Source organism: Arachis hypogaea, chromosome 7, assembly GCF_003086295.3.
Source record: "Arachis hypogaea cultivar Tifrunner chromosome 7, arahy.Tifrunner.gnm2.J5K5, whole genome shotgun sequence".
NCBI classification, from domain to species: Eukaryota; Viridiplantae; Streptophyta; class Magnoliopsida; order Fabales; family Fabaceae; genus Arachis; species Arachis hypogaea.
Genome location: NC_092042.1, coordinates 53,639,127 through 53,711,215, shown reverse-complemented (window position 1 = coordinate 53,711,215; position 72,089 = coordinate 53,639,127). Strand labels below are relative to the sequence as shown.

Sequence of the window (72,089 nt, the reverse complement as noted above, 5' to 3'; positions counted from 1 at the left end):
GACAAGTGATAGGTGGTTAAGACAGGAGCTGAATGAGTCTCCATATACTGAGAAGTCATCCATGAAGACTTCAAGAAATTTCTCCACCATATCAGAGAAGATGGATAGCATGCATCTCTGAAAGGTTGCAGGAGCATTACACAGACCAAAAGGCATCCTTCTGTAGGCAAACACGCCAGAAGGGCAAGTAAATGCTGTTTTCTCTTGGTCATGAGGATCTACTGTAATTTGGTTGTAACCTGAATAGCCATCCAAAAAGCAGTAATAATCATGACCAGCTAGTCTTTCTAGCATTTGGTCTATGAATGGTAAAGGAAAATGATCCTTTCTGGTGGCTGTATTGAGCCTTCTGTAGTCAATACACATACACCACCCTGTGACTGTTCTTGTAGGAACCAGTTCATTTTTTTCATTATGAACCACTGTCATGCCTCCCTTTTTGGGTACAACTTGGACAGGGCTCACCCAGGGGCTATCAGAAATAGGATAAATAATCCCAGCCTCTAGTAATTTAGTGACCTCTTTCTGCACCACCTCCTTCATGGCAGGATTTAGCCTCCTCTGTGGTTGGACCACTGGTTTGGCATTATCCTCCAACAGGATTTTGTGCATGCATCTAGCTGGGCTAATGCCCTTAAGATCACTTATGGACCACCCAAGAGCTGTCTTGTGTGTTCTTAGCACTTGAATCAGTGCTTCCTCTTCCTGTGGATTTAAAGCAGAGCTTATAATCACTGGAAAAGTGTCACTTTCTCCCAGAAATGCATACTTCAGGGATGGTGGTAGTGGTTTGAGTTCAGGTTTGGGAGGCTTATCCTCCTCCTGAGGAATTTTCGAAAATTCCTTTGTTTCCACTGATTCTTCTTGATCAGGTTGAGCATCCTTGAAGATGTCCTCAAGCTCTGATTCTAGGCTTTCAGTCATATTGACCTCTTCTACCAGAAAGTCAATAATGTCAGCGCCCATGCAGTCATTTGGTGTGTCTGGATGCTGCATAGCTTTTACAGCATTCAACTTGAACTCATCCTCATTGACTATCAGGGTTACTTCCCCTTTTTGTACATCAATGAGAGTTCGTCCAGTTGCTAGGAAAGGTCTTCCCAGAATGAGAGTTGCACTCTTGTGCTCCTCCATTTCCAGCACCACAAAGTCAGTTGGAAAGGCGAATGGCCCAACCTTGACAATCATATCCTCTATTATGCCTGATGGATATTTAATGGAGCCATCAGCAAGTTGGAGGCATATCCGGGTTGGTTTGACTTCTCCAGTCAACCCAAGCTTTCTGATAGTGGATGCAGGTATTAGATTGATGCTTTCTCCAAGATCACATAGGGCTGTCTTGGTGCAAGCACCTTCTAATGTGCATGGTATCATAAAGCTTCCTGGATCTTGAAGCTTTTCTGGTAAGCTTTTTAGAATGACTGCACTGCATTCTTCAGTGAGAAACACTTTTTCAGTTTCTCTCCAATCCTTCTTATGACTTAAGATTTCTTTCATGAATTTAGCATAAGAAGGTATTTGCTCAAGTGCCTCTGCAAATGGAATCTTTATTTCAAGAGTCCTTAGATAATCTGCAAAGCGGGCAAATTGCTTATCCTGTTCCGCTTGGCGGAGTTTTTGAGGATAAGGCATCTTGGCTTTATATTCTTCAACCTTAGATGCTGCAGGTTTATTCCTTACAGAAGTGGTTGAAGAAGCCTTGTTAGAGGGATTACTGTCAGCACTCTCAGGTGTCTGATCCTCCCTTGGCGTCTGAACGCCAGGATTGGGTGGAAAATGGGCGTTTAACGCCAACTTTTCCCCCTTTTCTGGCGTTTGAACGCCAGAACTGGACAGGGAATGGGCGTTTAACGCCAGCTTTCCCTCCCTTTCTGGCGTTTGAACGCCAATAACATTCCTCTCTGGGCTTTTACTGTCCTCAGAGGGATTTTGAACAGTGGTTTGGTTATCCCCTGTCAATTGTTCCTTGTTTGGCCTTTTGCTACTTTGAGCAGTGTTATTCAGTGTCTTCCCACTCCTTAGTTGAACTGCTTGACATTCCTCTGTTATCTGTTTAGATATTCGCTGTTTTGCTTGATTCAACTGCAGTTTTATGTTCTTGTTAGCAACTTTAGTTTCATGGAGCATTTCTTTAAATTCTGCTAACTGTTCTGTCATCAGGAGCAATTGTTGATTAAGCTCAATCATCTGTTCTTGAGGATTAGGATCAGTGACTACTGTCATGACTTCCTCTTTTGGAGAGAACTCATTGCTAGAGTACAAATATTGATTTCTAGCAACAGTGTCTATAAGCTCTTGAGCTTTTTCAATTGTCTTCCTCATGTGGATAGATCCACCAGCTGAGTGGTCTAAAGACATCTGAGCTTTTTCTGTAAGCCCATAGTAGAAGATGTCTAACTGTACCCACTCTGAAAATATTTCAGAGGGGCATTTTCTTAGCATACCTCTATACCTCTCCCAGGCATTATAAAGGGATTCATTATCCTCTTGTTTAAAGCCTTGGATGTCCAGCCTTAGCCGTGTCATCCTCTTTGGAGGGTAAAAGTGATTCAGGAATTTGTCTGATAACTGTTTTCATGTCTTTATGCTTGCTGTAGGTTGGTTATTCAACCACCTTTTAGCTTGATCTTTTACAGCAAATGGAAACAGTAATAGTTTGTAGACATCCTGATCCACCTCTTTATCATGCACTGTGTCAGCAATTTGTAAGAACTGTGCCAGAAACTCAGTAGGCTCTTCCTGTGGAAGACCAGAATACTGGCAATTTTGCTGCACTATGATAATGAGTTGAGGATTTAGCTCAAAGCTGCTTGCTTTGATGGGAGGTGTACAGATGCTACTCCCATATGCAGCTGTAATGGGGTTAGCATATGACCCCAGAGTCCTTTTGGACTGATCAATCCCACTTAGGTCCATAATGGATAGAGGGAAATGATATGGACTGCAGATAGATAAATTTTGTTTTTTTTTTTGAATTATCCGAAAAAAATAAAATAAAATAAAAGGAAATCAAAATAAAAAAATCGAAAATCAAAAAGAAAATAAGATCAAAGCAAATTGAGAACTGAATCAATTAGTTAATTAAAAAGATTTTGAGATTAGCAATTAGAAAGATATGATTGAAAAATTTTGATGAAAAAGATTTGATTTTTGAAAAGAGGAAAGAGAAAAACAACAAAATGACACCAAACTTAAAATTTTTAGAAAATCAAACACTAATTTTTCGAAAATTTTTTTAAGGGAAAAACACGAAGAGGACACCAAACTTAGAATTTTTAAAGATCAAAAAGAGACTAAAGACATGCAAGTTCGAAAATTAAAAGAAAAACAAAAGCATGCAATTGACACCAAACTTAAAATATAAAACTAGACTCAACTAAAAGACTCTAAACCAACAAAAATAAACAGTCCTAATCTAAGCAACAAGATAAGCCGTCAGTTGTCCAAACTCGAACAATCCCCGGCAACGGCGCCAAAAACTTGGTGCACGAAATTGCAATCACACTTTTGCAACCCCGCACAACTAACCAGCAAGTGCACTGGGTCGTCCAAGTAATACCTTACGTGAGTAAGGGTCGATCCCACGGAGATTGTCAGCTTGAAGCAAGCTATGGTTATCTTGTAAATCTTAGTCAGGATATCAGAAATTATCAGAATTGATTGTGAAAAGTAAAAGAACATGAAATAAGTACTTGTTTTGTAGTGATAGAGAATAGGTTGAGGTTTTGGAGATGCTCTATCTTCTGAATCTCTGCTTTCCTACTGTCTTCTTCTTCAAGCACGCAAGGCTCCTTCCATGGCAAGCTTAAGCAAGGGTTTCACCGTTGTCAGTGGCTACCTCCCATCCTCTCAGTGGAAATGTTCAACGCACCCTGTCACGGCACGGCTATCCATCTGTCGGTTCTCGATCAGGCCGGAATAGAATCCAGTGATTCTTTTGCGTCTGTCACTAATGCCCCGCCCTCAGGAGTTTGAAGCACGTCACAGTCATTCAATCATTGAATCCTACTTAGAATACCACAGACAAGGTTAGACCTTCCGGATTCTCTTGAAGACCGCCATCAGTTCTAGCCTATACCACGAAGATTCTGATTAAAGAATCCAAGAGATATCTACTTAATCTAAGGTAGAACGGAAGTGGTTGTCAGGCACACGTTCATAGTTGAGAATGATAATGATTGTCACAGATCATCACATTCATCCGGTTTAAGAACAAGCAATATCTTAGAATGGAAGCAAGCATGATTGAATAAGAAACAGTAGTAATTGCATTAATCCATCAAGACACAGCAGAGCTCCTCACCCCCAACCATGGGGTTTAGAGACTCATGCTGTGGAAAGTACACAAGGAGACGTGTAAAGTGTCATGAGGTGCAGATACAATGTCAAAAGATCCTATTAATAGTGAACTAGTAGCCTAGGGTATACAGAAATGAGTAAATGACGTAAAAATCCACTTCTGGGTCCCCTTAGTGTGTGCTTGGGCTGAGCAATGAAGCAGTTTCGTGTAGAGACCTTTTCTGGAGTTAAACGCCAGCTTTTATGCCAGTTTGGGCGTTTAACTCCAAGTTTTATGCCAGTTCCAGCGTTAAACGCTGGAATTTCTGAGGCTAATTTGCCACGCCGGTTTGGGCCATCAAATCTCGGGCAAAGTATGGACTATTATACAGTGCTGGAAAGCCCAGGATGTCTACTTTCCAATGCCGTTGAGAGCGCACCAATTGGGCTTCTGTAGCTCCAGAAAATCCACTTTGAGTGCAGGGAGGTCAGAGTCCAACAGCATCTGCAGTCCTTTTCAATCTCTGAATAAGATTTTTGCTCAGGACCCTCAATTTCAGCCAGAAAATACCTGAAATCACAGAAAAACACACAAACTCATAGTAAAGTCCAGAAAAGTGAATTTTAACTAAAAACTAATAAAAATATACTAAAAACTAACTAGATTGTACTAAAAACAATGCCAAAAAGCGTATAAATTATCCGCTCATCAGCAACCCAATGTTATATTTTGACTATTTTCCTTTGTTATTTTATGTTTTTTTTTTGTAGGTTGATGATCATGAGAAGTCACAAAATCAATGAAAAAAGCAAAAACAGAATGAAAAACAGGAAGAAAAACAGCACACCCTGGAGGAAGAACTTACTGGCGTTTAAACGCCAGTAAGGCTAGCTATTGGGCGTTTAACGCCCAGTCTGGCACCATTCTGGGCGTTTAACGCCAGAAAGGGGCACCAGACTGGCGTTAAACGCCAGAAAAGGGCAAGAAGCTGGCGTTAAACGCCAGAAATGGGCACCAGCCCGGCGTTTAACGCCAGAAATGGCTAAAAACGCATTTTTGCATGCCATTTGGTGCAGGGATGACTTTTCCTTGACACCTCAGGATCTGTGGACCCCACAGGATCCCTACCTACCTCACCACTCTCTCTCTTCTTCACCCATTCACCAATCACCTCAACACCTCTTCCCCAAAAACCCTTCACCTATCCAATTCCATCTTTCTCTTCACCACTCACATCCATCCTTCACAAAACCCCACCTACCTCACCATTCAAATTCAAACCACTTTCCCTCCCAAACCCACCCTCACATAGCCGAACCATCACCACCCCCCCACTCCTATATAAACCCCTCTTCACTCCTTCATTTTCACACAACCTAAACACCACTTCTACCCCCTTTGGCCGAACACAAAGCCATTCCCTTCTTCCTCATTTCTTCTTCTTCTACTCTCTTCTTTCTTCTTTTGCTCGAGGACGAGCAAACATTTTAAGTTTGGTGTGGTAAAAGCATTGCTTTTTGTTTTTCCATAACCATTTATGGCATCCAAGGCCGGAGAAACCTCTAGAAAGAGGAAAGGGAAGGCAAAAGCTTCCACCTCCAAGTCATGGGAGATGGAGAGATTCATCTCAAGGGTGCATCAAGACCACTTCTATGAAGTTGTGGCCTTGAAGAAGGTGATCCCCGAGGTCCCTTTTTCACTCAAAAAGAGTGAATATCTGGAGATCCGACATGAGATCCGAAGAAGAGGTTGGGAAGTTCTTACCAACCCCATTCAACAAGTCGGAATCTTAATTGTTCAAGAGTTCTATGCCAATGCATGGATCACCAAGAACCATGATCAAAGTGTGAACCCGGATCCAAAGAATTATCTTACTATGGTTCGGGGGAAATACTTGGATTTTAGTCCGGAAAGTGTAAGGTTGGCATTCAATTTGCCCATGATGCAAGGAGATGAACATCCTTACACTAGAAGGGTCAACTTTGATCAAAGGTTGGACCAAGTCCTAACAGTCATATGTGAAGAGGGCGCCCAATGGAAGAGAGATTCAAGAGGGAAGCCGGTTCAATTGAGAAGGCATGACCTCAAACCCGTGGCTAGAGGATGGTTGGAGTTTATCCAACGCTCAATCATTCCCACTAGCAACCGGTCCGAAGTTACCATAGACCGGGCTATCATGATTCATAGCATCATGATTGGAGAAGAAATAGAAGTTCATGAGGTTATATCTCAAGAACTTTATAAGGTGGCGGACAAGTCTTCTACCTTGGCAAGGTTAGCCTTCCCTCATCTCATTTGTCACCTCTGTTATTCGGTTGGAGTTGACATAGAGGGAGACATCCCTATTGATGAGGACAAGCCCATCACTAAGAAGAGGATGGAGCACACAAGAGACCCCACTCATCATGAAATCCCTGAGATGCCTCAAGGGATGCACTTTCCTCCACAAAACTATTGGGAGCAACTAAACACCTCCCTAGGAGAATTGAGTTCCAACATGGGACAACTAAGGGTGGAGCATCAAGAACACTCCATCATCCTCCATGAAATTAGAGAAGATCAAAGAATCATGAGAGAGGAGCAACAAAGACAAGGAAGAGACATTGAGGAGCTCAAGCACTCCATAGGATCTTCAAGAGGAAGAACAAGCCGCCATCACTAAGGTGGACCCGTTCTTTAATTTCCTTGTTCTTTATTTCTCTGTTTTTCGAAAATTATGCTTATGTTTATCTATGTTTGTGTCTTGTGATCATTAGTGTCTTAATGTCTATGCCTTAAAGTTATGAATGTCCTATGAATCCATCACCTTTCTTGAATGAAAAATGTGCTTAAATTGAAAAAGAAAAGAATTGCATGAATTTTGAATTTTATAACAGTTTAATTATCTTGATGTGGTGGCAATACTTTTGTTTTCTGAATGTATGCTTAAACAGTGCATATGTCTTTTGAATTTGTGGTTCATGAATATTGGCTCTTGAAAGAATGATGAAAAAAGGAGACATGTTACTGAGGATCTGAAAAATCATAAAAATGATTCTTGAAGCAAGAAAAAGCGATGGAAAAAAAATTTCGAAAAAAGAAGAAGAAAAAGAAAGAAAGAAAAGGAAAAGAAATAAGGTTGTGATCCAAGGCAAAAAGAGTGTGCTTAAGAACCCTGGACACCTCTAATTGGGGACTCTAGCAAAGCTGAGTCACAATCTGAAAAGGTTCACCCAATTATGTGTCTGTGGCATGTATGTATCCGGTGGTAATACTGGAGGACAGAGTGCTTTGGGCCACGGCCAAGACTCAATAAGTAGCTATGTTCAAGAATCATCATACTTTACTAGGAGAATTAGTAACACTATCTGGATTCTAAGTTCCTAAAGAAGCCAATCATTCTGAATTTCAAAGGATAGAGTGAGATGCCAAAACTATTCAGAGGCAAAAAGCTAAAAGCCCCGCTCATCTAATTAATACTGATCTTCATAGATGTTTTTGGAATTCATTGCATATTCTCTTCTTTTTTTATCTTGTTTGATTTTCAGTTGCTTGAGGACAAGCAACAATTTAAGTTTGGTGTTGTGATGAGCGGATAATTTGTACGCTTTTTGGCATTATTTTTAGTATGTTTTTAGTATGATCTAGTTAGTTTTTAGTATATTTTTATTAGTTTTTAGTTAAAATTCACTTTTCTGGACTTTACTATGAGTTTGTGTGTTTTTCTGTGATTTCAGGTATTTTCTGGCTGAAATTGAGGGACCTGAGCAAAAATCTGATTCAGAGACCAAAAAGGACTGCAGATGCTGTTGGATTCTGACCTCCCTGCACTCGAAGTGGATTTTCTGGAGCTACAGAAGGCCAATTGGCGCGCTCTCAATGGCGTTGAAAAGTAGACATCCTGGACTTTCCAGCAATATATGATAGTCCATACTTTGCCCAAGATTTGATGGCCCAAACCGGCGTTCAAAGTCACCCTCAGAAATCCCAGCGTTAAACGCCCAAACTGGCACCAAAATGGGAGTTAAACGCCCAAACTGGCACCAAAGCTGGCGTTTAACTCCAAGAGGAGTCTCTACACGAAAATGCTTCATTGCTCAGCCCAAGCACACACCAAGTGGGCCCGGAAGTGGATTTTTATGTCATTTACTCATCTCTGTACACCCTAGGCTACTAGTTCTCTATAAGTAGGACCTTTTACTATTGTATTTTTCGATCTTTGGATCATTTTTCGATCTTAGGATCATCTTTGGACATCTAGTTCTTAGATCATTGGGAGGCTGGCCATTCGGCCATGCCTAGACCTTATTCTTATGTATTTTCAACGGTGGAGTTTCTACACACCATAGATTAAGGTGTGGAGCTCTGCTGTACCTCGAGTATTAATGCAATTACTATTGTTCTTCTATTCAATTCCACTTGTTCTTGTTCTAAGATATCACTTGTTCTTCAACTTGATGAATGTGATGATCCGTGACACTCATCATCATTCTCACCTATGAACGTGTGACTGACAACCACCTCCGTTCTACCTTCGATTGGGTGAATATCTCTTGGATTCCTGATACACGATGCATGGTTGATCGCCTGACAACCGAGTGCTCGCCTAACAAACGAGCCAGCCATTCCGTGAGATCAGAGTCTTCGTGGTATAGGCTAGAACTGATGGCGGCATTCAAGAGAATCCGGAAGGTCTAACCTTGTCTGTGGTATTCTGAATAGGATTCAATGATTGAATGACTGTGACGTGCTTCAAACTCCTGAGGGCAGGGCGTTAGTGATAGACGCAAAAGAATCACTGGATTCTATTCCGGCCTGATCGAGAACCGACAGATGGATAGCCGTGCCGTGACAGGGTGCGTTGAACATTTCCACTGAGAGGATGGGAGGTAGCCACTGACAACGGTGAAACCCTTGCTTAAGCTTGCCATGGAAAGGAGTAAGAAGGATTGGATGAAGACAGTAGGAAAGCAGAGAGACGGAAGGGAAGGCATCTTCATACGCTTATCTGAAATTCCTACCAATGAATTACATAAGTATCTCTATCTTTATCTTTATGTTTTATGCGTTTATCATTCATAACCATTTGAGTTTTCCTGACTAAGATTTACAAGGTGACCATAGCTTGCTTTATACCAACAATCTCTGTGGGATCGACCCTTACTCGCGTAAGGTTTATTACTTGGACGACCCAGTACACTTGCTAGTTAGTTGTGCGAAGTTGTAGTGATCACAATTTCGTGCACCAGCGAGTAACCTCCTGCAATTCCAGACATGTATCCGACTATCTTTGAGGTAGGAAGTCCATAGCTATGCATGCTTTCCATGTGTGCCTTCGCAGCATCTGAAATTCCATGAAACTGAGGCATCAAGTGAACCATACCTATCGGAGTCAGGTCATGGTTGTGGTCAAGGATCACCTTCCTAACCTTTCAATTACTAATACCTCGATCCAAATATATTAATAACTTTACCTCGCAGTTTTAGCGGGTTTCCGATTTATGCATTCTCTTCCTATCTAATCTTCCATAGTGCTTCCCATCTTTCAACTCGGCCGGGTTGCAGAAGAATCTTCTACGGATCAAATTTCCATTTTCATCCTTGCCATAATCCCCTTTTTGGACGCTAAACCCATGGCATTTTCCTAATCACAGGTAAAATTTATAGGCTCGTTGCTCAATCCGAAACACCATCCGATTAATATCCTCTGCCATCAGACCCAATACATCTCCGTAACCAGATGCTGCCTCATCTGAATCCTCATTCATTATATCAAAATCAGCGGAGTCATGTGTTTGGTTACCTGGATCACACCTTGCATCCCCTTTATGGTATCCATCTCTACCGTTAGTCGCCACGAAGTGGCTAATTCCCATCTGTGAAATTAGAGTAAATACAACAAAATGTCCATAACTAATCATTCGCATAATATACAACTACACAACTAAATGGAAAATCTTTGCCAACTTGGAATATAATTTGTGATAATTAACTTGCTAACTTTTCTTTTCTACCCTCAAAAGTTGTCATCCTATTAAGAATGATACACCTTATTGAATGTGTTAGTAATTCCTAAAACCCAAACAACTAACACTTAAGATAAAACAATCGTGACTGCGAATTAGACTCATTCATAAGATGATAATAGTAATCTAAAGCCTTACCCATTGTAATAAACCATTAATTCATGTGCACTAGTAATAAACCATTAACAACGGTCACACTGAAGTAAAAGATTTATCATAGGTCCCAACAAGCAGTATCATCATTAGAGTAGGTTTTATAATTTCAGGTTGCAATACTCACATAAACAAATTATCTTTATAAATTTTGGGATACGACATTTTAGCAAAATAAGAAAATACAAAAATAAAACTTGACAAATACAGATTATTATTTTTCTAGCAGTGTCAGATGTCATCTTTGGTTCCCTTTTTCCTTTAAAACAAATCATTTTAACATTTGGATGTGAAAATAATTTATATCTTTCTTACCATGACTACATTTAAGCCTTCGATGTGAATTTAGAACAACTTGCTCAATATGCTTTTAGGATACATAAGCAGTTGTCCACGCTCGGGTGGAAGTAGTCAAAGAAACAAAAATAGAGGTGGACAAGAAAAAAGAAGCTAACCCGAAGTCAATGACAGAAATTAAGGTTGCAACATATATGTCTCTGAGCAATGCAGATATGGCAGATTCTGTGATAGCAGCAGTCAAGAATGACTCAAGAAGGTGGCATGAAGAACAAAACAGCGATAAGGGCTACACAGAAAATTAACCAACCTCATCAATCTCCTTGCACATCTACAAGGCAATAGAAAGTCAAAGATCAGATATATAGATAGTGTTCAATCTATAACAAAAAATAAGCAAAAGGGAACTCTACTCGTTGTAGCAATTAAAATTTTGCCCTTTTTCTTTTTGATTTGGGGTTCTTAATCAACTACATGTCTAGCACGATCATCTTACAGATGAACAACTTCTACAAAAATATTTTACAAATGGAGGTAAACTCATTCTCAAAATTGGTTTCAAAGTATTGGCTTCTTAGGACCCTAAAACCTTCCAAAATGTTAGATGGGACAACACCAACATCTGGTTCCACATCATTGCAGAATGATGAGTTAAAAAATTCGCAGTTCACAATTTTTAACTAATTAGATGGGAGTCAGGAGGTGGATGTTGATTAATTATTTTATTGGAACTTGTTTGGGTGATCGACAATGGAAACAATGGTTATGGTTCCCCCGTGCAAAATCACAGATTACTTAAGTTATTAGCAAATTAGGCCCCAATGCTCAATGAAACAGGACAGCCGGTCAGAGCACTTAACATGGAGGTAAATTCGATACACTCTAGTATTAATAGAGTTGTATTATAGAGAATAGTTACTGTAATGTGTATGTGTTTTGATCTAACTCAGTGAAGCTCATTGTATACATTTACCTGTATAAAGAAGAAGAAAGCAACTAACTAATCTGCCTACTGATTCTATTATAACAGAATAACAGAATTAGGAAAACAGAATGCGTGTGACTTGAACTCTAATAACTGCACTACACTTACCTGTATTCTCCTTGTCTGCAACTGCTTACTATTATTCTGTGTACATACTCTTCTGAAAGATTTAAAGTTAAAATATTAACTATTGAATAGAACCGCCTTTAAAATCCCTTAAATATAAATAAATTTTGATAAAATGCTCAAAAATAAAACTTATTTGCTACATTAACGAACCTAATTATCAAAGATTGTGCACACTGTTATTCTTTCCTTTAGCCAAATTGTCAAATATTTTGTGATGCTATACTAGAATGTTAGTGACTTTATTGATTACATTTCATTATACTTGTATGCATCACAATAATATATGAACAGTGCTGACAACATGGCTAGCTAACCAATCCTACTTGCCACTGCTATGATTTAGTAGGGATACTATAAATGTAATCAAACTACTTTGGCATATTAACATTGCGAATTAGCAATTAATAACACCCTTGGTTGCTAAAATTGTGCGAACTATTTAAATTAAGTTACCATTGAAAATTGAAATGGAATGTTGTTTAAACTAACTTCTATTATTACAATTGCAAACTTTAGGCACCAATTTGTTGGGATCAGAAATTATGAACACGGTCCTACAAATGTAGAATCAAAACTCTAACCTTTTCTTAGTAAGCACATCACGTCTTCACCCAAACATGAGCATACCCACACTTCAGAGATGAAAATAACTTATGGCATAGTAGTTTCATATGGACTTTGTGCAACAAAAAAGTTCAATTCATACCTCCACCGGCAGTTCGCGATCGATGGCAGTCTCGCCCAGCTTCGATACTCCATTTTTTGCACATCAACATTGTCCCACAGTGCACTCTCTAATGAAGCCGACCACTCTTCGACTGCACACGTGGAGCCACCACCCAGGAAAACTCAACCTCGCTCCGGCGCCGTCAGAGGAGGAGCAAGTTCTTCTCTCTATCTAGGATTTCTATTTTCCCTCTGTGAAGTTCATCCCTGGGTCACCACCAAATCCATTTTTCCTACTCCATTTACAAATACTTTACAACCAAAAAAACCCACTTCAGATAAGCCAATTATTAACTATCATAACGGATCCTGTAATACAACTTAATTAATATACGTCATCACCTAATCTTCTTAACTCACTTGTATTAACATTTACGCTGCCACAGTCTTCTCTGCACACTGCCACTAGCTTTCTCAGACTTGGTCTCATGAAGTAGACAAGTGTCACTGAATTACCCTGCCACTGCATTTCTACACATGTAGAACAAAACTTGTTTTCTACACCAGAGAATCCACCGTGTTATATTCTTGCCTTTAAATTAAATACTCTTACCTTTCACAAAATGAAAGTTAAGAAAAAAAAGAATTCAACAAATAGAAGTTATTTTCAAAGATTACGTACTCAATATTAAATAAAATAAAAAATATAAAATTTATTAATGTGACATGTTAAATGATACCAGAACACATATTTAGTAGTCTTAATTGACAATTAATACGATAAATTTATGAACTTAGATCAAATAAATCCTAAATTGAAGATTCCAATGCATTAAATTTTTCTTCAATTAGATTTTGATTTTATTTAATTTCATAAACTTATTATGTTAATAGTCAATTAAGATTTCTAGGTATATGTTGTAATAACACTTTACATGCCATAATTAACAAATTTTAGCGCTGTCAATAAAGAAAATGACAGAAAGACTAACGTGATTAATTTAAAATATTTGAAGGATGAATTTGATTAAATATGTAAGACCTTGAATTTTCAGAAAATATTATTATAAGTTAATTTCAATTTATATATTCATTAAAGACTTTACTTTTAGAAATTATTTTATTAAAAGTAATTAAATTAAGTTTTGATAATTAAATTAGAAATTTTACTTAATCTTATAATATTGAATAATTTTAGAAATTATTCTACTGGAAATAATTAAATAGATTCAGAGATAATTTTATTTTGAATCAATTAATATTCTTAAGTAATTTTATTATAATAGAATGTTTTGTGTAGTTTTAGTAATTGAAAAATAAGAAAGAATTGTATAATTTAATTTAAGTAATTTTTATTCTGAAAAAGGTATGACTTATTTTATTCATTTGAACTCTTATTTTATAAATTAATCAATTAAGAGAAATTAAATTAGTTTTATTAATATTTGGAGTTAAGTTAATTAATAATTTTGTGTAATTTTTATAATTGGTAATTTGAAATTAAAACTCAGTAATAGAAGTATTATATAATTTAATTTAAAAAATTTGTATTATGATTGAATTACGGTTTATTTTATTAATTTGAGCTCTTAGAAATTAATTTATTAGGAATGATTAAATTGATTCTTATAAATACTTTGAGTTTAAGTTAATTAATGTTTAAGTATAATTTTTATTATAATTAGTTATTCTATACAAATTAAAATTAGAGTTTTGGTAATAGAAAAATAATGAAAAGTGATATTTAATTTGAATAATTAATATTTTTGAGTTTACTGCATGTTATAAAATGTGATTAGTATGTTCATTTTATAATTTAAATTAGAAAATAATTATTTGAGCTCATTGATAAATTGGTAAGTAAAATTATATGTTTCGAAATTAATTTTTACAGTATTATAATTGAATCTTGAATTGTTATTGTATCTCAAATATTTTATAAAATTATTATATTATTCGTATGTATTTTATCCTAACTCTAGAGTTACCAAATAAAGCTCTAATTTCACTAAATTCCTAAATTCATTACCCTAAATCCCTAAACACGTACAGAAAAGGAAACAGAAGAAAAAAGGGGAAAAGAAAAAAAGGGAAAAGAGAGAAGAAGGGGGAATCAGGGAAGAAAGGAAGGAGAGGAAGAAGAACGCGCCATCGCTGCGCCCTGCCCGCCTCCGTCGCGGCCAAGTCGCCGCGGTTGAGGTCGTCGTCGTGTCTATCGAGTTCCTTTGCGGAGAGGAGAACGATGCGCAAGAGAGAAAGCCAGAGAGAGGAGAGACGATGAGAAGAGGAGGAGAAGGACGTTTCGGTTGCCACCGAAGCTTTCGACGCCGCCGCTGCCATTGTAGACGTCGTCTCAACCACGAAGAAGAGAGGAGAGGTGCCGCTTACACCGTCACCACTATCCTGCGTAGTCACTATCGAGAAGCAAAACGAAACAGAGAGACGCAAAGAAGGATGACCAAGGCCACCACCGCTGCTATTATTGTCGCTGGGCTCGTCGGAAGCCGCTGTGACCACCATTGAATTCTACGCTGCCATTAGAGTCACTAATGTAGGTATCTTTGCTGCCTCTATTTTGGTTTAGATACTTCGCTTCCTTAAATTTGTTCTACTTCTACTTTACTCTACTATTATCCTATTTTCTGCTATAATTGGGTGGAATATTGACGCTAATGTTGCCGTGGGACTGTTGAAGCTGCTGCTAGTTCTGATTCGTTTACCTTGATGTTCGTCTGATCTTTCCTTTAGGTTTGGTCCATTTGCACGTTCTGTTTTGTCACTGTTGTAGTTGCCATGTTCTGGTTTTAATTTAATTTTAGTCCTTGCTTTGTCTTGAATCCTCAAAGCTGTAATTGCTTTTAATTTCTATCCAATTTGAATCATCTGTTTTACTGCAACCATGGTCACTGATATGAAGGCTAACATTGTTGCTGTTCCAGTTGCTGCCACTGCCGTTCCAGTTGTGTGAGAGTCACCACTGCTGCCATGAAATTAAAAGGGAAGGGAGTTGTTACATTAAATTATGCGATTACGACATCAAGGTAGGGGCACTTTCCTTAAACTCATTTTAATTTCTAAGAATTGTTATAAATCGATATTAATGCAAAATGTATATTTTTGTGATTTCGTAAGTCTTATGGAAAGGTTTGAATTATTTTGGTCGATTGTAATTATTTGTGTGGTTGATTGATTGTTTGAGAAGATTGAATAATTTGGGTTATGGATTGATTTTTGATAAATTGGTGGTTGCCGAATGGATTTTCTTGAGAATTGTAAATATTTTGATAATGAAAATGAGTTTGAGTTATTGAAAAGGATTTGATACTTTGGATTTGGGTTGTTAATTTATCAAATATAATTTTTGGAAAATTGATCATGGTTTGAGATATTGAAATTGGTTTGGTATTAGAGAAGATATAAAGAAGTTTGAGGGATGTCTGGATGGGACCCGAAAAGAGTGGCAGAGTCTGAGTTTTGGAGGAGATGCTGCCAAAATTTTATAAAAGTTAGAGATTTTGTTAAGATGATTATTTAAAAAGATTTTGATTCAAAGGTTATATGGTTTAATTTTGGGTTATTAAGAAAATGAGTATGTTTTAGGTTTAATTCATTTAGAAAAGAATGAATTATGTTTTGAATTGGAACTATTGATGAACGAAATGAGAGGTGTGATAATGAAGGATAATGATTGAGTATAATTGATGTATGATGATGAATGAGATGCGATTGAGAATGATGTGGATATTGATGAATTATAATTGAATTATTTATATGGCTTATGAATTTAAATTATCTGAGATATGAGTTTTTCTGGGTAAAGTACCGTAGCTTGCCACCACGTGTTCCAAGTTGAGACTCGATACTCTATTGACCCTATGACGTAAAGGTGATCGGGCACTTATAAATTCCAGGGAATGGTACCCCATTGAGCGATTTGATATATATATATATATATATATATATATATATATGAGAAAAAGCTATGCATAGACTCATGGGGATGTGCGTCGGGGGACAGTCCAAGGGTTTAGCGAACCGGACTTGTCGGGTTGGCTTGATAACCGATAGATAAGACTCATCAGCCATAGGACAGGCATGCATCATTTGCATTTGTATGCTTTGTTTGGGTTTGAACTTAATTTGGTTTGCCTAATTGTTAAATTGTTATTAACTGCTATCTGAGCTATTTGCTATAACTGCTATCTATATATGTGCTTTTCTTGTCTATTTTGCCTGTGTTTGTTCTAATGTGGTACTTTCGAGACTATTGGTGATGAGATGATGATTGTGTTAATTGATTATGTGATAGGTTGAAAGCTGTGATTTCTTTCTGATTGAGTTATTAGTAAAGTATGAAAAATCAAGCTGGTTCGGCATAGACTTAATGAACCCATGCTTGGAATAGGTTGGTCATTCATACCGTCTAGGAAACCGATTAAGATTCTCTTACAAGAAAGGAAAGGTTTTGGATTTTCTGAAAAATAAATATTGTTTCTTTGAAAAGTTTTGGATGATTAGCCGTTGATTTTTAAAAGACTCATAGGACGAACGATAATCACTGCCTTGAAACCAATTTTTCTCTTTATACGTATCTTCTTATGTTTTTCTTTTCTGTTTTGTGATTTAGTTTTTTTTTAGATTTTATTTTTACCCTCGTCATTTGTCATTTTGAAAATTTAGAGGGGCAGGACTTGTATATTAAGAAGTTTTGGATATTTTTATGTAATTATTATTACTTGAATATGATATGTGACTGTGTGATTTTTAAAGTAAAGGCTTTTCGCTTTCATAATTAAAAATTGGGTTCATATTTACGAAGGCTCAATATTAAATAAATATAGTATCAAAATAAAGGATTAAAGGTAAGTAACACCTGAACTTTTAGTATGATCATGAGGTGTTAAAAATAAAAGTGTTACAAAATAAATCTTTTGAAAATCAATTTAAAAAACGAGTAATCTTCTAGAGACGAATTTGACTATTTATCCGATTATTTACTATATACTAAAATGAAAAAAAATTATAAATATTTGTATTTAGGTAACTAGTGAAATAATAAGTACTTAGTTAAATCAAATGTTTTCAATGATACAAAATTATAAGTTTAGATGTATGTGTAAAAATAATTTTATTCCATAATAACACTGAATAACATGACATAAAAAGTACATGTGGTTTATCAAGCACAAAATCTATCTATTTTTATAAAAATTGATGTCAAAATCTTTATACATTATTATTGATCACATATTCAAAGAAAAATCTCAGGATAATGAAATTCTTTTCATAAAACGTAGCAGCAAAGGGAAGAAAAAACATTTATAATTTTTAATAAATTATTTACTATGTACTGAAATGAAAAAACTGATAAATATTTGTATATATGTAACTAGTGAAATAATAAATACTTAGTTAAATCAAATGTTTCCAATGATACAGTAATAGGGATTTTTTTTATACGATTTTTTAATTAAAATAAAATTATTTACAATAGGTTTTTTTTTATATATTTTATCATTTTATTTTTATTATTAAACAAGTGTAATTACCTGTGCCATGCATGAGATAAAATTAAAATTAAAATTTTATGTTATTTTATTAAAATTAATTTGATTATAATAATTTGACTAATAAAAAAGTAATGAGTTGTGCATTGTTTGTTTTTTCTTAATTTAGTGTTAATTGTATTAACTCTAAAATAATATTACTGGTTTTAGTAATCTACTTTTTTCAGTAAATCAGACATATACACTGAAAATGACAATAAATAATCTAGTAATACCTAAATCTACCAACAAATTATTATATGTGTAAGAACATATCAAAATCAGCTGAAAATAAACAACAAATTATTAGAGAATTCTAAGGCAAGAAGTTCTCCAATAAATAATAAATAATTTAAACGCACTAAATAACAACTCAACACTATCCTTTGATGCCTGCAAAATATATACCTGAAATAATACTATATCAATGTTAGTATACAAAATTATATTATTAACGTAATTATAAAATTGTTTATCAGGAGAATAAAATAATACGAATTTTTATAATAATTCTAATATTCCCAAGCTATAAATGTACAATAAGAATGCATTACCCATTAGCACCTGGAATTTGTCAATTTTTTAAATTGATAGTAATAAATTTTAATAAATTAATAAATTTAATTAAGAGATTTCGTTATTACCTTTTCATTAAAAGCTCTCAAAAACTTCTCTATATACCACATTCATCGTGCATTTATCTTCCAAGTGTCTGTAATCTTGCAACAGCACTCACAGACCATCTTTATTCGTTACCCTTGCTTTTATTTTTCAAACTTTTTCATTACATAATCTACCATAGGTAATACTTGTTGAGTTAAGAAATTAACTAACATAATTGATGATGACAAACTTTAGATTATTGGGCTAATTACCCAATTAGTTTTAATTATTTTGGTTGAGTGATGCAGGCCAAAAATCAATATATAGCTGCAGCCCAAATAAATGGAATAAAAATATGAAGCTTTCATAGTGTGCTACACTTACAAATAAAGCCCAAATTAATTTAGAACAAAGAAAGAATATTGTAGCAGCCCGATAGAAAGAAAATCAAACCAGAAATAAGGTGGGCTACAAAGCACTAAAAGCCCAAGGTTGTTAAACAATAGAATCAGTTGGGCTAAATAAAAATATATCTAACCCAAGTCCAAGTTGACTCCATCAAGCTTCTCATCCAAGATTGAAGACTTTCCTCTCTCTATTTGCTTCGGTCAGCATCAGAACAAAAGAGAGAGAGCTTCGTTGCTTATTCATTTCATCAAAGAAGAAAGAAAGAGAAAGCTTAATCAAAGAAAGCAAAGGTCTAATAACCCAAATAAAACCCGTCAAGATGAGTCAAAAGTTAAAGGTAATTTATTTCCATTTGCATGCATGTTAATTTCTTCACTTCTTCTCCAACTTTCTGTGATGCCATTTTTGGTTAAATGAAGAAAAAAGTATTTGATCTCCGCTGCTGTAAATCAATAGTTCACAAAGTTTCTTGGAGCCAAAGCATATTATTAATGGTTGGGAATTGGGTTTACCACTGAATAACTTTCTATCTGCTACTCAAATGCTTCGGTCAAGCAAAAAGAAGACAGATTGAAAATTTCTAATTTGGGGGTTAATTGAAGAAAGAAAAAATGACAAGCTTGGGAAGCACACAGCTCAAGAAGTTGACCTAGGAGAGAGCAACTCAGCAACAGGCAAGGAGATACAATAAAGAAAAATCTTGTTTCTACTGAAGTAAGGAGAGATAACCAGTGTTTTGAGGTTTATGTTTTGAGAAGAATTCTATGAAAAAGTTCATCAACTTGGACAGTGCTTCCTATTCAAAGGAGCATTCCTCCATAATGAGGAACTAAATCAGAGGCAAGCAAATCTGGTTTATCACATAGCAAAGAGGCTGTTGAAGCATCAATCTCCTTCATGTTTTATAGATTGTAATTTTCTTTTTAATTTTTATATTTCTGTTATTTCTTGAGGTAAAAGGCATAATGAGAGAGTTCAAGTAAAAGCTTAAGAGTGGAAAGAGGCAAAGAGATACACTTAAGTGAAAAACCTAGAGTGATTTCAGATTTCTTTAGGTGAGTCTGATGGAGTGGTGACTCCAAAAGAAGAAGCTGAATGGAATGAAGACGACAAGAAGAAGATGGAGCTGAATGCTAAAGTCATAAACCTTCTTCACTGTGCTATCAACTTTGAAGAGTACCAAAAGGTGTCTAGATGCAAGACAGCCAAAGAAATCTGGGAAAAACTCCAGACCACACGAAGGCACTAAACAGGTCAAAGAAACAAGGATTGATATGCTGCAAAAAGAGTACGAGATGTTTAATATGAAGGATGGAGAAAGCATTGATGAAGTGTTTGAGAGATTTTCAATTATAATCAACAACCTTGATGCTATGGGTACAAACTACTCAGAACAAATCCTAGTGAGAAAACTCCTTAGAAGCCTCACAAAGGAATGGGAAACCACTACCACTGTCTTAGCCGAGAGCAATAACCTAAGCCCTATAACCTATAATGAGTTGAGAAGAAAACTCCTTGCCTATAAAACCACACACACAAACCCGGACTCAAAGAAAAAGGGAATAGCCCTCAAGTCAAAAATAGAATCAAAAGAGAGTGAGTCTAGTGATGGTATTTCAGATGATGAGCTTATGTTTTTTGTTAGGAGACTTAGAATGATGATGAAGAACAAGGGCAAGTATAAGGGTTCAAGCTCAAAGGAATACAAGATGGACTTGAGCAAGGTGACTTGTCATCAATACAAAGAGGCTGGACATTTCAAGCTAAACTATTTGAAGCTCAAAAAGGAGGACAAAGGGAAGAAAGGAAAGAAGAGAGTGCTCATGGCAGCTTGGTAAGATCTTAAGAATGACTCAAATGAGGAAGAAGATTCTGAAGGTGAAGATAAAATCTGCTTTATGGCTGGAAATAATCATCTTGATGAGGTAAATTACTATGACTTGTCTATAGATGATTTACATGCTATAATTGATTATCTTACACTGAACACCTCAAAACTGTTGGATAAGTACAATAAATGCATATCTGAAAAAGATGTATTAAAAGCTGAAAATTATTTTTTGAGAGAAAAGGTGAAAGAAACTGAATGTGCTTTGGATATTATCGAAGAAAACAGATTTCTAAAATCTGAACTTGAAAAACTTAAAGGAAAGCACATTGTGGATCCTTCTCAAGAGCTTATTGCTGAAAATGAAAAATTAAATGAAATGATTAAAAGGCTAAATGGAGACTTAGCAAAATTTGCTCAAAGTTCTAGTAACTTGGATAAATTGCTTGCAAGTAAAAAACCATTGTTTGAAAAATCCAGTTTAGGTTATATACCAAGGAAAGTGCATTTTTTAATGATTCCTCTATGGAATTTGTGGGTTCTTCATCAAATACTCAATCCACATCCAACAAATCTGGTATTGGATATGTTTCCACACTTGAAGAGAAATTTGATAAAGTCTACACTAGTGAAACTGAGCCTTCACTAAGAACCGAGCCTACTTCAAATAGGTCAGGTTTGTGATACATTTTGAATAATGAGGTTGCTTTCAAAAACCACCATTTTACAATAAAACCTCATATTCAAAAAGTCCAAAAATTTTCAAAAATTCCGGTGTGAATGCCTTTGCAAAGAGGAACAATTATAACAAAAATCTGCTTGTTAAAAGAAATGCACCTCTTCCAAAAACCAGAAAATTTCAGCCCCCTAATCATTTCCAGCAAAATAAATTACCTCAATTTTAGCAATATGCATCAGAAAATCACTGCTTTAATTGCAAGAAATTTGGTCACTCACATTTACAATGCTTCATTGAAAAGAGAATTGTGGAAAACCAAATTTACAATGTTGTTTGTAATTTCAGCACTTGGGCAACCAAGATGGATTAATTTCAAAGGATCCAAATTAATTTAGATACCTAAGGTTACTTGAAGTTTTTAATGCAGATTTGCCTAGCATCTAAGAACAAAAGGGATATGTGGTATTTGGATAGTGGATGCTCAAGGCACATGACTGGAAGGTCAACTTAATTCATCAAACTTAACAAATATGATGGAGGTTTTGTGACCTTTGGAGATGATGGAAAAGGTAAAATAGTTGCTGTTGAAAAAGTAGGTAATAATCACTCTACTTTCATTGATGATGTCTTTTTGGTAAGTGGCTTGAAGCACAATCTTTTGAGTATAAGCCAGCTGTGTGATTTAGGATATTTAGTGACTTTCAAAAGACTTGAATGATGTGCTATAAATGAAAACACTAATGAAGTGTTTTTTGTTGCCAAGCGATATAATAATGTGTATGGACTTACCCTTAATGAACTAAAGGATCAACATGTAGCTTGATTTCATTCTAAAGAATCTGAAAAGTGGCTATGGCACAAGAGATTGGGCCATGCAAGTATATTTCAAATAAACAAACTTGTCAAGAAAGGTTTAGTAAGAAGTCTTCCTTTAATAAGGTTTGACAAAGACATCACTTGTGATGCTTGCCAAATGGGAAAACAAACAAAAAGTTCATTTAAGTCAAAGGAAGACATCTCTATACTAAAAGGCCACTTGAATTGCTACATATTGATTTATTTGGTCAAACAAGCTCAAAGCCTAGGTGGTAAACATTATGGTTTAGTGATTGTGGGTGACTATTCTAGGTTTGGTTGGGTTTTATTTCTTACACATAAAAATGAAGCCTTTTCGGCCTTTGAAATCTTTTGCAAGAAAATTCAAAATGAAAATGATTTAAAGATCTCTTCTATAAGAAGTGATCATGGAACCGAATTTGAAAACCATTTATTTGAATCCTTTTGTGAGGAATTTAGAATATCTCACAACTTCTCTTGTCGAAGAACACCACAACAAAATGGTGTTGTGGAAAGAAGTAATAGAAACATTTAAGAAATGACAAGAGCTATGCTTTGTGAGAGCAATGTTCCAAAATTCTTTTGGGCTGAAGCGGTTAACACAGCTTGCCACATTTTGAATAGAACAATCATAAGAAAATTTTTGAAGAAAATCCATTATGAACTTTGGAAAGGTTACCCACCAAACTTGGACTACTTGTACATCTTTGGATGCAAATGTTTTGTTCTTAATAACAAAGATAATTTGGGAAAATTTGATCCAAAGGCGTATGAGTGCTTATTTGTAGGATATTCCACAACTAGTAAAGCATATAGGGTTTATCATCAAGATGCTAAGATTATTGAGGAGTCCATACATGTTACATTTTGTGATACTAACTTGGTACAAAGTGTTTTGGAAGATTGTGATGCAGGGAATCAAGCTCAAAAGGATGATGAGACTGCACAAAATCATGAAAATGAAAATTCTAGACAAGTTGAACCAGAAACTGTAGTGGTTGAAAATTTGAGAGATAATTCTATTTTGTCTCATGAATCTTAAGAAGATCTTGAAACCAACAGCCCCTAGAATCCCTTGGTAACTGAATCTGCCTCCAAGTTCACCAGACCTCATGAATGGAGATTCTTGAAGAATTATCCTGAAGAATTTGTCATGGGGATGTCTTTCATGGGATTAAAACTCGGTCTTCAACTAGAAAGGCAAATGAAGGAACAAACATTGCCCTTCTATCTCAAATGGAGCCTCAAAACATCAAGGAAGCCCTTGATGACCCTTCTTGGGTGAAGGCAATGGAAGATGAGCTTCTTGAGTTTGAGAAGAACCAAGTTTGGACATTGGTACCAAGGCCTAATGGAAAGAAAGTGACCGGTACCAAGTGAATTTTTTGGAACAAGCTAGGAGAGGATGGTAGCATTGCAAGAAACAAAGGAAGGCTACTGGCACAAGGATATGACCAAGAAAAAGGAATAAACTTTTATGAATCATTTGCCCATGTTGCCCGAATAGAAGCCATAAGACTTCTCTTAGCTTATGCTGCATTTTGTGATTTTAAATTATATCAAATGGATGTGAAATGTGCATCTTTAAATGGTGTGATATATAGGGAAGTTTATGTGGAGAAGCCACCAGGTTTTGAAAATAAAGAATGTTCTAACCATGTTTTCAAATTATCAAAAGCTCTCTATGGTTTGAGACAAGCTCCTAGAGCTTGGTATGAGAGACTTAACACTTTTCTTTTGTAAAATAATTTTCAAAGAGGCACCACAGGCACAACTATATTTATCAAAAATTCTAATGATTCCTTCATTCTAGTTCAAATATATGTTGATGACATTATATTTAAATCAGCCAATGAATCCCTTTGTATTGAATTTGGAAAACTCATGACAAATGAATTCGACATGAGTATGATGGGTGAATTTAATTTTTTCCTTGGGCTACAAATTAAACAAACTGAAAATGGTATTTTCATTCATCAAGAGAAGTATGCCAAGGAACTAGTTAAGAAAATTGGTATGGAAAATACCAAACCAATGGGAACTCTCATGCACCCTAATTCAAAATTAGACAAGGGAGAAGCTAAGAAAGATGTGGATGAGACTAGGTATAGAGGAATGATTGGCTCTCTTATGTACTTAACTTCCTCTAGACCCGATATTGTGCAAAGTGTTGGAATGTGTTCAGGATTCCAATCTAAACCAAAAGAGTCTCATCTTTCTGCAGTTAAGAGGATCATTAGATATATTCATGGCACATCCAATTTTGGTCTTTGGTATCCTAAGATTGATGATTTTTCTATAGTTGGTTATTGTGATGCAGATTTTGCCAGTGATAGAATTGATAGAAGGAGCACATCAGGCTTATGTTGCTTCCTTGGAAAGTCCTTGAATGTTTGGTCAAGTAAGAAGCAGCTAACAGTGGCCCTATCCACTGCAAAGGTTGAGTATATAGCTGCTTCTTCTTGTTGTTCTTAGCTCATGTGGTTAAAAACACAACTGGCTGATTACAAATTAAATTCTAAAAATATTCCCTTGTTGTGTGATAATATGAGTGCCATTAATATTTCTAAAAATCCAGTTTTGCACTCTAGGACTAAACATGTTGAAGTGAGATTTCACTCAATAGGAGAACATGTTCAAAAGGGGGATATTAGCATTCAATTCGTTAAATCAGAGGAGTAATTAGCTGATATTTTCACTAAACCACTAGCTGAGGACAGATTTTGCATGCTTAGGACTAGTCTAGGGATTTTAAGCTATGATTCATTGTTTGAGCTTTGCTAATGTGTTTGTTAAGTTTTTGTCTCACAGGTTCGGATGAGACAATTTTAGGCAGAAGAAGAACCATTACTCTGAATTTTCTCTTCTGGGCTCTAAACTTTCTTGGAATAGGGTTTTGAACTTTCTTTTTCCAAGAACACTCTTAACTTGCCGTAATTGCAAACCTATTCATGAACTGTGCATGTTTTTTCTACATTTCTCATCATCATCATTTCAATTTCTGAAAAAAAAATTGCAACTTCCGTTTAATTGTGTTAATGTCTTATTTAAGAATTTTATTTTGCAGGTCACAGAGATATTTGTTGGATAAGAAATGAGAGATCTGGATTTTGTAGTGTAAAAATGGAGATGGACCATGCTTGAATCTTATTACACATGTGGTTCCTTTTGTTTTCTGAAACCTTTAAGTGATATGAAACTCCTTTTGGTCCTACTGAGTTTTTACCAAAAATTAGTCTTTGCACATTGTGAGTTTGGTTATATAACTATGGTGTTGCTGGTTGAAATATGATTTTTATTTCTCTTTCGAATTTTTTTTATTTCAAGACGCAACATTTAGTTCTTACATGCCTCTAACACACTCTTTTGCAAGTTCTATTTTTATTTTTCTCACCTTGATAAAAAGGGGGGATGTATATATGAGGCTTGATAAAGCATAAGGCTTACTGATATTATTGGATATTAGTTTTTATTTGTCTTGTGTTTGTGAATTGTGTTTGTGAACTGAACTTGTTTGACTTGTGTTTGTAAACTGAACTTGGTTGACTTTAAGTCATTTGAACTTTATGTTGTGCTGGTGAATTGTTGCTTACATATTGCCATATTTTGCAATATGTGCTTGTATGGATTATTATACTTTTGTGCAACCATAGAATTATAGATAAGCATGTATATACATTAGATTATTGTGTTGGCATTATTGTTTGTGTCCTTAGGTTAAGCGATAAGCATACATTAAGGGGGAGCAACTCATATAAAAGAAAGGGGGAGCACATTAAGTTAATATGGTATCATCAAAGGGAGGTCTCTGAACCTTCTGTTGCAGGATTTGAACCTTACATTAACTCTTTCACCCATGATGACAAAAGGGAGAGTAGTTGTATGTATGAATTGAATTTAGTAGCATATGAATTTTGCTAATTTTGCTACTGTATTTTCCTAATTTTACTGCTACTGTGAATTATGGCTGCTTTACATGATATGCTGCTATTTTGCCATTATTAGTCATTTATGCTCTGTTCTGCTAATTTTGCTACTATTGTGAACTATGGCTACTTTACATGATTTTTTCTATTTTGTCCTTATTAGTTTTGATGCTTTGTTTTGGTTAAAGCATGAACAGTTTCTGAAATGGATACTTGTTAAAAAGTGCTGACATGAGAAGTTTAGTATTGGGCTGAATTTGTGTTGCTGATTGTATAAACTTCCTTAGTCAAGTTGAATTGTGTGTAGCTCTTTATTGTGCCTTCCATAAGAATAATATAATAGGAACGAAGAGAAGAGCATAAATTTAGGGGGCTACTCTTGAAAAGGAAAGAAGGAGCAACACATAAGCAAGTGACATCATTCAAAGGGAAGTTTCTCAACTCAATTCAAATTCAATTCCTTTGGTTAATGTTTCAATTATGTTTGTCATCAAGAGGGAGCTTGTTGAGTTAAGAAATTAACTAACATAATTGATAATGACAAACATTAGATTATGGGGCTAATTAGCCAATTAGTTTTGATTATTTTGGTTGAGTGATGTAGGCCAAAAATCAATATATAGCAGCAGCCCAAATAAATGGAACAAAAATATGAAGCTTTCATAGTGTGCTACACTTACAAATAAGACCCAAATTAATTTAGAACAAAGAAAGAATATTGCAGCAGTCCAATAGGAAGAAAATCAAACCAGAAATAAAGTGGGCTATAAAGCACTAAAAGCCCAAGGTTGTTAAGCAATAGAATCAGTTGGGCTAAATGGAAATATATCTAACTTAAGTCTAAGATGACTCCATCAAGCTTCTCATCCAAGAGTGAAGACTTCCCTCTCTCTACTTGCTTCAGTCAGCATCAGAACAAAAGAGAGAGAGCTTTGTTGCTTATTCATTTCATCAAAGAAGAAAGAAAGAGAAAGTTTAATCAAAGAAAGTAAAGGTCTAATCACCCAAATCAAACCCGTCAAGATGAGTCAAAAGTTAAAGGTGATTTATTTCAATTTGCATGCATGTTAATTTCTTCACTTCTTCTCCAACTTTCTGCGATACCATTTTTGGTTAAATAAAGAAAGAAATCTTTGATCTCCGCTGCTGTAAATCAATGGTTCACAAAGTTTCTTAGAGCCAAAGCACATTATTAATGGTTCGGATTTGGGTTTACCACTGAACAACTTTCTCTCTGCTACTCCAATGCTTCAATCAAGCAAAGAGAAGACAGATTGGAAATCCATAATTTGGTGGTTAATTGAAGAAAGAAAAAATGACAAGCTTGGGAAGCACACAGCTCAAGAAGTTGACCTAGGAGAAAGCAACTCAGCAACAGGCAAGGAGATACAAAAAGAAAAATCTTGTTTCTACTGAAGTAAGGAGAGATAACCATTATTTTGAGGTTTATGTTCTGAGAAGAGTTCTCTGAAGAAGTTCATCAACTTGGATAGTGCTTCCTAGTCAAAGGAGCATTCCGCCAGAATGAGGAACTAAATCAGAGGCAAGCAAATCTGGTTTATCACATAGCAAAGAGGCTATTGAAGCATCAATATCCTTCATGTTTTATAGATTGTAACTTTCTTTTTAATGTTTATCTTTCTGTTATTTCTTGATGTAAAAGGCATAATGAGAGAGCTCAAGTAAAAGCCTAAGAGTGGAAAGAGGCAGAGAGATACACTTAAGTGAAAAACCTAGAGTGATTTCAAATTTCTTTAAGTGAGTCTGTGTCCTGTATCTTGTACCTGTGAGGTACCCCTTTCTTAGTTGGGTTAGCACTAAGAGTGAAGAGTTATGTATTAGCATAACCAAGTCAAGTTAGGTTAGAACTTGAGTGTGAAAGGATTGTGTCAATCCTGTGGAATTGGTGTATTTAATACTTTAACTATAGTGAAAATTCCACCACTGTTGTGGTGGAGACTGGACGTAGGTTGCATTGCATAAGGCAACCGAACCAGGATACATGATGGTGTCAGGTTCTCTCTTCCCTGCTCTGTTCTGTTTTCTGATATTCATGAGACAAAATGAAATTGTCTCATAAATTTTCCGCTGCTGAGTTCCAACAGATTCAGATTGCAAGTTTGTTTTAAAAAGGGTTATTGCAGTAACACAAAATAAGGTCATAGATTCAACCCTGGTGGACGAAATTGTGATCACTACAACTTCGCACAACTAACCAGCAAGTGTACTGGGTCGTCCAAGTAATAAACCTTACGCGAGTAAGGGTCGATCCCACAGAGATTGTTGGTATGAAGCAAGCTATGGTCACCTTGTAAATCTTAGTCAGGCAAACTCAAATGGGTATGGTGATAAACGCATAAAACATAAAGATAAAGATAGAGATACTTATGTAATTCATTGGTAGGAATTTCAGATAAGCATATGAAGATGCCTTCCCTTCCGTCTCTCTGCTTTCCTACTGTCTTCATCCAATCCTTCTTACTCCTTTCCATGGCAAGCTCAAGCAAGGGTTTCACCGTTGTCAGTGGCTACCTCCCATCCTCTCAGTGGAAATGTTCAACGCACCCTGCACGGCACGGCTATCCATCTGTCGGTTCTCGATCAGGCTGGAATAGAATCCAGTGATTCTTTTGCGTCTGTCACTAACGCCCCGCCTTCAGGAGTTTGAAGCACGTCACAGTCATTCAATCATTGAATCCTACTCAGAATACCACAGACAAGGTTAGACCTTCCGGATTCTCTTGAATGCCGCCATCAGTTCTAGCCTATACCACGAAGACTCTGATCTCACGGAATGGCTGGCTCGTTTGTCAGGCGAGCACTCAGTTGTCAGGCGATCAACCATGCATCGTGTATCAGGAATCCAAGAGATATTCACCCAATCGAAGGTAGAACGGAGGTGGTTGTCAGTCACACGTTCATAGGTGAGAATGATGATGAGTGTCACGGATCATCACATTCATCAAGTTGAAGAACAAGTGATATCTTAGAACAAGAACAAGCGGAATTGAATAGAAGAACAATAGTAATTGCATTAATACTCGAGGTACAGCAGAGCTCCACACCTTAATCTATGGTGTGTAGAAACTCCACCGTTGAAAATACATAAGAACAAGGTCTAGGCGTGGCCGAATGGCCAGCCTCCCAATGATCTAAGATAGCATAAGAACAAAGGTAGCTACCCAGATATGATCTAAGAACTAGATGTCCAAAGATGAAAATACAATAGTAAAAGGTCCTACTTATAGAGAACTAGTAGCCTAGGGTGTACAGAGATGAGTAAATGACATAAAAATCCACTTCCGGGCCCACTTGGTGTGTGCTTGGGCTGAGCAATGAAGCATTTTCGTGTAGAGACTCCTCTTGGAGTTAAACGCCAGCTTTGGTGCCAGTTTGGGCGTTTAACTCCCATTCTTGTGCCAGTGCCGGCGTTTAACGCTGGAATTCCTGAGGGTGAATTTGAACGCCGGTTTGGGCCATCAAATCTTGGGCAAAGTATGAACTATCATATATTGCTGGAAAGCCCAGGATGTCTACTTTCCAACGCCGTTGAGAGCGCGCCAATTGGGCTTTTGTAGCTCCCGAAAATCCACTTCGAGTGCAGGGAGGTCAGAATCCAACAGCATCTGCAGTCCTTTTTAGTCTCTGAATCAGATTTTTGCTCAGGTCCCTCAATTTCAGCCAGAAAATACCTGAAATCACAGAAAAACACACAAACTCATAGTAAAGTCCAGAAAAGTGAATTTTAACTAAAAACTAATAAAAATATACTAAAAACTAACTAGATCATACTAAAAACATACTAAAAACAATGCCAAAAAGCGTACAAATTATCCGCTCATCACAACACCAAACTTAAATTGTTGCTTGTCCTCAAGCAACTGAAAATCAAATAAGATAAAAAGAAGAGAATATGCAATGAATTCCAAAAACATCTATGAAGATCAGTATTAATTAGATGAGCGGGGCTTTTAGCTTTTTGCCTCTGAATAGTTTTTGCATCTCACTCTATCCTTTGAAATTCAGAATGATTGGCTTCTTTAGGAACTTAGAATCCAGATAGTGTTATTGATTCTCCTAGTAAAGTATGATGATTCTTGAACATAGCTACTTATTGAGTCTTGGCCGTGGCCAAAAGCACTCTGTCTTCCAGTATTACCACCGGATACATACATGCCACAGACACATAATTGGGTGAACCTTTTCAGATTGTGACTCAGCTTTGCTAGAGTCCCCAATTAGAGGTGTCCAGGGTTCTTAAGCACACTCTTATTGCCTTGGATCACAACTTTATTTCTTTCTTTTTCTTTTTTTTCTTTCTTTTTCTCTTTCTTTTTCTCCCTTTTTTTTCGAATATTTTTTTTTGTATTCACTGCTTTTTTCTTGCTTCAAGAATCATTTTTATGATTTTTATCCTCAGTAACATGTCTCCTTTTTCATCATTATTTCAAGAGCCAATATTCATGAACCACAAATTCAAAAGACATATGCACTGTTTAAGCATACATTCAGAAAACAAAAGTATTGCCACCACATCAAAATAATTAAACTGTTATAAAATTCAAAATTCATGCAATTCTTCTCTTTTTCAATTAAGAACATTTTTTTCTTTTTTTTTTAAGAAAGGTGATGGATTCATAGGACATTCATAACTTTAAGGCATAGACACTAAGACACTAATGATCACAAGACACAAACATAGATAAACATAAGCATAATTTTCGAAAAACAGAGAAATAAAGAACAAGGAAATTAAAGAACGGGTCCACCTTAGTGATGGCGGCTCTTTTTTCCTCTTGAAGATCCTATGGAGTGCTTGAGCTCCTCAATGTCTCTTCCTTATCTTTGTTGCTCCTCTCTCATGATTCTTTGATCTTCTCTAATTTCATGGAGGATGATGGAGTGTTCTTGATGCTCCACCCTTAGTTGTCCCATGTTGGAACTCAATTCTCCTAGGGAGGTGTTTAGTTGCTCCCAATAGTTTTGTGGAGGAAAGTGCATCCCTTGAGGCATCTCAGGAATCTCATGATGAGTGGGGTCTCTTGTGTGCTCCATCCTCTTCTTAGTGATGGGCTTGTCCTCATTAATAGGGATGTCTCCCTCTATGTCAACTCCAACCGAATAACAGAGGTGACAAATGAGATGAGGGAAGGCTAACCTTGCCAAGGTAGAGGACTTGTCCGCCACCTTATAAAGTTCTTGAGATTAACCTCATAAACTTCTATTTCTTCTCCAATCATGATGCTATGAATCATGATAGCCCGGTCTATGGTAACTTCGGACCGGTTGCTAGTGGGAATGATTGAGCGTTGGATAAACTCCAACCATCCTCTAGCCACGGGTTTGAGGTCATGCCTTCTCAATTGAACCGGCTTCCCTCTTGAATCTCTCTTCCATTGGGCGCCCTCTTCACATATGACTGTGAGGACTTGGTCCAACCTTTGATCAAAGTTGACCCTTCTAGTGTAAGGATGTTCATCTCCTTGCATCATGGGCAAGTTGAATGCCAACCTTACATTTTCCGGACTAAAATCCAAGTATTTCCCCCGAACCATAGTAAGATAATTCTTTGGATCCGGGTTCACACTTTGATCATGGTTCTTGGTGATCCATGCATTGGCATAGAACTCTTGAACCATTAAGATTCCGACTTGTTGAATGGGGTTGGTAAGAACTTCCCAACCTCTTCTTCGGATCTCATGTCGGATCTCCGGATATTCACTCTTTTTGAGTGAAAAAGGGACCTCGGGGATCACCTTCTTCAAGGCCACAACTTCATAGAAGTGGTCTTGATGCACCCTTGAGATGAATCTCTCCATCTCCCATGACTCGGAGATAGAAGCTTTTGCCTTCCCTTTCCTCTTTCTAGAGGTTTCTCCGGCCTTGGATGCCATAAATGGTTATGGAGAAACAAAAAGCAATGCTTTTACCACACCAAACTTAAAGGGTTTGCTCGTCCTCGAGCAAAATAAGAAAGAAGAGAGTAGAAGAAGAAGAAATGAGAAAGAAGGGAATGGCTTTGTGTTCGGCCAAAAAGGGGGAGAAGTAGTGTGTAGGTTGTGTGAAAATGAAGGAGTGAAGGAGGGTTTATATAGGAGTGGGGAAAGGGTAGGGTTCGGTTAATTGAGGGTGGGTTTGGGTGGGAAGTGGTTTGAATTTGAATGGTGAGGTAGGTGGGGTTTTGTGAAGGATGGATGTGAGTGGTGAAGAGAAAGATGGGATTTGATAGGTGAAGGATTTTTGGGGAAGAGGTGTTGAGGTGATTGGTGAATGGGTGAAGAAGAGAGAGAGTGGTGGGGTAGGTAGGGATCCTATGGGGTCCACAGATCCTGAGGTGTCAAGGAAAAGTCATCCCTGCACCAAATGGCATGCAAAAATGCGTTTTTAGCCATTTCTGGCGTTAAACGCCGGGCTGGTGCCCATTTCTGGCGTTTAACGCCAGCTTCTTGCCCTTTTCTGGCGTTTAACGCCAGTCTGGTGCCCCTTTCTGGCGTTAAACGCCCAGAATGGTGCCAGACTGGGCGTTAAACGCCCAACAGCTAGCCTTACAGGCGTTTAAACGCCAGTAAGTTCTTCCTCCAGGGTGTGCTGTTTTTCTTCCTGTTTTTCATTCTGTTTTTGCTTTTTTCATTGATTTTGTGACTTCTCATGATCATCAACCTACAAAAAACATAAAATAACAAAGGAAAATAGTCAAAATATAACATTGGGTTGCCTCCCAACAAGCGCTTCTTTAATGTCAGTAGCTTGACAGTGGGCTCTCATGGAGCCTCAGAAATGCTCAGAGCCATGTTGGAACCTCCCAACACCAAACTTAGAGTTTGAATGTGGGGGTTCAACACCAAACTTAGAGTTTGGTTGTGGCCTCCCAACACCAAACTTAGAGTTTGACTGTGGGGCTCTGTTTGGCTCTGTTTTGAGAGAAGCTCTTCATGCTTCCTCTCCATGGTGACAGAGGGATATCCTTGAGCCTCAAACACAAAGGATTCTTCATTCACTTGAATGATCAACTCTCCTCTATCAACATCAATCACAGCCTTTACTGTGGCTAGGAAGGGTCTGCCAAGGATGATGGATTCATCCATGCACTTCCCAGTCTCTAGGACTATGAAATCAGTAGGGATGTAATGGTCTTCAACTTTTACCAGAACATCCTCTACAAGTCCATAAGCCTATTTTCTTGAGTTGTCTGCCATCTCTAGTGAGATTTTTGCAGCTTGCACCTCAAAGATCCCTAGCTTCTCCATTACAGAGAGAGGCATGAGGTTTACACTTGACCCTAAGTCACACAAGGCCTTCTTGAAGGTCATGGTGCCTATGGTACAAGGTATTGAAAACTTCCCAGGATCCTGTCTCTTTTGAGGTAATTTCTGCCTAGACAAGTCATCCAGTTCTTTGGTGAGCAAAGGGGGTTCATCCTCCCAAGTCTCATTTCGAAATAACTTGTCATTTAGCTTCATGATTGCTCCAAGGTATTTAGCAACTTGCTCTTCAGTGACATACTCATCCTCTTCAGAGGAAGAATACTCATCAGAGCTCATGAATGGCAGAAGTAAGTCCAATGGAATCTCTATGGTCTCATTTTGAGCCTCAGATTCCCATGGTTCCTCATTGGGGGACTCATTGGAGGCCAGTGGACGTCCATTGAGGTCTTCCTCAGTGGCGTTCACTGCCTCTCCTTCCTCCCAAAATTCAGCCATGTTGATGGCCTTGCATTCTCCTTTTGGATTTTCTTCTGTATTGCTTGGGAGAGTACTAGGAGGGAGTTCAGTAATTTTCTTGCTCAGCTGACTCACTTGTGCCTCCAAGTTTCTAATGGAGGACCTTGTTTCAGTCATGAAACTTTGAGTGGTTTTGATTAGATCAGAGACCATGGTTGCTAAGTCAGAGGTGTTCTGCTTAGAACTCTCTGTCTGTTGCTGAGAAGATGATGGAAAAGGCTTGCTATTGCTAAACCTGTTTCTTCCACCATTATTATTGTTGAAACCTTGTTGAGGTCTCTGTTGATCCTTCCATGAGAGATTTGGATGATTTCTCCATGAAGGATTATAGGTGTTTCCATAGGGTTCTCCCATGTAATTCACCTCTTCCATTGAAGGGTTCTCAAGATCATAAGCTTCTTCCTCAGATGAAGCCTCCTTAGTACTGCTTGGTGCATTTTGCATTCCAGACAGACTTTGAGAAATCATATTGACTTGTTGAGTCAATATCTTGTTATGAGTCAATATGGCATTCAGAGTGTCAATCTCAAGAACTCCTTTCTTCTGACTAGTCCCATTGTTCACAGGATTTCTTTCAGAAGTGTACATGAATTGGTTATTTGCAACCATTTCAATCAGCTCTTGAGCTTCTGTAGGCATCTTCTTCAGATGAAGAGATCCTCCAGCAGAGCTATCCAAAGACATTTTGGATAGTTCAGAGAGACCATCATAGAAAATACCTATGATGCTCCATTCAGAAAGCATATCAGAAGGACACTTTCTGATTAATTGTTTGTATCTTTCCCAAGCTTCATAGAGGGATTCTCCTTCCTTCTGTCTGAAGGTTTGGACTTCCACTCTAAGCTTACTCAATTTTTGAGGTGGAAAGAACTTTGCCAAGAAGGCATTGACTAGCTTTTCCCAAGAGTCCAGGCTTTCTTTAGGTTGTGAGTCCAACCATGTCCTAGCTCTGTCTCTTACAGCAAAAGAGAATAGCATAAGTCTGTAGACCTCAGGGTCAACCCCATTAGTCTTGACAGTGTCACAGATTTGCAAGAATTCAGCTAAAAACTGATGAGGATCTTCTAATGGAAGTCCATGGAACTTGCAATTCTGTTGCATTAGAGAAACTAATTGAGGCTTAAGCTCAAAGTTGTTTGCTCCAATGGCAGGGATAGAGATGCTTCTCCCATAGAAGTCGGGAGTAGGTGCAATAAAGTCACCCAGCACCTTCCTTGCATTGTTGGCATTGTTGTTGTTTTCGGCTGCCATAGGTTCTTCTTCTTTGAAGATTTCTGTTAGGTTCTCTACAGAGAGTTGTGCTTTGGCTTCTCTTAGCTTTCTCTTCAAGGTCCTTTCAGGTTCAGGATCAGCCTCAACAAGAATGCTTTTGTCATTGCTCCTGCTCATAAGAAAGAGAAGGGAACAAGAAAATGTGGAATCCTCTATGTCACAGTATAGAGATTCCTTTAGGTGTCAGAGGAAAAGAAAAGTAGAAGACAGAAGTAGAAAATTCGAACTTATCAAAGAAGATGGAGTTCGAATTTTGCATTAAGGAATAGTGTTAGTCCATAAATAGAAGGATGTGAGAAGAATGGAAGTAATTTTCGAAAATTAAGTAAAAGATTTTGAAAACATTTTTGAAAAACACTAATTGATTTTCGAAAATGAAAGTGGAAAAGAAATCAAGTGATTTTTGAAAAAGATTTTGAAATTAGAAATCAAAAAGATTTGATTGAAAACTATTTTGAAAAAGATGTGGTTAAGAAGATATGATTAGTTTTAAAAAGATGTGATTGAGAAGATATGATTTGAAAAACATTTTAAAAAGATTTGATTTTGAAAATTAAAAACTTGGCTAACAAGAAAAGATATGATTCAAACATTAAACCTTTCTCAACAGAAAAGGCAACATACTTGAAATGTTGAATCAAATCATTAATTGATAGCAAGTATTTTTAAAAATAGAAAGAAATTGATTTTGAAAACATATGATTGAAAAGATATGATTTGAAAAAGATTTGATTTTGAAAAAGTTTGAAAACTAAAAAAAACTGCATTAAAAACAAAATCTTCCCTCTTGTGCCATCCTGGCGTTAAACGCCCAGAATGGTGCACATTCTGGCGTTTAACGCCCAAAACTATACCCTTTTGGGCGTTAAACGCCCAACCAGGTACCCTGGCTGGCGTTTAAACGCCAGTCTGTCCTTCTTCACTGGGCGTTTTGAACGCCCAGCTTTTTCTGTGTAATTCCTCTACTGTATGTTCTGAATCTTCAATTCTCTGTATTATTGACTTGAGAAGACACAAATTAAAAATATTTTTGGATTTTTAATAATAAGGAAAAATCAAAATGCAACAAGAATCAAATAACACTGCATGCAAGATACCAAACTTAGCAGTTTGTATACTACTGACACTAATGAGAATGCATATGAGACACAAAACACTCAAGTCAAGAGAATTTAAAGATTAGAGTAAGAAATCATCAAGAACATCTTGAAGATCACTAAGACACATGAATGAATGCATGCAATTGACACCAAACTTAACATGAGACACTAGACTTAAACAAGAAATATTTTTGGATTTTATGACTTTGTAAAATTTTTTTTTTGTGATTTTCGAAAATTAAGTGGAAAAAGAAGATAAAGGTATCAAAATTCTTAATGAGAACTCCAGGAATCATGCAATGTTTAGTCTAAGACTCCGGTCCAGGAATTAGACATGGCTTCACAGCCAGCCAAGCTTTCAAGGAAAGCTTCGGTCCAAAACACTAGACATGGCCAATGGCCAGCCAAGCCTTAGCAGATCACTGCTCCAACAGCAAGATTGATAAAAATCAACAAGCTCTTGTGATGATAAGTTGAAACCTCGGTCCAATGAAATTAGACATGGCTTCACAGCCAGCCAGACTTCAACAAATCATCATGAAACTCTAGAATTCATCTTCAAGAATTCCGAAAAAAAATACCTAATCTAAGCAACAAGATGAACCGTCAGTTGTCCAAACTCAACAATCCCCAGCAACGGCGCCAAAAACTTGGTGGACGAAATTGTGATCACTACAACTTCGCAGAACTAACCAGCAAGTGTACTGGGTCGTCCAAGTAATAAACCTTACGCGAGTAAGGGTCGATCCCACAGAGATTGTTGGTATGAAGCAAGCTATGGTCACCTTGTAAATCTTAGTCAGGCAAACTCAAATGGGTATGGTGATAAACGCATAAAACATAAAGATAAAGATAGAGATACTTATGTAATTCATTGGTAGGAATTTCAGATAAGCGTATGAAGATGCCTTCCCTTCCGTCTCTCTGCTTTCCTACTGTCTTCATCCAATCCTTCTTACTCCTTTCCATGGCAAGCTCAAGCAAGGGTTTCACCGTTGTCAGTGGCTACCTCCCATCCTCTCAGTGGAAATGTTCAACGCACCCTGCACGGCACGGCTATCCATCTGTCGGTTCTCGATCAGGCCGGAATAGAATCCAGTGATTCTTTTGCGTCTGTCACTAACGCCCCGCCTTCAGGAGTTTGAAGCACGTCACAGTCATTCAATCATTGAATCCTACTCAGAATACCACAGACAAGGTTAGACCTTCCGGATTCCCTTGAATGCCGCCATCAGTTCTAGCCTATACCACGAAGACTCTGATCTCACGGAATGGCTGGCTCGTTTGTCAGGCGAGCACTCAGTTGTCAGGCGATCAACCATGCATCGTGTATCAGGAATCCAAGAGATATTCACCCAATTGAAGGTAGAACGGAGGTGGTTGTCAGTCACACGTTCATAGGTGAGAATGATGATGAGTGTCACGGATCATCACATTCATCAAGTTGAAGAACAAGTGATATCTTAGAACAAGAACAAGCGGAATTGAATAGAAGAACAATAGTAATTGCATTAATACTCGAGGTACAGCAGAGCTCCACACCTTAATCTATGGTGTGTAGAAACTCCACCGTTGAAAATACATAAGAACAAGGTCTAGGCGTGGCCGAATGGCCAGCCTCCCAATGATCTAAGATAGCATAAGAACAAAGGTAGCTACCCAGATATGATCTAAGAACTAGATGTCCAAAGATGAAAATACAATAGTAAAAGGTCCTACTTATAGAGAACTAGTAGCCTAGGGTGTACAGAGATGAGTAAATGACATAAAAATCCACTTCCGGGCCCACTTGGTGTGTGCTTGGGCTGAGCAATGAAGCATTTTCGTGTAGAGACTCCTCTTGGAGTTAAACGCCAGCTTTGGTGCCAGTTTGGGCGTTTAACTCCCATTCTTGTGCCAGTTCCGGCGTTTAACGCTGGAATTCCTGAGGGTGACTTTGAACGCCAGTTTGGGCCATCAAATCTTGGGCAAAGTATGAACTATCATATATTGCTGGAAAGCCCAGGATGTCTACTTTCCAACGCCGTTGAGAGCGCGCTAATTGGGCTTCTGTAGCTCCAGAAAATCCACTTCGAGTGCAGGGAGGTCAGAATCCAACAGCATCTGCAGTCCTTTTTAGTCTCTGAATCAGATTTTTGCTCAGGTCCCTCAATTTCAGCCAGAAAATACCTGAAATCACAGAAAAACACACAAACTCATAGTAAAGTCCAGAAAAGTGAATTTTAACTAAAAACTAATAAAAATATACTAAAAACTAACTAGATCATACTAAAAACATACTAAAAACAATGCCAAAAAGCGTACAAATTATCCGCTCATCAAATCCCCTTTCTCTATATCTTCTACAACCTTCAATACTGTTGATAGAATCATAGGCCATTAGGTATAAAAAATAATAAACAGAAAAAGAACTATGTTTGAGGTACGGATTTTTTAGATAATAAATAATTGTTACAATTCACTATTACTCCTTTTATATATATATATATATATAGATATTCTATTATATAAAAATCAGATTTTTGTACTTAATGATGGAGCTGACGTGGCATGCTCCGAAGAGTGCTTCCCGATTTAATTATTTTAACTCATTCAATACAATTTATTACAATGACTTAATTATTTCAACTAATTGATTTGATTAAATATTTAAATATCAATATAATTTATTATAATTTATATTACTTATTTAATTATACTACATTAATTGTAATTCGTTATATTAGGGAATTGGCTTTTTCATTTATGAAGTCTAAAATAAAATAAATATTTTATTTTTTATTCTAATTAAATATATTAAATTTAATTATATATTATATATGAATTAACGTTAATTTATAAATTATTTTATATTATAATATTCAATCAAATAAATTGTAAATTACTTTAAATTATATACGCACTGAAAAATGGATTTAAATATTGTTTATATAGTATAGATAGTATTTAATTAAGAATAGTATATTTTTAAGTTTTTTGATATAATTTAATAATATCAGCTAATTGATTTGATTATATATTTAAATATCAATGTAATTTATTATAGTATATAATACTTGATTAATTTTACTACATTAATTGTAATTCCTTATATTAGTTAATTAGTTTATTCATTTATAAAGTCTTAAATAAAATAAATAATTTGTTGTTTATTCTAATTAAATTCATTAAATTTAATTATACTATATATAAATTAAAGAAAATTTATAAATCACCTTATTTCCTTAGCCTTTTATATTCTGTGGATTGTTAAGTTTTAAGTTTTATATTTCGTTAAGCAAAAGTAATATAAGGCAAAACTTTCTTTATTCTAAACGGAATTATTCTATGTATTATTTACTAATATCATTGGATTTGATTTATTAGAAATATGAATTAATTTTATATAACAAATTATTAATTAAACTCATTCTAAAACGTAAGCAAAATAAATTAATTTCTAGGCGGCCCAATGTAGATGTATGATTTATCCAACAATCAAACAAAGCATAGAACTTGTGAATTATGATCAAAAGGGAATAAAAAAGTAGGGCCCACACCATGTTGCCTTGCTTGCCTCCATTGCATCTTAACAAAACATGGACCTATGGAGACAAATCCCGATTCCAAGTTGGGCAGATAAAAAACCTATCTGGATCTCATACAATTAATTTCAACCCGCACCCAAAGTCCTCTTTTAGTCTTTTTGGGTCATCTCTCTCCCAGCAAGTAAGCATATATGCCAGCAATGGAGAACATCATCTTGGCACTAGCAACTTCAGAATGGCAAAAATGAGAAGACTGGTTGCTCATACGGCAATGGGATGATGAAGGGGTTGTGCTGGCAAGGAGGTCGACGATGATCGGAGATGCTAATGTGACCAGAGAGGTTAGATAGCGGACCGGCAAGAGGAGACTTTCACTGATGTTGTTGTCGTTTAGATCATCGTCCCACCGGGACGCTCCCTATCTGTAACTGATGGAGGTGAGTTGCTGCAAGAAAGGCATGGATTCAGATCTGATGGAGATGATTGCATCGACAAAGAGAATGTTGGAAGATTCATATCAGAGTAATCAGACTTTGGTCTTTACCAAGATTCAAAGACCCCAAATCCATTAGCTCCATTGAAATCATGTTGATGGATGAGCAAGTACTTCTAATTTTATTCATATATAGTTATTTCTCTGTTTTCATACACTTAGTCCCATATTTGTATGATCCTCACCTCATAATTGTCATCCTTTCAACCTCAGCAGTTTCTGCTTTTTTTGGGACTATTCATTCAAAAATAGAACAAGAACAAAACCCAATTTTGTGTTTCCCTACAAGAAAACATAAGCATTTCATCATAAAAAAAGATTCCACAGTTAAAAATAGATTTAATATATAGCTCATGTTGTATTAGGCCAATAAAAAAAGGGATTGGGAGACTTTTAGCAAGATTTTCATAGACAGTTATATAAAATTATAAATTTTAGCATGCAAAGACATGCACTAGTGCCAAGATACATAATTACTAAATAATGGAGATTTGATATAAAAGTTTATACCGACTAAAAATAACAAAATTTGAGTCACTCTTACTTTCACATCCTAAAAAGGCATAATGTATATCTTTGATAAGAAATAATAAGCACATCACAACAAAATTAAGAGTTAGATTATTCCTTACTTTTTGTTTATTATTCTCATCTTGAAGACTTAAATTTTCTCTTCCCGTATGGGTGACAACTAACAAGAGAGGTTTGTATTAGAAAAATTTGTGCCAAGCATCTCCAGGTAGTGTTGACTGTTGGAAACCAAGCAGTATAGCCTCCACCGATTTAACATTTAAATTTTAGACTAAATCAATCACATTAAACAAAGATGCATGTGGAGGGGAAAAAAGAGAAAAAAATAATAAGAGCATGACTAACGCATATGCCTGATTGTCGTTAATCTTAACCCTCTTCTACATAACAATTAATTCTCATGCATGATTGTCATCACAAAATTTTTCTTTTTAATACCTATGGTTAAAAAAAATAAATCAAAAGTTTTCTCAACCTATTTTTCATGAGTTGTGTGAAAAAAAAATCAAATACAAAATTTTATACTCAAGTGAAAGTCACTAAACAATAAAATTAGTCATTTTAAATTAAATATTTTAATTATTATGTTAATATATAATTAATTTTTTTTGTAAAATATAATGATAGTATACATTAAAGTATTAAATATTTGAATCCATTATATGTATATTCTTCCTTTTGGGTGAGTATAAATCCGTTAGTTAATACTTAATACTTAATATTTTGGAATTAAATCATATTTTTAATTTATTCAGTTATTTTTGTTGAAAGAAATATTTTATATAAATTTTGTTTATTTATTTATTTAGTTGGATCTTATTGGTACTGTGTGTAGAAAGTGAATAATAAAATATTTTGCTTTGTGAAATAATAGGGAACAACTATGTATGCTTCTGTAGGTAAGGATTTGATATCTGTGTTCGAATCATTGATATCGGAGAGAGCTGTATATGTTTTTACATACTTTGGAGTTAGCAACAACTGTGAGTTGTACCGCACAACATCATATCATTTTCGATTATTTTTTCAAAAAAGAACTACTATCTTACCCTCTTTTTGTGATACAATACCGTTATATGGTATTAAGTTAGTCCCTTTTAGGAAAATTATGGGATACTCTCCTCAACATCCTTTTTTGGTTGGTAAGTGTATGATTTATGGCAAATACATAAGTTGATTTTTCTTTTGTTTTTATGACAAAATATCACTAAGATGGGTAATTTGTGCACAATCTTCTGTTTGATATTTATTTTAGATGTTGCTGGAGTTATGACCGATGTAGAAGGTGAGTGAAAATATGTGAAGAATGGAAAACTTATTGACATGTTGGTCATTTATATTGAGAATGACGGGTTCATTTTTCGATGCCCTTACTCTGCACTTAATATGTTTATATAAGTAATTTTTATTTTCTAAATAATTTACATTTTTTCTATAGTTTAAAGCTTAATATTACTGTTCTTGGAGAGATAGTGGACCAGATCAAAGGTCTTGTGGCAATGGGTGAGCAACAGCCATCGGTAGTTATTTTTCAATTTGCAAGAGTAAAGAATTTTTTAGGTATGTGAGGATTTGACCACTATCAAATGGTTATGTCTTATTGTAGTTATTTCTACTAATTATCGGGATGCAATTCAATAGGTATTTTTAGTTTTAAAATTTTATGGTGTAATGCTATATATAATAGTAATTGTTTTTTGTTTTTAAATTTTAGAGTGTGATACTCCATGTCGTGGAAGCAAAATTATAAGTATTGTATTTTGTGTTTTAATACTTTGATCATGTGGAATTACAAGTGAAATTATAGAAAATAGTAATAACAATTCCGACAAATAGCTGGCGTTTTAGAAATTAAAATTTGAAGTGATAAAAAATATTATTATATACACATGGATAAATTGTATCACTAATTTTTTTATTTTTTTATTGTAAATTCTATGTTGAATTACTCAATAATTATTTAATCAATATATAATTTCAAGCTATATTTTTGTTATTATATAATATTTTTTATTATTTTATATTTAAAATAAATATATTTTGTATAGCTCATTGCTAAAATAAAAAATTTTACTAATTAATTAGGTTCACAGTAGATTATAGTTATTTTTTTAAATCTAAGGATACTTTTGGTTATTTTTCATTTGATAATTTTTCTGTCATGTATAATTGTACAACTCATTTAGGCAATGATTATTGTACATAGGTACCAATATTTTACAGAACATTATGTATGGTACCAGGCTTTTGATAAATTCAGATGTTTCTAAGGCTATGATGCTTCGAAAAAGGTATTGTACCAATATTGTGAATTATTTATAGTTGTGCATATTAACTGTATTTTTATGGCGTTGTGATTGATAAGTAGCGTGTACTATAAAGAGATCTCGCAGTACCTATCTGTACTTTCTGACAAACTGGCGTATGTTTTTTTTTTTTTACTTTCAAACTCTTCCTATGTAGGTTGGATTCAATGTTGTGTTGGCCACTGTTCTTAATGTTAAACTCGTTCTAAGTTGGTGGTATAAATCTTGTGTTTGCAGCGTGAAGGCAGAAGCTAATGTGGATACATACTTCTGTGATGACTGTAATAAGGACGTGAATAATGTGGTTGATAGGTACGACTCTAATTGAACTTATTTGTGCAATCTTTTCATAAAAAAGCAATATAGTTATGTAATTGATTATGTCTCTTTTTAATTTATTTAGCAATATGTAGCTTAATACCAATAATTAGTAGACAATAAGAGAACAATTTATTAAAAATAAAAACTGCTTTAATTGATAGAAATATCATCTATCCACACAAAAATGGCAAAATGAGATAGAGTACATAGAAAATATTCATATACCTACAATAATTTTATACTAAAGTCTCCTCTGCTAGACTAAAATCTAGAAAACTGATAAGCCTAAAAAAATTGTGTTTGAGCATTTAAATTGTGTTGAATATAATTTTTATGATTTTATTGTAACTAAAGAGTGACAGGCCAAGTGTTAATTGATGTTTTTGAATAAAAAAAGCAAGTATAAGTTGAATTTGTTAGTTTTTTATGGTACTGCTACAACAACTTTTGTTGTGTTCGATAAGGAGGCCACAACTCTATTCGGACAGACCTTTACTGAAATGGTGAAAGAATTCAATGTATGTGGTTTCTGCTGTTGAAACCATTTGAATGGTTATGATGATTCAATGTCAGATGTAAATATAAAAGATAATTTTATACCATCCTCAAAAACTTTAGACTGTATATAAAAAATAAAGCAAGTATAAGTTGAATTTGTTGGTTTTTTATGGTACTGCTACAACAACTTTTGTTGTGTTCGATAAGGAGGCCACAACTCTATTCGGACAGACCTGTACTGAAATGGTGAAAGAGTTCAATGTATGTGGTTTCTGTTGTTGAAACCATTTGAATGGTTATGATGATTCAATGTCAGAGGTGAATATAAAAGATAATTTTATACCATCCTCAGAAACTTTAGACGGTATATAAAAAATTTATCTGTATGTTTATTTGCATCTTTGTGTATATCATGGACTAAATTGCATTGGTATGACAACTGAGTATCTAAAGAGAATTCATTCGGCAAATGTGTGGGATATAAAAAATCCTATTTATCAATGTCAACACTGTAAAGCATTGATGTAGTCTGAAGAAAGGCTTGCTAAATTCAAACAGTAACCCCAACCAAAGTTTTCATTATGTTGTATGGAAGGAAAGATCGAGCTTCCTCTACTTTCTGTGCCTCTTGATGAGCTTATTCAGTTTCATATTGGAGGAGATCAAAGAAGTATTCATTTCCTAAAAAATATAAGAGCATTTAATTCAATATTTTGCATTAAATCAATGGCCGAAAAAATTAACCGTGGGGTGAAAAATGGGGCTGCTCCTCCAATTTTTAAGCCTAGGGGTCAAAACTACCATAGCATTGGTAGCTTACTTTCTTTGAATAGTCTGCGACCAATATTTGCCCAGCTATATATCTATGACACAGAAAATGAGATTAATCAAATATACACACTTCGGTAATTTTCATGCAACCAGTCAAACATTTTAGTTATTTTTAATATGTGACAGAAAAAAACATAAAATTTATTGTGTTTTTTTTTGTGCAGTTCCAATGAAGCTATAAATGAGCGGGATAAGAAAATTGTGGCAATATTAAGAAACATGCTAGACAAATATAATAGTTTGGCAAAGAATTTTTGCTATACAAGAGATAGGTACCAACCGAAAAATTGCACAAACATAAAGCTTAAGTTGATTAGTAAAAAGACTACAGATGGCAGGCAATACAACTTGCCATCTGAATCTGAAGTGGCTGCATTGATTTTTGGCGATGTCGAACAACTAAGCAAAGATAGAGATATTATTATAGAGAGTCAAACTAGATTCATTGAGATATTGTTGGCTGCATTACTTGTGTATTGTGATGAAGGGTTTTTTTCTTTGTGTATGGTCATGGGGGGTATTGAAAAAATATTTTTCTGGAACCTTATGTCTGCTGAGATTCGCTCAAGGATGATATTGTGTTAAACATTACTTCAAGTAATATTGCATCTTTACTTCTTCCCAATGGAAGAACGGCACACTCAGGGTTCAAAATACCGCTGAATATAATTGAGGATTTTGTATGTAACATCAAACTTGGTTCCCCTCAAGCAATGCTACTGTTGAAAGCCAAACTTATAATTTGGGATGAGGCTCCAATGGTTAGTAGGTACTACTATGAAGTGCTTGATAAATACTTAGGTGATATCATGAGGTTTTCTCCAACATATAACAAAGATTTTTCCTTTGGAAGAAAAGTGGTCATACTAGGTGGAGACTTTAGACAAATTCTTCCTGTCGTTTCACGAGAATTGAGACAAGATATTGTTCATTCAACTGTGAATTTGTCTTACCTTTGGAAGTTTTGTCAAGTGCTCAAACTAACAAAAAACATGAGACTCTCTGTAGGGACGACTGCTTCAGATCAAGATGAGACAAAGTAATTTGGTGAGTGGTTATTGAAAGTTTGTCATGGTCTAATATGTGACAATATGGATGGTGAATCTGAGATATATCTTCCAGGAGATATTGTTATTCCTTCTTCAAACCAGGCATTTGATGAGTTGGTTCATTTTTCTTATCCAAATATTTAGGATAACATGTCCTCAAAGGAGTTTTCAAAGCAAGAACTATATTGGCTCCCCCATACTGGACATCGTTGAAGAGGTCAATAACCATCTGATGGCTACCATTCTTGGAGGGAAAAAATTATATCTTAATTCGGATTCGATTTATATGGATGAAGGGAATATGGAGAGTCAACTAGATCTCTATGGTCCTGAATTACTGAATAGCATAAATTGCTCTAGTTTACCTCAACATAAATTAATACTCAAGGTTGGTGTTTCGGTGATGTTACTGAGGAATATTGACCAATCCAATGGTCTTTGTAATGGTACAAGGCTACAAGTTAGGAAGGTTAGAAATCATGTCATAGAATGTGAAGTCTTAACGAGTAACAATGTTGGTCATATTGCTTTGATTCCAAGAATGAATATGGTACCAACAAATGAAACCGTCCTAGTTAGATTCTAACAAGACAGTTTCCCATAGTAGTATCGTTTGCCATGATAATTAATAAGTTTCAGGCATGATCTGAAACCCTAATCTGCGCCGACGCAACCTGCATCACCCAATGGCGTTTGTGCTCGCCATTTTGCGTTAGCCGGCAGCCTGGGTCCTCCTCCTTCATGACCCTTGGATGGTTGACGCTTTTCTTGGTGTTTCTGCCCAATGACACATACCATCATCGACGTTAACCGATTATTGGCTTGATGTTTAGCAATTAATGTTTATATTGCTGTTTCTGTTGTTTAAAGTGTTGGATAGTGTTTATATTACTGAGTTGTTGGATTTAGCACAGTGAAAATCTCACTTACTGCATGATTATTGTGTTGGAAATTGTTGAATAAAATTGTGATATGGATGGTTGATTTTGATTGCATTTTTGCGCAAGAGGAATTGCAAAAGCTTGATTCAAATTGTGATGTAGATGGTTACTTTAGCATGTTATTGGATGGTTGTTTTCCATTGACAAACACCTATTTCTTTACCTGGTTATTATTTTTTTGCAGGGATTTTGTTTTTTATTTTCTTTTCCTGTTTAGCAATTAATGTTAGTATATGAGTACTATTGTATTTATATTGCTGAGTTGTTGGATTTTGAAAACCTCACTTGCTGCATGATTATTGTCTCGGAACTTGTTGAATAATATTATGATGTGGATGGTTGCTTATGTTTTATTTTTTGCGCAGGTAGAATTGCAAAAGCTTGGTTCAAATATGTCCGTTTATTTGTACTCTTGCTGTGTGGATCATTGTTGATATCTAGTTGTGTAGATCGTTACTTTAGCATGTTATTGGTTGATTGGTTTCCATCGACAAGCACCTATTTTCCTAACTTGTTATTATTTTTTTCGGAGATTTTGTATTTTATTTTCTTCTCCTGTTTAGCCATTAATCTTTGTATCTAAGTACTATTGTATTTATATTGAGGTATTGGATAAAATTGTGATGTGAATGGTTCCTTTTGATTTAATTTTTGCGAGAAGAATTGCAAAAGCTTGGTTCAAATATTTCCTTTTTTTCTCGCTATGTGGACCATTATTGATATCTAGTTGACACTGTGTAAATGATTACTTTAGCAAATTATTGGACGGCTGTTTTCCATCGACAAGTACCTATTTCCTTAACTGGTTATCTTTTTTAGGAATTTTGTATTTTATTTTCTTTTCCTATTTAGCAATTTATCTTAGTACCTGAGTAATATTGTATTTATATTGCTTGAGTTGTTGGATGATCACGGTGAAAATCTCACTTGCTGCATGATTATTATGTCAAAACTTGTGGAATAAAAATGTTATGTGAATGGTTGCCTTTTTATTTAATTTTTTGCGTGAGAAAAATTGCAAAAGCTTGTACAAATATTTCTGTTTTTATTTTCCTTCATTGTGAGGAATATTGTTGATATCTAGTTGACACTGTGTAAATGGTTATTTTAGCAAATTATTATACGGTTGTTTTCCATCAGCAAGCACCTATTTCCTTAACTGGTTATTATTTTCTTTCAGGGCTTTAGTTTTTTATTTTCTTTTCCTGTTTAGCAATTTATCTTAATATTTGAGTACTATTGTATTTATATTGCTGAATTGTTGGATTTATCAAAGTGAAAACCTCACTTGCTGCATGATTATTGTGTCAAAACTTGTTGAATAATATTATGATGTGAATGGTTGCTTTTGATTTAATTTTTGCGGGGGAAGAATTACAAAAGCTTGGTTCAAATATGTCCGTTTATTTCTACCCTCGCTGTATGGACCATTGTTGATATCCAGTTGACACTTTGTAGATGGTTACTTTAGCATGTTATTGGATAGTTGTTTTCCATCGACAAGCACCTATTTCCCTAACTAGTTATTTTTTTTGCAGGGATTTTATTTTTTATGTTCTTTTTCTGTTTAGCAATTAATATTAGTATTTGAGTACTATTGTATATTTCCTGAGTGAGTTGAACATCCAGTGTGTTTTAATTGTACTTATTTAAATCCAATCTTATCAAATAAACATCCATTTAAGAATAAGAATAACCATTCGCATACCTAGTGAATTGAACATCTGACATATTTTAATTATATCTACTTAAATTCAATTCAATCAACTAAACATCCACTTAAAAATGAAAATAATCATCCGCATACCTAGTAAAATAAACATCCGGGATATTTTAATTTAAAAATATGATTTGGAATTGACCATTTCACTAGTGATCAATGATCATGTACTCCAGTTAGCCAACAATAGCAAGGTAACTATTTTGTGGCAAAACTAACTTATTCTTTTTGTTTAATACATTTTATTATTCTATTATTTCTTTGGATTCTAAAGGGTAAAAATTAATTACTTAACCCTTCATTTTCTCATTATTGTTATCTTTCAAGCATTGATGACACGAATATATTATACTTTAAAAGGGATTATAACCATTTGAATGATGCAAATGCATGAACCACATACATAGATGCAGGTTAATTTAGAAAAATATTAAAATCAAAGGTGAGTTCAGTCTTATTTAATTTTTGTCACAATTTAATTTACACCACTATCTATAAAATTTATAAATATTGAGAATGATAAAATTTTCTAGTAACTCTTTCTCACGACTAAAAGATTAATTTAATTTTAATACATTGTCTGTGTAAATTAGGTTTATGAATGTATCTAATTATTGTTACTACTATTTTACTTTGATTACATGAATAATTATCTAAAAAAATAGATGTGATTGTCGATTAGGTAAAACGTTTTACATAATCAATACATCAAAATTAATTTCCTTAACGATATAAGAAAATTTTACTTTTTATATATTCACATAAGGTACATAATAATCAATTAATACACAAAATCATACATCCACCTGAAAATGAAAATAATTATTCGCATACCTATTAAACTAAACATCCAATATAATTTAATTATATCTACTTGAATCTAATACTAACAACCAAATATCCACTTAACAATGAAAATAACCATCCGTATACCTAGTAATATGAACATCCAACATAATTTAATTGTATTTACTTGAATTCAATCCAACCAACTAAAAACTTAATAATTATATTCCAAATCTCTGACATTCTTCAAATTCATCACATGGCACAATCTCACATTTTGGATATGCTTTCAATGTTGCCTCCTCACTATATGCTCCTGGAAGACCCTGTATCAAGCAATTAATAGGTTAACAAATTTAATGTTGCCGTGAACATTTTACTTGAAAATAAGTTATATTATACTTAATAAGCCAACTCGCACCTTTGATCCATCTCTTAGAAAAGAAAAAACATCAATTACTATCAATAGCTTTGCAATAAAGAAAGTCATATAACTATGTTGAAAGTAAGTGTAAGACAGGAAAGAAGATTTTAGTGATAGGATAAAAACATTAGTTGCATCCATTATACTATGAAGTTGAGTTTACATGTACATGCATATACATGTAACCATGAGTGCATGCTTTAAAGTGTTTCTTAACGGATGTACAATGTTATAGTTAAAAGCATCAAATTTAAGCTTAATTACTCTACTGTAGAAAGCAAGATCAAAGTTATACTTAACTATTTATTATATATCATATGAAAAATATTTATTCTTCATACCAATATTGCTGAGTCAACATGTTAGATTGTTAGCATAAACCTCTATTACTCGCCAAAATGACACTAGATGAAATGATCATGGTTAACCATTAAGAAACTTTGGAATTCTATGACACACTTAATTTATCCCTTTTGTACATAATGTTCAATCACACATGTCAGACTTTGCACCAAAACACCATGTGTTTAAAGGGAAGAGAGCATCAAAAACAAAAATGCAGCTGAGATAGATGCCTTTAAGGCACAAAGTAAACTGAAAAGTTCATAATATGGCATGTCATCTCTTATCCAATTACCCCTCTACCTACTATACCTCTTAAGCTCTCTACAAATTTTAAGAAAGAATAATTCAATAGCATATGAATATCATTCAACTGCGAGTAGTATAGTAGGAAATTACAATAAGCTCTTCAAGAAACACCAAATTCATTAACAGAAACAAGAGACATTACAATAATCATGTGCAACTGTGCATCCAACATAAATTGGGGGTCTCAAGTATATTGAAATAAAATATTGGAGCCTAATTTGTGATCATAATAAACATAAAATAGAAAACTTTACTCAATGTGCTAGCATCATGTGGTTAATAAGCAAGACAATTCTATGATAAACAATTAAATTTTTTAAGACATTACCCCAAATTAAGACATTGCAGCCAATAATCACAATTTGATTACTCAATGGTGGCAGAACAAAATAATTCTATTAAAAGACAAAAAGAAAAAATTGATAAAGAGGGAGACAAAAAATTAGAAACTTGAAACTCACTAGGAAGGAGGTCTACATCCTTGTGAAAGGCCTTAGAGTCTTTGTAGTGAGAAGCATCAGTAGCAAGAGATGAGTCAACCAAGAAGACGCGGTGGATGTTGACGAGGGACAAAGAGAAGCGTCGCGATCAGGCTGAGGGAACGGTGGTGTTGGATTCGTTGACGGCAGACCACAGGCGGTGCAAAGAAGACGCGGCGTTCAGAGATGAGTATGACACCACACAGGGCCACGCGGCGTGTAGATGTCCGGCGGCCAAGCTGTGGCAGTCTCCTGCGTCAATGGCGGTAGCTGTCGCGGTCTGCAATGAGGACAGGGTGGTCTGGTGACGGCGCGAAGAAACAGAACGTGTGGTTGTTAGGAGTAAGGTAGGGCAGCACCGCGTTGGAGGTTTGGGAGAGAGAATTTAGGGTTTGAGTGAAACAACCAGAACAGATTTCTTTTGGGTTTTTTATTTTTAAAAGAATTTAAATTTTGAAATTAATTAACTTAATTTGATATTAATTTCAATTTGACCCTTATTGTACACATTGTATACTAAAGTCATTAGCTCCTCATACTTTCTCATTACTGTTTTACAAGATAATTGCAACAATTACCGCTCTATGATACAAGACTATGTACCCCTATGTTTTTTTGTTTGCCTGATCCGTTTGTAGTTTAGGGAAGATAATTAGGCGAAATGTATATTATGGAGGTTGTTGGGCTGCTAGCATCGGTGGGTGCTCGGGCAAGAGATGTTGGGCCGGCTTTTGTGTGACTATCGTAACATCCATTGTGAAGCGGAAAAAACCCAATCGGTGGTGCATAGTCCATGAATAAAATTTTTGGATATGGAGGAATGAGATCTTCTGCGACCAAACATGCGATTGGCTGTGTTCCCACATTGCCCTTTTGAATTGGCTTCTTGCCATCCTTCATCTGATGATGTCTCCTCCTGATGAACAGACTCACTTGATCTTCGTCCAGAACTTCATAATCCACCATGTCAGAACTTTCTTCTATTTCGATTTCTGCCATGTTAGTAGCATATTCCAAGCCATCATAGACAATGCCCTCATTGGTTTGTGCATCTTCACGATGAAGGTTTTTGTCACTTATTGGTAGTAGTATTTGGAAAATTAGAGATAGAATACAAAAACTATCAATTGCATAATGAGGCAACACAACAGAAAATTTTACAAAAATAGGTAGCAGTTTATAATAATAAAGCAATTAATGTCAAATGCATTATAAGGTAACACCATATAAAAATTTGGCAGAGAACTTTTGCACGCTGCTATTTTCTCTGAGCATGTTCATTTTTATTGGAATCTGGCTTGGGACTTATAAAATCCAGAAAATTTGACACACTGCATGAGAGAATAAAATGTTTTTGATGCCCTGAATTACAATCTTGTGTCTGCAACAAAATAACATGGAGATACCATGTCGGTACCTAAGTCATTCATATAAGATATATATATAAAATATATATTAATAAAATCTAATAAAAGAATCTAATTATATTAGAATAATTTAGTTGTAAAAAATAAAAATTAATTATTACTCTTTGTCAAATTTTCTACCAATATTCTTTCTTTAGATTTTTTACTAATTAAATTTTGGTGTTTGCTACGGTACGATGATAAATTCATACGTACCGATATATTTAACATATGGACAAGTAATAATCAGCCATGTGTAATTTATTTTCCACATCAGCATTTAATTTCTTCTTTTTTAAATATATATTATATCACCATTTTTACTAATCCACCCCTTTTAATTAAATAAAAATAAAAATATATTTTTTATTTAATTTTATAAAAAATTTTAAACATCCTTACTTATCTGATTAAACAAAAATACCCTTTTAAATTAATTAAATTTTAAAATTCAATTAATCCTAATTTTATAATTTCAAACAATTTAAACAACAAAACAAAAACATATTAAAAAAACAAAAATCAAATTTATTCTTCATCTGCGTTCAGAAACCCTCTCCTTGAATCATGCCTCTGAAGTTTTCCAGTATTCTTTGTAGTCTTCTCTCTCTCTCTCTCTCTCTCTCTCTCTCTCTCTCTCTCTCTCTCTCTCTCTCTCTCTCTGGAGCTCGATCTCTCTCATCTGTCTCACTATGGCGTCAGCAGTCAAGATCTCTCCCTATCTCCTCTCTGGTCTCGCAATCCAAGTCATCGTCGCGTCATAGAGCATCGCTTCCTCCTGGTTCCAGAGAGCGTCGCCTTCCTCCTGATTCCGTCTTCTTCGCCGTCTTCTTTGCTGTCTTCCTCATTCTTCATCATTGTCGTCAGCCTCTCCCTTCTGGTAATTCCCTCTCTATGATTTCTGTGATTTGAATTATTATAGCATTTGTGTGATTTTTGTAAGGGTAATTTGGTTTGATTTATGTGATTTGATATTAGTTGTTAATTTTGACAAATTGTTGAATTTTTATTTTATCTGCATATGCTTCTGAAATTGTGAATGCAATATTTTTAATAGAAAACTTAATTTAGATGACAATAGTTTCATTTTTCAGATGCTGCATAGTGTCTTAATGCACATCTAATTTCATTAGAAACAAATCCTTGATTAGCTTTTGATGACAGAAAAACAATTGGGTTGGTAGACCCACTGATTAGATATATCTTCTAGACTTCTAGTTGAATACTACCAAGTCACATGGTGCACTCTTATGGACAAAAAAAATGAAGGATATAGTGGTTATGGAGCTGAACAAGGTGAAAAGGTATGTTGCATTGACATCTTCTAGAGCTTTTTTTGCTTTGCCCATTTTTCATTCTGTATCCTTCCATACATACTTTACTCTTTTGTCCTAGTTTCAATTGTAAACATAAAGAAGAAAATATAAAGAAGACCAAACAGTTTCAGAGTGCATGGTGCAATCAATGGAAACTGTGTTTTGAAGCTGAAATCTGCAGTTTCCTATCCCTAGGATTTGAGATGGTGTTGTATTTAAGTATGTATTTCTGTAGGGAAAAAAAGAAAAGAAAAATTTGAAATGTTAGACTTGAAATTCTGGCATGTTCAGACCTGGAATGTTGCGGCCAATGGGACTTCCAGAAGATGTCCAAGTTATTGCCTGGGGCCTGTCCCTTGAAAGGTGAGAAAAATTTGAGAACACCATCATGGTTGATTGCTGAGAATATAGAAAATCTATTTGTTAAAGTTACTATGAATTCTTCTGTTTCGGTACTCATTTTCTGTTTGAATCTAATAAAACACTAGGAATTTTAGTACAATATATTAACTAACTACTGAACTTCATTCAAAATTGATTTTGACAAGTTCTTTTGTCTCTGGAAATAGGCCAACAATGATACTATGTGGGATTGATAACATCAGAGATCTCTTTGGTCCCAAGGTATTGTTAAGTTATACCAAATATATGGTCCCGTGTAACAACTTTTTTCTTGATAAGTTTTACAAGTGATATTGTCATAAAACCATATATGCTTCATGTTTGATGCAGGTGGATCTTGGCCTCATAAAGAAAAATTCAATTTGTCATCTTGGAATTAACCAGAACAATTCATTTTTTCATTGAATTTCTTGTCATTTGTTGAAAGAAAGTGAAAGAAGTTTTGTGGTTAAATATTAACTGTAAGAATAGTTAGATCTCCTACGAAGAATTATGGTGTTGGAAAGTTATGGCATTAGCATTTTTTATTTTTCAGCTATGTTTTGTTACTATTATTTTCATATAAAACACTGAATTTTTAGCATCAATGGCCTTGTTACAACATTTCTACTCATTGATAAAGCTTACATAGACTTTACTTATGCAATTTATAAATTTCATTGTGGATATTAATGTACAAGGGATCAAATCAAGGAATGTTACAAGCAATTGTTAAGTTGTAATCATAATTGCATCCTCTGAAAATGAACAAAGTATATACATGAAAGAAGAAAGAAAACAACAATTGAGTGGTGCAACATGCACATTTCAAATAAAGTATATCAAGAGCATATACCTTGAAGCAATGTTGAGTTTAATTCTTTATATATACAAGTAAGACAGTGAATGATAGATTACAAGCTTCATTTTGTTAGCATATCAACCGTTGAATAGAAAAATTATGATCTTATTGCAATTACTTGCAAGTGAAATTACTATATTAATCTGACTTACAACAATGACACCATTTTGCTTTCCATATAGTCATCAATTTTGTTATCAACCGTTGACTCCCTAACATTAACTCTAGTGTTGGATAACAAATGAATTTATATTATAAGATAGGAATAGAGACAATGGGTTAAAAAAAATCAAAACTCAATTACAAGTGGGAGGGGAAAAATGTTGGCTTGTTTCTATCCAAAACAAGCAACAAAAAATATGCATTATCTACCATGGCATTCATCCTCCTTCTGGCTCTCCATATCTCTTTATCTGTCCACCAAATTACTCTGATAACCACTGAAAATGAAAAACAACCCAATCCCCTTTGAAAAATAACAAAGTTCAAGGGATATGAATGCAACTTTGACATTAGAAATATACAATATGCACCTTCCAAGAATGATCACCCACCGTTACAACTTTAAAAGGGTTTTCTAATGGCTCTCCATACATCTCATTGAAGAATGATCACCCACCGTTCATTGACATGATCAATCCAATAACAGCTTCAACATACTATTAAAAAAAAGGGACCGACTAAGTAGTAAAATAAAGAAATAAATACAATCATTGGATTCCTCCCAATTTAAAACACATATATGCTACTAGTTCACAATCATTGAACCACATAGTTTTAGCACTATGTAACAGATATTATTAACTAAAAGATGTTCTGCCCCTTAAACTTAAATAATAAAGAATAATATATTAGATAATTGTGTTCCTCAACTAGTTCTCACATAAAGAATAATCACCTAAAAGATAGAAAAAAAAGGAAATGTCATAACATGCTTCCACTCTAGATAGATATGCCTGAAGGCCTTAAAAAATATCAATAGCCTTCTTCTTCTTCTTCTTCTTCTCATATCTGATTGGTTCTCATCAGACTGATCTTGCTTGACTATGGTATCCTTCTAGCCCTGTTCAAGCAAACAAAAAATAAGCAGGCTTCCTGGATCTATTACTCTATGAGATCTGTTTATATATAATTGCAAAGAAGATGATAATTGAGATCTAGTAAAAGCAAATGTGCTTACCCTCCAGGGTGTACTCAAACATAAAGCATCATCTTGTTTGAGATCTTGTGAGACAATGGCAGAAAGTTCATCAGAGAGCCATAATATTCATAAGTTGTAAGCTCTAATGCAAAGATCCCCTATGGCTGTAACCCTGTAACCTTTACCTACCTAGCCCTTGTTTTTGTTCTAGACTCGCCCGGATATGAATGTGCAACAGAGCCAGCAGGGATAAAAAATCTGAAGTTTGAAGCCGGAGATTCTCGCACAGGAACAAGCATAGACCCGTAAATTTAAAAAAAAAACTAGAATGAAATTTCATATGCAATATAGAATGTAATAGAAAACTCGATAGTGTTAAATAAGAAATGAGATAACAAAATTTCCTTTAGTTTTGTACAAATGAAACTATGTGCAAATCAATCAATTGAATTTCATTCATTACAAAGGGAAAAAATTCATGAACTATGACATAAATTACTGACCTCAACTCCAAGAGGTTTAATTTGACCAAGAGCTTTCGCTGCACCCAAAACGGCAGCGACCGGTGACCTGCGACCCAATTCTGGCAACGACCGGCGACACGACGGCGAGAGCAGAGACGACGGCAAGCGGTGACCCGATAGCAAGCTGCTCCAAGCCACGGACAGAGAAGCCAGCGAGGATGGGGACGACGTGCCGAGCTACCTGGGTTCCGGATAGAGGGAAGACGAAGAAGCGGAAGTGCTGAGACAGGTGACGGCGGCGGCAAAGAACTTGGGGCTAGGGTTTTGCGTTTTGGCTTAGGACTTTCCCTGCTTTGCTTCAGAAAGGGGGCAGGAATGATATTAGGAAAATTGGAGAAGATGAAGAACCATTGATTTTTAGTTTTATTGATATGTTTTGTTTTGGTTTAGAGGAGGATTAATTAGGGGAATTAAAGAAGATGAAGAAGGATTGATTTTTGATTTTTTTATATTTTTTTATTTTGTTGTTTAAATTGTTTGAAATACAAAATTAGGATTAATTAAATTCTAAAATTTGATTAATTTAAAAGGGCATTTTCGTCTAATCAGATAAAATAAGGATATTTAAGATTTTTTATAAAATTAAATAAAAAAATATATTTTATTTTTATTTAATTAAAAGGGGTGTATTAGTAAAAGTGGTGATATAATATATATTTAAAAAAGAAGAAATTAAATGATGATGTGAAAAATAAATTACACGTGGCTGATTATTACTTGTCCATATGTTAAATATATTGGTATGTATAAATTTATCATCATACGGTAACAAACATCTTAAATTTTGGATATCTTCCTACTATAACCCGTTAATTAGTTGTATTAGTCATGGTAATTTTAAAAGAAAAATATTATATTTTCAATATTTTTATTTATTTTTCTTTTTTATTTTACTATTTAACAAAATTTCTTTAAACATTCTTTTTAACTTGTTTTTATATGAATTCTCACACCTGAGTTATCATATGTGGGAAGTGATCCTCTCCAATGATAGTGCTAGGGAGCCAATGGTCTAAGTATACAATATGTACAATGGGCTAAACCTTTGGTCTATGAATAAAATGAACATCACCCACACTATCCAAAATAACCATCCGAATACGAGGGATAATAAACATCTCATGTCATAAAATCACTCATCCTAAAAACTTAAGTTAATTTTGGAGTTCACCAAGGATCAAACCTTTGACCTTTTGGATCTAGAACTCTAATACCATGTCATGAACCCACTCATCCCAAAAGCGTAACTTGACAGGACAATGTAACACTAATGATCATATCTCTAATACTTCCTAAACCTCTATTGTACACATTGTACGCTTAGACCATTTGCTCTCTATACTTTTCTAAAGAAAAATTAGATTGTGTCTAGTGTTTAATCTTATTTTTCATGATCTTTTTATTTATTTATTTTTTGTCCCACTTATATAAAATTAAAGGTGAGAGATCACACTTTATTCTCTCAAGTGTTAAAAAAATTGTAAAGATCTATTTCCATCGTATGTGCAGGAACTTAAACGCAATAAACAGAGACTATAAATACCCAGAGGACGAAAGAAAGAAAGATAAGAGAGAAAGAAAAGCAAAGTTGAAGTACCACTAGTCCACTACTATTACATCTGTAACTGGCTGAACGCGGTGGAAATTCATGAACCACTGCTGCATCTGCATTTGCATCTGAAGAAGTTGAACAGCTTGAGCAATGAACTCGTGAAGCTGAAGTTGGATTGCACTGTTTTCGTGGTGAGCCCTGCAGAAGCTGAAGAAGCAGAAATAATAAGGGAAGAAAGAGAAAGATTCAAAGAGCTATCCGAAATCGAAGAAGTCATTGAAGAACCGCCACAAACCCGCCAACAGAGGCAAAAGCTCGTCCTACCATACTTCTCCTGTTCCCTCGGAGCTTGAAGAGTGGATGCTGAAAGCAACATCATGCATCAGAGACCACGTACTACCATACTTCTCCGATTCCCTCTGCCACTGTCACAAAACCTTCATTCTCCTCCTCGACCTCAACCTTCTGTCAAAGATCCGATTTCTATTCTCCAAGATCATCCTCCGACAACACGAAGAAGATGATGACAATGAAGAACAATGCATCTCCACAACCATTTTCAAGTAGACTGTGGAATCCGCCGAGGAAATGCTGAGTGAGATTCGGCAGGAGTTAGAACAAGAACAAGTAGAACAATAAGGACCTTCTTCTACTGCTTCTTCTTCTAAGAAGATTATGTTTGATGAATATCTGCAAAAAAATCGATGAAATCAGCCTCCATTCGAATTCGCGTGTTTCGCTAGGATCAGGATTAGAGGATTCTCGCCGGAATTCAGCTCTCGAAATTACTGGGTCAGTACATGATGTTCGCCATGAAGAAGATACGATGGAGAAGTTGGTGTCGAAGATCAAGAAATTGGCGGAGAAGGCAAGAGCAGAGAATAATAACAATAAAGTTGTTGAAAAGTTTGTTGTTGTTATGGATTCAACGATCGATATCATATCAAAGCAGCAGCAGCAACGGAAAAATAAGGTGAAATCCGAGAAGAATACGTTGGTGAATGGCACGAGGGTTAGGTGGAAGTAATTCTTGGTCTGATTCTCTTCAACATGCAGAGAATTAGGCTTTCGATTGGAAATAATAATCACAATGACGATCATGAATCCTGGAAGAAGCTCAAGCACCTCATTTCTTCTCTCTAGGATATCCAATAGTATAAATTTTGAAGCTGTGTATGTTCATTCTGATCTCATCTCTTCTTCATTCTGCTACTGCCTCATGGTAAAACAATTCTAGATGAAGCAATTTTTTTTGTTTTTGATGTACTTTTTCCAATCTGATGCATGCGTGGCAAACAATAGTTGTAATAATGAGTGATATTGACATTTTTTTTAGTTGTTGATGATCTATATTTTGGTTTTTTTTTTTCTTATTTTAGTAGATCAGTAAGTAGTTCGATCATTTGTGTTAGTTAATTGTCACCCGATCTAATAACTAACTTACGAAAAAATATAGGTAGACAATAAAAATTATAAACAATGTGAACAATAAATATCATAATTTGTATGTGTTAATTAATAAAAATAATGATGATAGGTGAATTGATGTCTTAATATAATCTATAAATATCATGAGAATTTTTCTCTTCATAGTTCATTATGTCGCAGTGTGTGGCAGAGTCTACTATATATCATAATTATTTTAACTAGTTTGATTCAAGTTCCAAGCGATAATGGAACTTAATTTAATCTTGGATTTTCTTAGACGGCATTATTGCTCTAGTCGTTCTCCAACAAAGAGACGATCAAGCGATAATAATGAATTCTTAGTAGCTAACATCAACGAAAAAGCACAAAGCCATGTTAGTCGTCATTAACTCATCAAATTGCTATATCAACTAAAGCCGCCAGGTCAAGGTGCCTTAAAACATTGGTTAAATTGCTACATTGTTATATTTCATTGCTTGATGATAATTATTAGCTCCTCCCAAAATATTGGCGCCAAAAAGTTATTACAATTATTATATGTTTTTATAAAGGGAGCCACTTAAATAAAGATGTTAAAAACGTCTTTTTCTAAAGATATTTTTTAAAAATTAAAATTTAACACATATAATCAGTTAAATTATATTATTTTTATTAAAATTAGAGTGGACAAATCAGTTTAGCACAAAAATTAATAAATTAAATTTTGAATTGGTGTAAATTAATATTTTTTATAAAAAATTACTATAATATTCCTATTATAAAACACAACTAAAATATCTCTATTATATATATATATATTAATTTTAAAAACTTTAAATTCTAACCTTATAACAATAGAGAAAAAGGGCTAGAATTTAGAATTTTCAAAATTAATATATATAATAAGAGTATTTTAATCATTTTATATAATAGGGGTATTGTAGTAATTTTTTATAAAAAATAATATTAATTTAGACATATTCAAAATTTGATTCACTATTCATTTATCAAATTAATTTTTCTGACCTAATTTTGATAAAAATAACATAATTTAAATTATTATATGTGTTAAATTTTAATTATTAAAAAATATCTTTAAAAAAAGACGTTTTCTGCATCTTTATGGAAGCATCCCCTTTTATAAATAAAACAGATACAAGCAAGCTAAGGAAATAATACTAAGGCCACTGCAACTAACCAAGAAAAAACCGAATGTATATATGCAACTGTAAGTATTTATTTATTAAACAATAAAAGTTAACTAAATTATCCAACTGTTTGAACTGATCTCAACAAACTTTCGTTTTGATTGAGGAAGTGAGTTATAGCGTGTCCTCTTTTAAGAAAGCTATAGCGTTAACAGTAGTTTCTGACTATAAATAGCGAGAGGAGAGGAAAGAAAGAAAGAAAAATCAAACAAACTGAACATATACACTCCTTCTACTTGCTCCCTAGCTAACTCAAGAATTAACAATCGCTAATAAGGCTGCATCTGCATCTGAATCTGTTCCTGATGCAGGGAACTCCTCCTTGGAACTGGAAAAGAAGCTCAAGAGCTTCAACAATGAACTGGTGAATCTTGAAGAAGAACAACGGAAGATGCAGAAGCAGAACCTCATTTCGGAGCTTGAGGAGCGGAAGCTCAAACACCAATCATACATCAATGACCTCTGCTCTGCTCTCTACCAATCTTATCAAACCCTCCATGTCGTCCATAAATTCCTCGATCTCAACCTTCACTCAAAGTCCCAAGCCCTAACCGCCAACCTCTTCCACCCGCGGCAGAAACCACCACAACAAGACGACGACATTGCCAAAACCTTCCTCAAGAAGACTTTGGATATCGACAAGGCATTGCTCACTGAGATTCGAGAAGATTTTTTATTCCATCTTCATAAGCAACAATCTTCTCCTTCTTCACCTTCACGAGCAACACCCACAAGAAAAAGAAAACAAGAAAAAGGCAGAGGACAGTATTAAAAAAATAATAAATATATATTGAAGTTGTGTTTTACATGATATAAGAGTCATGTTATTTATAAAAATATTCCTAACTTCATAAATGTTCATCTACTAACTACTAACTCTCAACTACTTATTAAATATCTTTTGTGATGTTAATATATTTGGCTGATGGAGATTAATTTAATATGCCCCGCCAAGCTGATGGATGGTATACGTCAAGAATTTTCAACTTGGATAACTTAGTGTAGAAAGGCTTAGTTAAAAGTGACTTAGTAAAAATATCTGCAAGTTGACCAGAGGAAGAGACTAGCAGCAACTTCATTACTCCAACCTATGCCTTTTGACACACCAGATGACAATCAACTTCCAAATGCTTGGTACACTCGTGAAAAACTGGATTGGCAGCTCTATAAAGAGCACTCTGATTATCGCAGAACAAAACAGGTGGTCTATCACAAGAAACATGAAGGAAACCCAACAAATTCAATATCCATAAGAGTTCACAGGTGGTATTAGCAAGAGCACGATACTCTATTTCAGTTGATGAGCGTGCAACAGTGGCATGTTTCTTTGTTTTCCAGTAAATAAGGGACTCTCCTAGAAAAAAAGCAGTAGTCAGTCAAAGATCGACGCGTATCTGGACACCCGACCCAATCAGAATCGCTAAAACTAGAAATCTGAAGGGATGAACTCCTGGGAAAGAAAAGCCCTCTTCCTGGGCTGTTCTTGAGATATCGAAGAACACGTTGGGCCTTATCGTGGTTTTGAGTTGGGGTGGCCATGAACTGACTTAACTGTTGGATAGCATAAATACTATCTGGTAGAGTGGTGGTTAAATAGATGAGTCAGCCAACCAACCGTCGATAAATAAAAGGATCTTGCAGCAAAGAACTATCATCTTGTGAAAGCTTAGTAGTACTATTCATTAGAACCCCAGTAGACTTGGCTCCCAAAAGACCACAATCAGATAACAAGTCTAAACAGTATTTATGCTGGGATAAGAAAATTTCTGAATTTGAATGAACAACTTCAATACCCAAAAAATACTTCAAAGTTCCCAAATCCTTAATTTTAAAATGATCATTCAAAATTTGTTTGATTGCTACCATTTCAGAAACTGAATTACCAGTAAGTAAAATATCGTCCACATAAATCAATAAGATACAAACTTTGCTGCCTTTAACTTTAATAAACAAGCTATAATAAAAACCAGTTTGTTGATACCCACAAGAAATAAGTAGAACAGAAAATTTTTCATACCACATACGGCTTGATTGTCGTAGACCATACAGAGACTTGAGAAGCCGACAGCATTGATTGGACCGACCAAAGAGACCAGGAGGGAGTTTCATATATACAACTTTAGACAAATCACCATGCAAAAAGGTATTGTTCACGTCTAGCTACTGTATAGGCCATCGTCGAATGGAAGCTAGAGCGAGAACGATCCGGATAGTCGCAAGCTTGACAACTGGGGAGAATGTTTCCAAAAAATCCACGCCCTTTGTCTGGGTGAAACCCTGGACAACTAAATGGGCTTTGTAACGATCGATTGATCTATTTGATCGGCGTTTGATTTTGTCTATCCAACGACAACCAATTGGTTTTATTTGTTGAGGACAATCTACAATGAGCCAGGTCTAATTTGATTCTAATGCAGCAAATTCTTCCTGCATGGCTAGACGCCAATGAGAAACTCCATTGGCTTTCCGAAACGTCTTTGGTTCATGCTCAGAATGCAAGGATGAGATATGTGATCTATGAGAAAGAGACAGAGAGGAGAGAAAGAAAACAGAAGAAATTGGATATCTTGACATTGAGGATGAGGAAGTTTGGGGAGTAAGAGAAGTGTTTCATAAGTAATCGGAAAGATAAGTGGGCAGCTTGGTCGATCATTTGCTCCAGCGAGGTAGCGTTGGAGGCGAAGGAGAGAAAACGGTCAAATCATTGGAGAAAGGAAGGGATCCTTGGTCAGGAGGGGTTGGTATAAAGGAGTTGGGGGTAGGTGGAGAAGATGTATGTGAGTGGGTTGTTGTGGTGTGAGGGTTAATATGGCAGGACAGGAAAGAAGCAGGAAGAGAGGGAGAAGGAGTTGAACACGTTGATGAAGAAGGAATTGAAATAAGATTTTCCGGAAAAATGGTACTAGGGTGAAGATGATGGAAAGTATCATATTGGACAGGGGGATCAACGGGAATGAGTTGGTGTGTGTTGTCCAGTAGGTAAAGAGAGAGAATTTAGGTTAAGAATAGGTGTAATAGGCTGAAGAAGTTTTGGACTTTTGGTGACTAAAGGAAAAGTTAATTCATGAAAAAGAACATTTTTGGATATCAAAATCTTTTTATCATGTAAAGAATAGACAATATATCCTTTTAAACCATTTGGGTAACCAACAAAAATTGCTATGTATGCCCGTAGATCAAATTTTGAACGAATGTTGGTAAGTGATGCGTGAGCATCTTTCTTATCTTTTCCTAATGAATTTGCATTTAAATTGTTGAGTTTAATCAATAATTAATTGTCTTTTAGCCACTATAGATGCTACTTTGAGTCTTGTGCAATTCTGTTTATTTTAGGTAGCACTTGGTTGGATTTGATGGAGTTTTCGCAGAAAGAGAGGAAGCTTGCACAAATGGAAGGAGCACAAGAATTAAAGGAGATGACCAGCGAGGAGCGATGCATGCGCATACCTGACGCGTGCACGTGATTTAGAGATTTGCACATCGACGAGTACGCGTACCTGACGCGTATGCATGACACGAGAAGAAGACCATCGACTCGTACGCGTGACTGACGCGTACGCGTGACATGCGACACATGCAGAAAACGCTGATTGCTATAATTAATTCTTATTTAAATTTTAATTTTTATTTTAAAATAGGAAAAGATATTATTTAGTTTTAAAATTTATAATTTAAATTAATTAGGATTAGATATAAAAGAGAAAAGAAACTTCTCTTCTGGAGAATTCCACCTCAGTCCAATTTACAGTTTACGAGAATCCTAGTTTTCACTCTTTTTCATGAGTAACTAAACATTCACTGTTAAGGTTAGGAGCTCTGTCTACTGTATGGATTGATACTATTATTTTTTTATTTTAATTCATGTTTTGATTTATATTTCAAAAATTATTTTCGTTCTTTATCTTATGAATTTGGGTGGAACGGAAGTATGACCCTCTTTCTAATTGAGTTCTTGTATAACTTGGAAAAGTTCTTTACTTGAACAACAGCTTGAAAATAATTTCTCCCAAATTCTAATTATCTGGACTTAACGGGATACATGACATATAATCCTCTTATATTTGGATAATTAAGATTTTTGTGGCATAATAACTAGAATTAAACTTTACCCCCTAATTGGAATTAATTGACCAAGGAATTGGCGGTTGATGAAAGTTAGAGGAGACTAGAAATGTCTAAGAAATTAAGGTTTAGTCACATATAGTTTGGCAGGAATTAAATCTTGCATGATTAAAATAAATTAATAAAAAAGGTCAATCTGGAAAATAGATAACTCTGAAGCCTTAACTGCCTTCTCCATATTGTTTTCCCAACTTATTTACTTGCCTGTCTTTCTAATACTCTGAATTTATTGTTGATGCTTTTGAATCTTCAAAATCATTTCTGTTTGTCTGACTAAGTTAATTACTCAACTATTGTTGCTTGATCCATCAATCCTCGTGGGATCAACCCTCACTCACATGAGGTATTACTTGGTACGACCCGGTGCACTTGCTGTTTATTTTGTGGTTGTAAATTCCGCACTAGTAAGAGTAGAAATAAAACATAAGCATCCAAAACCTTTAAATCATTGTAATTAGGTGATTTATTATTTATATAAAACTTCAAAAGGGGTTTTAAATTTTAAGATGGATGATGGAACCCGATTTATTAAATAAACTGCATAATTGATAGCATAAGACCAAAAATTAAGAGGTAAATTGAATTGAAACATGAGAGCTCTTGCAACATTTAAAATATGCTGATTTTTTAATTCTACAATACCATTTTGTTGAGGTGTTTTAACACAACTTCCTTGATGAATAATCCTTTTTATGAATAAAATTCAGTAAGTAAAAATTCAGGACCATTATCAGAACGAACAATTTTAACTTTTAAATTGAGTTTCTACTAAAGTAATAAAATTTTTAATGTATTGTAAAATCTCACTTTTAGACTTTAATAAAACAACCCAAGTGAATCGGCTAAAATCATCTATAATGGTTAAAATATATTTATGATAATGAATAGAAGTAGTTCTAAATGGTCCCCAAATATTAAAGTGCAATAATTTAAAATTAGGATTTGCATGACTCAAACTTGTGAAAAAGAAAGTTTTCTTTGTTTAGAAAAGTGACATACATCGCAAATTTTATTTTGATGACATGAAATAAAAGAATATTGTCTATGTAAGAAATTGAATTTTTATCCAGAAAGAGAAATGCCATAACTTAGAAGATGTTGTGTGTTGATGGTGTGTGGAATTTTTTGAATGTAATGGTATGGTGGTGTCAATGACTTTTTTAAGGATGTACAATCTTTCTCTTAATTTACCTAAACCAATCGTCCTCAATGTGTTCGAATCTTGTAGAGGACATGAATATTGAGAAAAAGTAAGATCACAATGAAGTATAGAGGTAATTTTTGAAACAGAAATCTGGCAAATACAAGATATCATTCAAAAATAAAGATGTTGAAAATTTAACAACACCTTTATATTGTGCAACGACTTACGAATCATTTGGCATATGAACAATAATAGGTTTAATTTTTGTGTAATAAGAAACAAAATTTGAGAGATTTAAAGTTATATGATCTTTATCATCAGAATCAATTATCCAAGTACCAAAAAAATTAGAGGATGATGTAATATTATTTAAAATAAAAAAGTATAGGAAGAACAAAGTAAATAAATACTCAAATATGGGATAGGAAGCAGGTCAATTTGAGAGGAAGTGGAACGCTTCTCATCCTTATTTTCTGAAGCATTAGCCTCAGCCCGTTTAAAAAAAGCCAGTTGCTCCTAGGTTGTCTTCAATGCATCCCTCCCCCTCTGAATTAGGGCATTCAGCGGCTGGGACAGAGAGGGCTAGAAGGAGACGACGGTGCTGTGCACAGAAGAGGGAGCCCTTTCTCTGGAGATATGCGGCCGTCCCAGGAATCGCGGATGACCTGGGAGATAACCATGCTTTCCATAAGTGTGACCTCCTTTTCCACAAAACGTGCAAAGTTTGGAAGGAGGTACACCACGTCCAACACTGGTGGAACCAAAGCCTCGCCTGCAGCCATAGGAGATGCGTTGGGTGTCCAATGCGGTGGCGAGAATCTGCTGCTCATCCAGGATACTAGATCCGATTTGGATCTGCCGCTCATGTTGAATTACCATTGCAAAGACTCCAGTTACAGGAAGCAGAGGGTCCATGACAAATAGCTGTGAACGAACGACTACATACCGTTTATCCAGGTCTTTCAAAAATCTAATGATAAAGTCCTGGTTTGAATTAATTTTAGCTGAACAAGTGCAGATAGGAAGCGGTTTAGAGTTTTAAAGTTCCTCCCAAAAGATTTTTAGAGAAGTATGGAAGTCAATGACTATAAGTGTACCTTGTTTTAGACTGTAAACTTCTTCTTGTAATTATGCTTTGCGTAAGAGATCTGATTGTTAATATATTAGACTGATAGAAATTAGTTTAATAAAAGAAGAAGAAAAAGATGGTTAAACAGAATAATAATAAGAATAATGTGAAGGTGGTTAAGCAGTTCTGTATCTGCATTTCTGATTTGGAGTTTGTTCTGCGCAGTGAGATGGTTCCAGAGTTCTGGTATTTGGTGGAAGAAGCCGCTAAGAGGGTTGAAGTAATTCTTGGTCTCATGCTTTACACCATGCAGGGATTTAGGGTTTTCCTTGGAAAGAACAATCACAATGATGATCATGAATCTTGGAAGATTCTCAAGGATCTCATTTCTTTTCTCTGGATATCGAGCAATATGGAGTCAACTATTGAAGCCATATTCTTCATTCATTCTAGTTAGTTACTGCTTTGAAGTAATTTTAGTTTTCTCTGCTTTTTGATTTTCTAGTACTACGTACCTAGTTTTTCCCAAACTGATAGACGCATGATATAATAATGATGAATGATATTCACATTTCTTTTCAATAAGTTGGTTATTGGCGTTTTAATTTTTCTTAGATTAGTTGTTCATTATTATTATTATTATTGTGTTCATATTATGATTGTAGTTTCACTATTATGATCATGAGTTCTCTTAGCATTTTGTTTTTGATTGATGATGAAAATGGTATCCATGTTTTATTGGGTATCTTTTACAAATATGGTTTAATACTGAATATACTGACATACACCTCTAATTAATTTTTAAGATAAATAAAACAAAAAATTTTCTATAATGTCTAATTCATCTTAGGTTATATTCATTTGTTTATCAATATATTTAGATACTTAACTATTTTTTTATTTTATATTTGTGATCTATCCATACTAAGGCTCACTTAATAGAAAAATATTTTTGGTCAAAAAAATTCTTAAATATCCTTCTATTAATTTATGAGAGCCACTTAAATAAAAATGTTAAAAACGTTTTTTTTAAGATATTTTTTAAAAATTAAAATTTAACACATATAATCAATTAAATTGTGTTATTTTTATTAAAAATTAATCGAACAAATCAATTTAGCTCAAAAATTAATAAATTAAATTTTCGACCGGTATAAATTAATATTTTTATGATAATGATTTGTATGTGTTAATTAATAAGAATAATGATGATTGGAGAATTGATGTCTTAAAATCTTTCAACTATATAATAGAGCATGCATTAATCACAAATGAATGTTGTCATGAAAATATGTAGATAATAATATATATAACTAAGAAACTAACATTATTTTGTAAAGCAGGATCTTTTAGCTTGGATTAAGTCGAATAGGGAGAATGATATATAGGTTCTCGTAAAAATTATAAATACGCTATGATTTAGAATAATTATATTAAAAAGTTCAGGGAAGCATTAGCATCAGAGCCAAAAGAAAATGGAAAATCTGAATCAATTTTATTATGCTAAAAGGAGTACTCACATGGAGATGCACAAAGAGGCATTACTGAATGCAAGAAACACCATCATATTAGTTGCTGTTTTGATTGCAACTGTGACTTTTGGTGCTGGTATTGCTCCTTCTGGTGGTGTGTACCAAGAAGGACCAATGAAGGGAAGTCAATGGTGAGTAATAATACAACAGCTTTTAAGGTCTTTGCAATAAGCAACAACATAGCACTATTGACTTCTCTATCTATAGTCATTGTTATTGTTAGTATATCATTCCTTTTAAGTGGAAACAACATATGAGACTATTGAGTGATCTTGCCACATAGTGAAGGGATGCAGTGGCTATCTGTGGTGGTGGCTCTCTTGGGACAATCTTCATGGGTCTTAGTGTGATGCTGGTTGAACATTGGCTGAGGAAATTCAGGTGGAAAAAGACAAGAAAGGAAGGTACAAACTCTGATGCAGAGAGTCAAAACTCAGATGTTGAGAGCTCTTATTTATATGGCTACCATTCATACTGATTAACTTAATTTGGTTCATATATGATTAAGACACACACACTAACACTATATCAAAAAAAAACTTAAATGAGAGAAACTAAAGGCATGATCATAAATAAATAATTAAATAAAATACAAATCAATACAATATATATCAAAGTCTCTGCTGCAGAAAAAGAATAGGTTAAATGGTAATGCACTAATGCCTAACAACTAGGGATTTCTAAAAAAAAAAAAAAACATAATAAGAGGTAATGCATTCAGAGTGCTAAGAGTAACACAACCAAAAATGTAGCAAAGGGAGCCATAACTGCTGAACTACTAAGCATAATAGAGGCTGAATCTTCTTCTATGCTATCATAAGGAGATGAAGCCACTGGGGAGAAGGCTTCAGGCGAAGGAGACATCGGCGACGGCGAGATACCTTGAGGTGCAAGCAAAGAGGGTGGTGGGGATTCTGGAACTGGAACTGGATGATGTTGTGGGGACATAACCTCCACAAGAAGCTTCTGTCCTCTGCTACAATGATGAGCGGTTCCACTGATAAAGTAGAAGGCACCAGCGCTATCAAGATTGAGAATGCTCTTGCCATTGTCAAAGGCTGTGATGGGGTTACTTGCATCGCATTGAAAGTAGTCCCATTTCTCGACACTTAGAACCGAGTCATTCTCGTACTCAAACACTACAAAAAAATAAAGAAAATTAACATTCATAAGTTGCATAAGTCTAAGTGCAAATGCCATAGATATAGTAGATATAGATATATACCGAGAGAATCTCCAACTTGGAACCTGTTTCTTTCAGCCCAATGCGTGTAGAATGAAGTGTCAGTGGGATCAGGAACATGCCAACCAAAGTGATCACCAACTTTGAAATCCCTCGCAGCTGTGGTACACAGCATGATGAAGAGAATCACACACTTAAATAGATGTGACATGCTTTATTAAAAATGGATGTTGAAGAAACAAAAAGTGGTGGTAAACCAATGCAAAGTGGAGACTGTATATATAAGCACAAGAACATGATAGTGACGAGAGTGTGTTTAGGTAGTTATGCATAGTGGGTAGTTATTAAAGCTGGGACTAGCCGTAGGTGAGGCCATAATTGGTGGGTATGGCTTAATTTGGTCAAAGAATGGTCAACAATCAAGGTCACATCTTTGGCGGTTTTGGAATAGCTAACGGTGAGTACGTGACCATCAGACCATGTATGTAGGGGTGGCAGGGAAGCCCGTCCCGACCCACCCCGCCAGAAGTCCGCCCTTTGACGGGTTGGTCCGTCCCGTTCTCGCCTAATGAGGTGGTCCTAGAATTCTGGCCCATTTCATTTAACTGCGGGTTGGTGGGCTGGCGGGCAAAGCTCCTCTTTTTTTTATTTACTATTAATTACTAAGTAATATATATAATTTCACGACCATATTAATAAATTTATAATTTCTAATGGCATAAAAAATTATATTTTTTATATTCACAAACATTAAAGTCTTTGTAATTATAAATATCTAATAAATATAATTATAAACCAAATTTTCATTCAAAATATAAGTATAAATATTCTCTCCAAAGCAAAATAAACATAATCCAAAACAAAATTATAAATATTGTCTCCAAAATAACATAAATATAATTCAAAACACTCAATTTTTATCTTCATTCTCTTGTAAGTTAGATTGTGGGAAGTTAGGTTTTGGCAAAAAATTTACAAAAATACCCCTTCACTAAAAAAACCTTAGCCCGGCAGGGAAGTCTGCCCCGCCCCGCCAAAGCTCGTGGTTTAAGCGGTGCGGGTTAGGCGGGTTTTTATTATTTGGCGGTCCCGATTTTTCAGCCCAACCCGCCTTTTTTGGTGGTTACGATCCGACGGATTTAGGCCCGTTTGCCATCCCTACATGTATGCATCCTTGCTAGTTGTCACGTGTTTTTTTATTTATTCATTTTAAGAAAAAATATTTAACTGAGGTGAAAACTCACCTTTAGTTGACTTCACATAAAGTTATTTTTGAATAGATAACACGTATTATTATTTGGTTTTAAAAAGATAAAAACTTAGATGCAGTCATAAATTTGATAGCTGAAAGTCGTTAGATGAAAATTTAGTCAAATTATCTAATGACTCTCAATTATCAACTTCACGTAAAGTCGACTGCACATGAATTTTCACCTTTTAAAAAAATCGATTTATTTTATACAAATGATTTAATTAAAAAACCAATTGATATAGCTATGATGTTAAATTTTTTACGGTATTTTATTTTAAAAATAAATTGACTAATTTAAATAGAAAAATTATAGTTAATTGTTTACTATATATATAATTTTTTTAACCAAAATTATAATTAAAAATCAATAAAAAAATAAAATTATAATCTGTACAGTAAAATGCTCCTTACACCATTCATCATTTTCTCTTGTTCGGAGAATTTTCAAGATGGTGCCACTATAGATATTTGTGTATTTAATTACAGGCCCTCCCAAATATTCTATGTTGTCCAACAATCTTTTTTCTTTGAAATCTTTTTCTTATTCTTTTTGTACCAATGAATTTTTGGTCTTTTAATTCTTCTGATTATAATAAATATTTTTTTAAACTAGACACATCTCTTTAAGAATGAAAGTAAAAAATAAAATAATTTAACAAATAAAAATTATTTTAAAAAGTATGTACTCAATATTAAATAAAATAAAATAAATTAATAAATATATAAAAAAGAGTAAGAGAAGTTCGACTTTTTATTTTAAAACTAAAAATAAAATACGGTGTTTTGATTTTAAAACGTTTGAAAAAAAAGTTAAAACTAAAAATACTACAAACAAAAAATATCAACGAAAACAAGTAATTCATACTTGTCTGAAGCCAACATATTTCGGAGAATGAAAAATAAAAAATTCAACAAATATGTTGTAAAATAAATAAGGAAGAGATAATAAAATAAAGTATAAATAGAAAAATACTACTATCAGTATTTATCAATATTATT

The 72,089-nt window shown here is 34.9% G+C and overlaps 2 long non-coding RNA genes and 1 other non-coding gene across 3 annotated transcripts; 2 read left to right on the top strand and 1 right to left on the bottom strand.

Moving 5' to 3' along the window:
- The first annotated feature begins 34,800 nt into the window (after positions 1 to 34,800).
- LOC112704481 (small nucleolar RNA R71) lies at positions 34,801 to 34,908 on the top strand. The gene has a single exon (XR_003155105.1). It is a non-coding gene; the product is annotated as a small nucleolar RNA R71 (small nucleolar RNA).
- Positions 34,909 to 53,985: 19,077 nt separating this feature from the next.
- On the top strand, positions 53,986 to 54,751 carry LOC112704092 (uncharacterized). Its single transcript, XR_003154772.2, has 3 exons — positions 53,986 to 54,076; positions 54,283 to 54,337; positions 54,446 to 54,751. It is a non-coding gene; the product is annotated as an uncharacterized lncRNA (long non-coding RNA).
- Positions 54,752 to 55,621: 870 nt separating this feature from the next.
- LOC112704091 (uncharacterized) lies at positions 55,622 to 57,139 on the bottom strand. The gene is made up of 2 exons (XR_011863491.1): positions 56,137 to 57,139; positions 55,622 to 56,019 (listed from the first exon to the last, which is right to left on the bottom strand). It is a non-coding gene; the product is annotated as an uncharacterized lncRNA (long non-coding RNA).
- Between the last annotated feature and the right edge of the window lie 14,950 nt (positions 57,140 to 72,089).